Source organism: Chiloscyllium plagiosum, unplaced genomic scaffold (genome assembly GCF_037043375.1).
Source record: "Chiloscyllium plagiosum isolate Xiang-an unplaced genomic scaffold, Cpla_swu_hap1 HiC_scaffold_20, whole genome shotgun sequence".
NCBI lineage: Eukaryota > Metazoa > Chordata > Chondrichthyes > Orectolobiformes > Hemiscylliidae > Chiloscyllium > Chiloscyllium plagiosum.
Genome location: NW_028270158.1, coordinates 69,394,800 through 69,466,888, shown reverse-complemented (window position 1 = coordinate 69,466,888; position 72,089 = coordinate 69,394,800). Strand labels below are relative to the sequence as shown.

At 42.4% G+C, this 72,089-nt stretch overlaps 1 long non-coding RNA gene across 1 annotated transcript; it reads right to left on the bottom strand.

Moving 5' to 3' along the window:
* Positions 1–47,634: 47,634 nt before the first annotated feature.
* On the bottom strand, positions 47,635–55,967 carry LOC148146651 (uncharacterized). Its single transcript, XR_015760644.1, has 4 exons — positions 55,851–55,967; positions 55,457–55,608; positions 48,829–48,875; positions 47,635–47,749 (listed from the first exon to the last, which is right to left on the bottom strand). It is a non-coding gene; the product is annotated as an uncharacterized LOC148146651 (long non-coding RNA).
* Positions 55,968–72,089: the final 16,122 nt, after the last annotated feature.

Genomic DNA, 72,089 nt, shown 5'->3' with positions numbered 1-72,089 from the left:
AACAAAGGAACCACATTTGCTAGCCTCCAATCTTCTGGCACTACTCCTGTAGACAACGAGGACATAAAAATCAAGGCCAATGGCTCTGCAATCTCCTCCCTTGCTTCCCAGAGAATCCTAGGATAAATGCCATCAGGCCCAGGGGACTTATCTATTTTCACCCTTTCCAGAATTTCCAACAGCTCTTCTCTACATACCTCAAAGCCATCCATTCTACTTATTTGTGACTCAGTATTCACATCGACAACAATTCCTGTTCCCGAGTGAATACGACGAAAAGTATTCATTCAGTGTCTCCCCAATCTCTTCAGCCTCCACACGCAACTTCCCACTGCTATCCTTGACTGGACCTATTCCGACCCTAGTCATTCTTTTATTCCTGACATACCTATAGAAAGCCTTAGGGTTTTTCCTAATCCTACCAACTAAGGACCTTTCATGTTCCCTTCTTGCTGCTCTTCGCTCTCTCTTCAGGTCCTTCCTGGCTACCTTATAACTCTCAATCGCCCCAATTGAACCTCCACGCCTCATCTTTACATAGGCCGCCCTCTTCCATATAACAAGGGATTCCAATTCCGTATTAAACCACGGCTCCCTCACACGACCCTTTCCTCCCTGCCTGACGGGTACATACTTATCAAGGACACACAATAGTTGCTCCTTGAACAAGCTCCACATATCAATTACGCCCTTGCCTTCTAGCTTACTTTTCCAAGCCACACATCCTAAGTCATGCCTCACCGCATCATAATTTCCCTGCCCCCAGCTATAAATCTTGCCCTGTAGTGCACACTTATCCCTTTCCATCACTAGGGTAAAAGTCACCGAATTGTGGTCACTGTTCCCAAAGTGCTCACCTCCCTCTAATTCTAACACCTGGCCTGGTTCATTACCCAGAACCAAGTCCAGTATGGCCTCACCTCTTGTTGGCCTATCTACATATTGTGTCAGGAAACCCTCCTGCACACATTGGACAAACACTGACCCATCTAACGAACTTGAGCTACAGCTTTCCCAATCAATATCAGGAAAGTTAAAGTCCCCTATAACAACCACCCTATTACTTTCACTCTTCTCTTGAATCATCCTCGCAATCCTTTCTTCTACGTTTCTAGGTCTATTAGGAGACCTGTAAAAAACTCCTAACAGGGTGAGCTCAGCCCAAACTACCTCAGATGGCGAGTCTTCATCCATCGTCCTTTCCACAGCTGTAATACTATCTTTGACAAGCAATGCCACACCTCCCCCTCTTTTACCGCCACCTCTGACCCTACTAAAACATTTAAACCCAGGGACCTGCAACAGCCAATCCTGTCCCTGTTCTACCCATGTCTCCGTAATAGCCACAACATCGAAGTCCCAGGTACCAACCCACGCTGCAAGTTCACCTACCTTATTTCGTATACTTCTTGCATTGAAGTATACACACTTCAAGCCACTTTCCTGTTTACAGGCACCCTCCTTTGAAATTGATGCCATGTTCCTAACCTCCCTACACTCCAGGTCCTGCACCCTAAAGCTACAGTCTGGGTTCCCATGCCCCTGCAGAGTTAGTTTAAACCCCCCCCCCTCCCCCAAGAGCACTAACAAACCTCCCACCACGGATACTGGTGCCCCTCAGGTTCAGGTGCAGACCATCCTGTTTATAGATGTCCCACCTTCCCCAGAAAGAACCCCAGTTATCCAAATACCGGAATCCCTCCCTCCTGCACCATCCCTGTAGCCACGCATTTAACTGTTCTCTCTCCCTGTTCCTCGACTCTCTATCACGTGGCACGGGTAACAAACCAGAGACAACAACTCTGTTCCTTCTAACTTTGAGCTTCCAAAATAGCTCCCTGAAAGCCTGCCTAACATCCTCAGCCCTCCTCCTACCTATGTCATTGGTGCCAATGTGGACCACGACTTCGGGCTGCTCCCCCTTCCCATTTAAGGACCCGGAAAACACGATCAGAGACATCACGTACCCTCGCACCTGGGAGGCAACATACCAAACGTGAGTCTCTCTCGTTCCCACAAAACCGCCTATCTGTGCCCCGAACTATCGAGTCCCCAATTACTATTGCTCTGCTCTTCTCCACCTTTTGGGTGAGCTTTCTGCAGAGTAATTACTGAGGCAAAATATTTAATAACTCTCCCATCTGCTGAGTTTAAGCACAAAGACGACCTCCTTCATCTTCAATGTGCCCAACTCACTCTAAAATTGCAACCTTGCTCTATACGTACTTGCAGAATCTCTTTGGATTATCCTTACTCTGAGCAGGCAAGGTTTCCTCATATCCCCTCTTTGCCTTCCTGATCTCCATCTGAAAAAGAAAACTCCTGCACTCTTCATACTGTTCAATAAATTCATGTCAACCCAGGGCTGTCTATACCTAATATATGATTCTTTTTTCAATCATTACTAGCGCCTTAATATCTTTATTCATACGTTTTTCTCGAATCATAGCAACCTTACCGTTCACTCCAACAGGGACTTAATGTCTCTGAATTCTTGTTACGCCCTTTAGAAAACCATCAGTTCATCAGATGTCCGTTTACCTGTGAACAGTCTACTTCAATCAACTTTTACACATACTTGTCGCATAACATAAAAATCTGCCTTAATTCAACTAAAAACTTGAATATTTATAGAAGGCTTATCCTTTTCAATAACTGTTTTTAAAACTGATTGAATTATTATAACAAGACTCAAAGTGTGGACAAGCTACCACGTCAGTCATTTGCTCTGCCTTATTACCCAAGAGAAGGTTAAGTTTTACTCCTTCTCCACTCGGCATAATTGCATTGAGTCATACAACATACAAACAAATCATTCAGTCTGACCCGTCCATACCGAACTTAATACCAAATTAATCTAGTCCCACCTACCTGATCCTGATCTATATCACTCCAAGATCTTTCTGATCATGTACTCATCCAAATGTGATTTATTCGTTGTACTTGTGCCTACATTCACTACGTCCTCAGAAAGTTCACTCCACACGCCAATAAATATTTGTTCCCGTGTCTTTGTCGAATCTTTCTCCTCTCACCTTTACAATGTGTTTACTACTCTTGAAATACCCCATCGTTTGGGAAAAGACAACTAACTCTATCTCACTGTTTGATAAACTTGTTTGAGGTCACATCTCAATCTTCTATGTTCGAGTGAAAAAAAATGCCAGCCTGTCTAGTCTTTGGTGATAACCCAAACCTCTAATACTTCGCAACATCGTGGTCAATCTCTCTTGAACCCTCTCCAGCTTAATAATATCCTTGCTTTGAATAGGAGACGAGAACTCCAAAAGAGGACTCATCAATATCTTGTACAACTTGATCGTGACTTTGGAACATCTATACCTAATGGACTGAGCAATAAAGGAAAGCGTGTCAAACGTTTTTTCAACTACCCTGTCGATATATGACACAAGCATCAAATAAGTATGTACCGCAACTTTAGTTGTCACTACTCTGCTAAACGAACCAAATCCCTAACATTAATTGTGTAAATATACCTTACTTGTTTGTTTTACCAAAATGCAATACCTCGTATTAATCCAGTTGAAACGCAATCTGCCATTTTTCAGCCCGTTGACTGATTTCATCACGTTCCCTTGGTAAGCATATATAACTTTCTTCATTGGGGCGAACTTGCTGAAGAAGTGGTGGGTGGACGCCGCCAATTTTGGTGTTGTCCACAAATTATCTAACCATTCCTTCTGTTTGTAATCCAAATCATTCATACAAAGAACAAACAAAAGAAAAAGCAGAATCGATCCCAATGGAACACCCAGGCCTACAGTCTTAAAAACATATTCTTGAAAGTATTCAACATTCTAATTTTTAACAAGACGGTAGCCACAGTCAATGTTTAGAAGGTTAAAATGATCGACTATTACAGCTTATTATCGTCATCTGAGATGTCTCGACATATTTGATCCCTAGTTTCATTCTGACTGTTGTGTGACTGACAATGCTATCTCATCAAGATGACTTTTCATTTCTTATTTCTCATTCCAACCTACATATTTTCACGAGACGATTGTTATTTAGAAATATTTTACACCAGTAATGTTTTCATCATAAACATGATTCCTCCTCCTCCTTTACCTCCCTTTCTATCCTTCTCTCTTACATCTAGGGTCCTTCAAATACAGACCCAGAGTCCTCAACTGCATTTTTATTCTCGCCCTTCATCCTTGCGTTTTTCTTGTAAACGGTCATGTGACTCGCTCCAACGCCAACATGTCCTTCCTTAGGCATAGGGCTCACATTTGCTCTCAATATTCCAAATGTGTTCTGACCTGAGCTGATACAGCCTCAGCTGTACATCTCTGATCTTGTATGCTAGTCTCCTTGAAATAAATGTTAAAATAGTATTTACCTGCACATCTGCCAACTGAAACTGCATGTTAACCTTGAAATAATTCCTGAACTAGGATGCCCAAACATCCTTTGCCTTTCAGATTTCTGAAGCCTTTCTCATTTAGATAATGGTCTCCGTCTTTGTTCTTCCAAACGTCACACATTCCAACATTGTGGTCCATCTGCCACTTTTTTGTCCCTCTCCCAGCCTATCCAAATCCTTCTGCCGACTCGCTACTTCCTCAGCACTGCCTGTCCCTCCATCCACCTGGTACTATCTGTGAACGTGACAACAGTGTTTTTGTCTAAATCATTAATGCAGAACCTGAATAGTTGTGGTCCCAGCAATGACGCCCCGTGGAATTCATCAAGTTAATGCATGACATCTTGTAAAAGACCCCTTTATCCTGATTCGCTGCCTTCTGCCGGGCTGCCATCCTGTACAATGTCACGAACACCATGGTCTCATTTTATTTAGCAGCCTGCTGCGTCGTACCTTGACAAAGGCCTACTGGAAATCCAAATTGACCATGTCCACTTGCTCTCTTTTGTCTACCTCACTTGTTACATTTGACCTTACCCTGATAAAGTCATGCTAACTCTGCCTTATTTAAAAATGTGGTGCCAAGTAGTCTGTCATCTCATCCTTCACAAAAGACTCTACAATCTTCTCAACAACTGAGGTCAGGATACCCAGAATATAGTTTACTGCTTCTGCCTCGCTCCTCCTTCAACAGGTCGTTTTCATTAGCAGTTTTCCGGTCATCTTGAACCCTCCTTGACCCCAGTGATTTCTAAAAGATCGTCACCAATGCCTCTACACTCTCTCCAGCTATCTCTATCAGAAGTTTGTTGCATGCCCATCCCATCTGGGTGCTGTATCCACCTTCAGACATTTTACACTTCTCCAGCACCTTTTGTATGGTGATGTTCAGTGCTTTCACACCTGCTTGGTGTGTCTCTTGATATTCTGGTATGCTGTCGATGTCTTCCAACGTGAAAACTAATCACATAAACCTGTTCAGTTATACTCTGCCATTTCTGTTTTCCCATTACAACTTCTTCAGCTGCATTTTGCAGCGGTCCGATATTCACTCTTGTTTCTCAGTAACCTAATAGACATCGAAAACACAAAGTTCTTGTGTACTTCTTTTATATGCCTAACAATCTTACTGTAGCCTTTCATGTTATCCACTCTTATTGCTTTTCAGTTATCCTCTGCTCTTTTTTAAAGACTTCCCAATCTTCTGAGTTTTAGTAACCTTCACCACACTGTATGCAATTTTCTTTTGTATTTATGCCATTACTGACTTCCCTTGTAAGCCATTACAGATACATCCTCTCCCCGGTATGTTTCTTCTTCGTTGGGATGAGTTTCTGCCATTGCTCCTGAATTACACCAGAAACTTCTTTCATTGCTACTTCACGGTCATTCCTGCTTGGCTCCCTCTTCCAAGCAACGCTGGCCAGCGCCTTCTTCAAGTCTTTGTTCTTGCATTTAATCAACTGTAATGTTGTTCCATCTGATTCAGTTTTCTCCCTCTCAAACTACAGGCTTAACTCTATTATATTATGACCGCTGTTCCCTGGTGGCTCCTTTTCCTTGAGCTCATTAATCAAAACTTACTCTTCACATATCACGAGATCCAGAATTATCTGTTTCTGAGTGAGTTCTGTTCCAATCTGCTTCTAATAAATCTCGGAGACTTTCAACAAATTCCATTTCTTGAGATCCATTGCCAAGCTGGTTTACCCTGTCCATCTGTAATTTGAAGACCCACCCACCGCGTTTATTGAAAAGGTGCCTTTCTAACATGCGTTTTCTATGTCCTGATTTATGTTCTTGTCCACAACGTGATGACAGAAAGGAGGGTTGTACCCAAGTTTCATCTTTTTACATTTCCAGTCTATCTGCCTGTTTATCACATATTGTATTAGCTTGGATATAATGTTCCCCCCATATCTCTGTGATGCCCATACTAGCGCACCTGTCAATTCCAATTTGTGATACAAGCTCATTTTCCATGTTGTATATGCACCCCCAGTCATTTGTTGATTGACTCTCTTCTTATTCCTCCTGTGCCTGAAGTTAGATTCCAGATCCTGTCCATACTTTCTGTCCTATTAGGTTTTGTGGAAAGTTTTACTGTGCTGAGTCTTGAATCTTTCCATAATTGTCTACACCGCAGTAACCAACCCCCGATTTAGTTTGAATCCTTATCCACAGACCCAGCCCCATTGGGACAGCTTCATCCTTCTCCTGTACTGACACGAATATCCAACGAATTTGAACCCATTTTGCTGACACAAACCTTTGAGACAAATATTTACCTCATTCATATTGCTGACCATGTACCAAATTGTTCATGGATAAGGTAGTAATTCGGGGATTATTAGTTTTGCCCCAAGCTATTAATTTTCCTTCAGTATAATCGCTTCCCTCTTTCTAACTGGGAGGAGAGCTGGCATGATCTTCTCACACTCTAAGCCAGCCCACTCCACTCTCACGGAAGCCCAGATGGGAGATCTTGAACTCTGGCAACTGGTTATTAACACAGCTTTCAGGGCTCTCGATTATAGACAAAAGTGTTTAGTTTGTAATCACACTACGACACGATGACTGATTACACCGACAATTGTCTTTTCTCCCCCCTCCCTGTTTCTTTCATGGTTTCCTCTCCAACAGTGCTGGGGTCAGCTTGTTCATCGTCCCTACAGCCCACACTCCTATCCATACAGGAGTAAGATCTCAAATATGTTCGATAAGCTGAGGTTCTTTCAGCACTATCCTCTGGTTGCCTCTAACTGCATCACACACAGCCGCATCCTTCTGTTCCTAATCACTGACGAAATTACAGGCAGTTAATCAGCTGTGTGACCATTTCCTCAAACAGTGTTCAGGTAAGCCATCGCACCCTTTAATAATGTGTTGCAGTGTTCAGAGCTCATTCTCCAGCTCATCAATCTGAGCCAGAGCTCCTCAAGCAACCAACACTTACTGTGGATCTAGTCACTACGAACCACAATAGGGTCCACATACTGCAGTTACAAAACATCGCCTGCCCCAGGAATCCATTTTAATTTCAAAATCAATTCGCCCTTTTTAAAAAAAATGTGTAAACTGAAGAAGGTCCACCCATGGTGGGGATATTAATTGAGCATACTGAAGTGGGCAGAATTTTACAATAATCAGCAGTTTTCACAGTACCCTTTTCGAAGAGCCCAGCCCCTCAAACTGCCAGATTAATTCAGCTCATTTGCACAGTCAGCTCTGACATTTGGAATATGTTAGACTGTATTATTGAAGTTGTACTAACAAAGCATCTCGAAATAAATAATGCACTCAAGCATGTTTTTTGAAGGTGCAATCATAGCTCGCAAGTTCACGAAAATATTTTGAGGATGTTACGAACAAAGTAGGTAAGGTGGAAACCAGTAGAAGAAGTGCATTGAATTTCCCAAAAGCGTTCAATATGATATTGCATATGAAATTACTTCCAAAGATAAGAAGCCATGAAGGCACATTCTATGGATTGAAGAACGGCTCATGAACTCACGACAGTGAATTGAGATAAAAGTGGCGTTTTCGTGATGACAAATTCTTCCTTGAGGAGTCTCAAAGGGTCGCAAGTATTGACAATATCTCCAAATGAATTGTATGACAGATGTGAACGTACTAAAGCCAAATCTCTAGGTTACGAAAAATACATAAGGAGGCAGGTAGTGAGGATAACTTCATAATACGAGAGGCAGAATGTGAGGACTGCAGAAACAGTAGATGACGTCTGTGGAGATGCAGGAAAATCTCTTTCGGATGGGGAAGTATCCTTTAAGTCCGTGGATGGAGGTGGGTGTGGTGTGTTGATGCAGATTTTGCACTTCTTGCGGTGTCAAGGGATGTTGCTGGTAATGGAGCGTGAGTTGTTGGTGGCGTGGACCTAACAAGAGAGTCGTGGAGTGAGGAACACAGATAGGGGTGGTCTGAAAAATATGTCTCTGGTGGTGGGGTCTGTTTGTAGATGACAGTGTGGCGGAGCATGATGTGTTGTATTCTGAGGTTCACACATGATCAAACGTGTGCTCCAGTGCATCTCCACCACTTCCCACACCACTGCCTTTGAAGCCCACCCCTTGACCTACAGCAAGAATCCCCCAATCCTAACCTTCGAAATTACCAACCTCTGGATACAACGTATCATCCCCCGCTATGTCTGCCACCTACAGCCAGACCCCAGCATCAGAGATATATTTCACTCACCAACATTCCCCGGCCTCGTTGAACGTTTGGTGATTGCTTTGCTTCTAAGATGAGCGTGTAACTACGTATTTACGCTGTCAAAACGACCATGTCATCACACCTCAGGAACACTTGATATACGCCACCTCAGGAATATGTGAGCACTTCAGGTGCTGGACATTTGAGGCAAAAATTGTAGCGCTGGAGAAGCACAACCAATCAGGAGTAATATGGACTAGACCAGAACACTCAAAACCTTCTTAAGCAAAATACCATAGCATAACTTTGCAATTTGTTTGGAGAAGTGTACAGTGAAAATCACCCAGAATAAGTTAGTGAGGTTCACTACAAGGTTTGAAAACAGAACAATTTCTTCACGAGATTACACAATGAAACACAAAGAACAAAATATAGAACACCTAGGGAACTCAGTCTATCCAAACTAGACTTAAGTATGCTTTTCCAAATATACACAACAGGCCCAATAAGCAAACTCCCTTTAAAAAACAGTATAAGTTAAAAACATGCTTCCAGGTTGACGTTGAAAGGCAGAAAGAGAGAAAGAGAGTTTCCACACGGCGCACTGTTGAACTAACAAACAGTTCTAAAATGCTAACCTCAGCTCGTGAGCTAACCACTCCACTATTTTAATACAGGCCACTGCTAAGACATGACCACTTTGGCCTTATTTCTGTTTATATGTAAAAACAAAAGGCCTCTCAAAATTTTCTTCATCTCCGTATCAAACCAGACTGATCGGAGCTCGGCCTGGCTTATTACTGCTCTGAAAAAAAAATCAAGGTCAAAGTATCCCTGAGCCAAGCAACATCTGTTAGAAAAAATGGGATTAGGTTTGTGACAGACAGCAACGGAGGAGCAGGACATTCGACGTTTCGAGCATTTGTGATAAACAGCGTATGCTTGGAACTTTGGCCCTCATGCTCCTCGGAAGCTGCATGATCTGCTGTACTTTTCCACATCATTCTTTTTGACTCTACCCCCTCACCCAATCTGCTTGAGAAAATTACATGACACACTTGTCACCATTCAGTTTATTTCTTCTGTCATATGCTTAAAAGCCTGCAACATTCTATTTCGCATACATTTCAGATTATCCAGATTACAAAAAAAAACCTGCAGATGCTGGAAATATGAAACAGGATCAATAATTGCTGGATAAACTCAGCATTCTTGCAGTTCAACTGAATGGTTGAACTTTAAACTGAGGGTTGGAAAAGCGAAAGCTGCTATGTTTGTTTACTGCGAAAAAAATCTAATTTATGAAGTGGAATGTTTCGATCAGGTAATTGCCTCATCTTCTCACTTGCTGACAGGAATGGGGGGAAAACTGGTGGCCCAGCCATTGATGAACAAATGAATAAAAAGACCATTTTGCCTTCCTAATCACTTGCTGCTCCTGAAGACAAAGTCAATGTGATTCAAATTCTAGGACATGCAGATCCTTCTGTATTTCAGAGACCTGCAACATGTCATAAAAGATCTTTATTGTGTGGTCCGGACAAGGATAAGCCTCCACTTATACTGCATTGGACAGTGTTTTACGCTTGCAATTTGAATACCCTTAGGTTCCATTCACGATTTATCTTCCAAACTGTTTTCATCAAGAAAGGACTCAGTTTTTAATTCGAAGACTGATCTGAACTGATGCCTGTTGAAAATCCAAATATTCTTCTGTCCCTCTCTGTCCCTTGTTCAGTCTATATCAGTGTCTGTCATGTTAAGCTTACGTCCTCTAGTTCTAAGGGCATGCATCCAAGGGGGGAAAAACTTTGGCTAGTCACCTATTCGTGCCTCTAATGATTTTATAAATCTCTAATAGATCACGCGCCAGACAGCAAACTGCCAGTGAAAAAGCCCCTGCCTGATCAGTCTCTCCTTATGACTCAACTCCCAGCAACATCCTAGAAAGACTTTTCTGCACCCTTTTAATTTTCACAACATCCTTCCTGTAGACGTTGACCAGAATTGTAAGCAGTATTCTGAATGTGGCCTCACCAATGTTATGTACACCCAGAACATGACATCCCGATTCAAATAATCGATGTTCTGAATAGTGAGGCAAGTGTGCTAAATGCTTTCCATACCACTTTATGTGCTGTTTTAATCTTTGTCTTGACTAGTAAACTTGCGTATGCCTTCTTAATCACTATATTCTACAGTCTTCACCGAGCAGCATGCAAGGTCTCTCTGAGCTGTTGTGTTTCCCAGTGTTCTGCCATTCACTGAGCACTCCCTTTACGTGTTCCTTCCAAAGTGCATCACCTTATGTTTTTCATGGTTAATTTCAACTACCACGAACTGCCCGTTTGACAATCAATCTCTCGGCTCCTGGAACTGAAGACCTTCTTCCTCACTGTTAACCATTTTGCCAATCTTCGAATCATCCTCACGTTTACCTATCATTTCCTTTACATTTTTTTCTATATTATTTATATATAATCACCCACAATAAGGGACTGAGCATTGATGTTTGTGATGCACCACTGAATACCAGCTTCCAGTCGCACAATCAGCCTATATCACCACCCTTTGTCTCCTACCACCGAACTAAGTGTGGATCCAACTTGGTACGTGACAAAGGATCCTTTGCATTTTGATGCTGTTACCATTTTGCCTTGTGCGATCTTGTCATAGACTTCGCTGAAATCCACACAAACGACATCAACTTTATTACCCATGTTTTTACACCTGATCACTTCCTCAAAATATTCAATCAGATCTGTTATGCAGGACCTCCTCTGACACAACCATGCTGATTCTCCCTGATCAAACATTGCATGGACAATTGGCAATTATTTCTCTCGTTCAGTGATTTCTCGAAAAGTTTCACTTGCACTGATGAGAGATTCACTTTTCTTTCATTCCCACGTCTCGCTCTACTCGCCTTGTTGAAAAGTGCAATGACAATGCTCGTCCTACAGTCTTCTTCCAATTCCTCTGTGACCGGAAATGCAAGTACAAAATTGGTCAGTACATCTGTAATTTCCTCCCTTGTCTCATAGAGCAGCATGAGATACAACTCTACCATGAATTGGGGATTTATCCTCTGAAATGCCTGTTATAAACATATTATGTCAGCTCTTTCCCTTTGTGAAGCTGCTCAAGATCCTTTCAGTATGTCTTCCTGAATTCTGCACGTATACCTTATCACCAAAAGACTGTTGGACAGTTGAATGTGAAAAGTGATTCACTCAGTTATCTCAAACACGAACACAACTGTAATGTAACAGTTGAGGGTGTTTATTCAGGTATTTTGACTGCAAAGTGCTGTTTACAGTCTTTATGCTTACAAATCCTTTCACTTTGATACCCAAATTTCACTTGATACAGTGAGAAAGTTTAAGTCTTCTCGATATGTAATTCAGTCATTTGATTCCAAATCCTGCAAAAAATCCAGTCTGTTAACATCTGATATGAGGGATGCTTTTCTCTCTCTGTTGTCCATCAAATCCAAGATAGAACTGTGGCACAACTCTTATTTACCTAAGAAGTTGATGTCTATGGTTCACATTGTAATGGGATCTATCAACAATAGAACTTTTCCACATGAACAGACTTCTGTTTTTTGTGCAGGGATCATTGCAGAAGCACATTATCAGGCTTCCACTGGAGCAGGCACACGGCCTTTCATGCTCAATCATACATAGTGTCAGACTATACCCATAGCAAAACCAGAAAGTGCTGGAAAAGCTCAGCAGTAGTGGCAGCATCTGACAAGAGAAACCATATTGAACATTTCGGGTCCAGTGACCTTTCCTCAGAACTGATGGGACCCAGGAAAATGTTGGTCACTATGCAGAAGTAAGGTGTGGGAGCGGGAGTCCACAAGGAGTAAATGATCGATGGGATAGTGCGAGAAGAACAGTCATATAAAGGACTGGATAACGATAAGGTTGAAAGTGTCAATAGCTGTTACTGGAGAAATTTAGTGACTACCCATAGTTCGAATGTAATGGTTGGCTGTGTGATAAAAAGACCTGGTGGGAGTGGGAGGCGGATAGAACGCTAGGATGTGGGCGAGTTCAGAAACTAAAATTATTGAAATTGATATAGAGTCTGGAGTGCTGCAGAATCCACAAAGGGAAAATGAGGTGTTGTTCTTCCAACTTGCGCTGAGCTTCGCTGGAACACTGCAGCAAGCATAAAACAGGAAACAGAGTGGGGTGTGAAAGGGGAAGGCAAGTGGAATCTTAGGGTGTTTCTTGCAGACAGAACTAGGGTGATCTGAAAAGCTGTCGCCCAATGCGCACTTCGTTTCCCAAGATAGTGGAGACCATATTGCGAGCAGTGAATGTAATAGACGGGATTGTGCAAAGTGCAGCTAAAGTGCTGCTTCACTTCGACGCTGTGTTTGCACCCTTGGATATTGAGTTGAGAGTATGCAAATCATCAGATGAGGAGAAGCAAGATGCAAAAAAGAATGATACCTCAGGACATATTATTAGAGATGTTGTAAATCATGAGGGTAAGAAATCTACTGTAAAGGCTCTTGCCTGAATGCTCGCTGTAGTAGTAACAAGGTTGGAGAGTTAATGGCACAAATCATGACGAATGAATATGAATTAGTAGCCATGGCAGAGACATTGTTAAAGGATGGTCACAACTGTGAAATAAATATCCAGCGGTACGAGACTATTCGGAAGGGCAGACAGGAGAGAAAACAAGGTGGTGTCGGTCTGATGTTCAACAAAAACTTCAGGGTTGTGCTGAGAACTGAGAGAGGTTCCAAGGAGAGAATGAGTTTGCAGCATTTGGGTGGAAATGAGAAGTTCCAAGACGAAAATATCACTCATGGGTGCACATGATAGGCCACTAAACATTAACATCACATTGGGGTGGGAAATAAATGAAGACATAGGTAATGCTTGTCAAACGGGACGGCAATTACCATGGGGGACTTTAATGTGCATGTCGATTACTCAAACCAGCTTGGCCAGTGTAGCCTTGAGAGAAGAGGTTTGTTGAGTGTGTCCATGATATTTTTCTTGAACAATATGTAATGGAACCGACTAGGGAGCAAGCTCTACTCGATCTGATCAATGTGTAATGCGACAGGAATAATTAACCACTACACAGTTAGGGATCCTTTTGGATTGAGCGATCACAGGATGTTTGAATTTCGAATGCAAATGGCGAATATAAACGTAATATCCAGTACCAGGGTCCTGTGTTTAAACAAGGGAGACTACAATAGGAAGATGCAGGGCTTCACTCAAATTGACTGGAAACAAAAATTTTATAGTGGGACAGTTGACGAGCAGTTGAGGACCTACAATTTTCTTTCAAAGTGTTCAGGAAAAGTATATTCCAGTGAAAAGGAAGGACAGTAGGAGAAAGGGTGATCTGACATGTGTGTCTAAAGAAATGCTTTAAGAACTCTATCAATTTCTTTCTTGAAAATATCAAGAGACTTGGCCTCCACTGGCTTCTGGAGCAGAGCATTCCATACATCCACCACTTTCTGGGTGAAGACGTTTCTTCTCAAGTCTGTTCTAAATGGCCTACTCCTTATTTTTAAACTGTATCCTGTCGTTCTGGATTCACCCATCAGAGGAATCATGCTTCCTGCCACCAAAGTGTCCAATCTTTTATAATCTTATTCGTCTCCATCAGATCCCCTCTCAACCTTCTAAACTTAAGTGTATACAAGCCAAGTCGTCAAGTCTTTCAATTTATGATAGTCCTGCCATTCTGGGAAATGACCTCGTGAGCCTACGTTGCACTTCGTCAATTGCCAGAATGTCCTTCATCAAATTTGGAGACCAAAATAGCATACAAACGTTCAGGGACCTGTACAGGTGCAGAAGGACCTCTTCGCTCCTACATTCAATTCCACTTGTTTTAAAGGCCAGGATGCCAATAGCTTACGTCACTGCCTGCTGTACCTGCATGTTTGCTTTCCTTGATTGACGTACATGAACACGTAGATCTCGTTGTATTTCGACTTTACCAAACCTGACTCCATTTAGTTAGTAATCTGCCTTCCTGATCTTGCCACCAAAGTGGATAACCACACATTTATCGACATTAAACCGCATCTTCTTTGCATCCGTCCACTAATTTAGCCTGTCCAAGTCACCCTGCATTCTCACAATATCCTCCTCACATTTCACCCTGCCACCCAACTTTTCTTACTAGCGAATTTGCTAATACTACTTTCAATACTTTTATTATATCATTAATGTATATTTTAGACTGCTACGGTCTGAGCACCAAACTGGTGCTACCCCAGTTGTCACCGCCTGGCATTCCAAAAGGAACACCTTTATTACTACTCTTTGCTTAATTTCAGCCTGTCAATTTTGTATCCAAGTCAGTATTTTGAACCCAATGCCATTCACTCTAATTTTGCTCACTAATCTCCTTTGTGGGACTTCATCAAAGGCTTTCTGAAAATCCAGGTACACTTCATCTACTGGCGTTCCGTTGTCCGTCTTCATAGTTTCATCCTCAAATAATGCCAGAAGATTAACCAAGCTGAGTTTCCCCTTCCTAAATCCATCCTCACTCTGACGTATCCAGTTACTGCTATCCAAATGAGTCTTGTGCAATTGATCCAGCATCTTTCCCAACACTGATGTCAGGCTAATCGATCTATAATTCACTGTTTTCTCTGTCCCTCATTTCTGGAAAAGTGGGACAACTTTAGCTATCATCCAATCCGCAGGAATTCATCGTGAATGTATAGAACATTGGAAAATGGCTTCCAATGCATACACGAATTCTAGAACCACGTCCTTAAGAACCTTGGAATGCAGACCATTAGATTCCGGGGACCCATCATCCTTCAGAACTAACAGCCTATCCAACACCATTTCCTGCCTAATATAAATTCCCTTGAGTTCATCCATTACCTTAGGCCCTTCAGCCACTGTTACATCTGAGAGATTGTTTGTGCCTTCCACAGTGAAGTCAGATCCAAAGTACCTATTCAACTCTTCAGCCATTTATCTGTTTCCCATAATAAATTCACTCGTCTCTGCCTTCAAAGGCCCAATTTCGGTTTTAACTATTTTTTTCTTTTCACATGTGTAAAAATGTTTTGCTATCTTCGGACTTCCAGCTCATCTTTGATATGTCATATTTCTTCTCTTTATCTTTATACAGTCTTTAACTTCTGTCATCAGCCACAGCTGCCCCAACCTCCCGTGAGGATCTCTCTTCCTCTTTGGACTGAAATGACCCTGCACCTTCTGCATTATATCCAGGAACACCTGCCATTCTTGTTTCACTGCCATCCCTGTTAGAGTATTGAATGATTAAACTTTTGCCAGATTGCCCTCATAACTCAATAATTCCCTTTGTTCAACTGCAATACTGACACTTTCGATTCTCCCTTTGAGGAAATAAAATTTGAATTTAGCTTATTATTAGCAGCAACAAAATACGTAGATTTTTACTAACCACAAAATGTTTTTTTTTTCAATTTAAAAGAATACCGTAAAATGACTGAGCATAGTGATTGGACCCTGTGAACCTGCACTGCTGCTTTGCAGAATTAAGCTGAAATTCAAAGATAAGAGGACAATAGAGTTATCATAAAATTAATTTATTTCACTTTAATTGATCATTCGAAATAACCTTGAATTGCTCCCATGGCATGACAATTTACGTAAATAAGATTTCTTTCCCAAGGAATGCCATTGGATTGGTCTGTTGTCAATCATGTCACCATATTATAGTCGATTGGGTTTTTCCAGTAATTCAGAATCATTTCCCAGGAAATATCATTGAATTAACTTGGTGTAAATCATGTCACCTTATTAGATGTGATTGGTCTTTCTTGTAATTAAGGCTGCGCTATCTCTTTAAAAACATATAAATAATGTATAATTTTCAAATGTAATTGTGCAACTTCACTACGGAACACAGAAGATTTAAGCTCTGTGTTGCTGGATAGAATTGAGTCAAGGTACCTTAAATCAACAAACTCATTAACGCTTGCTTTTGAATAGATCGCATTCGTTGATTCTTTTGACAGATATCGAACCAAGCGACCCCTCCTGAGGGGTCGTAAATCTTCACCTTCTCCCTCTCAAATCGCAGAATAATACTTATATTATGCTCACTAACTCCTTAAAGGCTCCTTTACTTTGAGGTCCCTGATCAAATCGGATTCGTTGCACAACACCACACCCAGAGATGCCTTCTCCCTGGTCGACTCCAATACAAGCTGTTCTAAAAATCCATCTCGGAGGCACTGCACAAACTCCTTTTCTTCGAGTCCAGTAACACCCTGATTCTCCCAGTCTAGCCGCATGTTGAAATCCCCCATAACAACTGTGGTGATACCTTTGCAACAGGCAATTTTGAACTGTTTATTCAACTTACACGGACATCCAGACTACTGATTGGGGGACTGTAGATAACTCCCATTAGGGTCTTTCGACTCTTAGAATTTCGCAGCTCTATCTGTACTGACTCAACATCTCCTGATTTTATGTCCAACCTCGCAAGGGACTGAATATCATTCCTCACCAATAGGGCCACCCGACCCACTCTGCCCGTCAGTCTGCCCTTTCAATAGCACATATATCCTTGAATATTAATTTCTGAGGCATGTCCACTTGAAGCCACGTCTCAGTAATCCCCACAACTTCGTACCTGCCAATTTCCAAATAAGTTTCAAGCATATCCACCTTATTTCTTATGCTTCGTGCATTTGCATATAATATTTTAAATTTGTTACTCCCCTCAGCATTCCTATCAATCCTTATTTATTTCACTTGACCATACTGTATGATCCCTTCTTAGGTTTTATCTCGTTGATTGCCTTGTCTTTCTTAGCTTCTCTCATTCTCATTTTCCCCTTAACTTCCTTGTGGTATTTCCAGTTTGTCCCCTCTCCCCTCCATTAAGTTTAAGCATACCTGTATTGCTGGTTCCTTACCACTTAAGGCGCATCCCATCCTTCTTGTATAATTTATCCTTACCGCAAAACATATCCCAGTGATCCAAGAATTTGAAACTTTGCTTCCTACACCAGTTCCCCAAAGCATTAGACTGGATAGTGCCTTCGGTGGTCAATGAATTTCATAGATATACAATCCGCTGTGTTAAGAAGTTCCTTATAAATTGAATCCTAAATCTGGAAGCAAAGCGTGGGGATAAATAAGTGTTATTCTTTCTGGCAATCAGTGACTCGTGGTGTTGGGACAGCAATTATTTACGATTTGCGTCGAAGCTTTGTAAGAGTGGACCATGTTTAGTGTGGCAAAGTTTGTAGGTGACACGACGATGAGTGGCAGAGTGAAGCGTACATAAGACTGTGAAAGTTTGCAGAAAAACGTAGATACATTGAGTGAGTGGCCAAAGGTCTGGTAGATGGAATACAATGCTAAAAATTGTAACGTCATTCATATTGGAACGAGCAATAGTCAAAAAGATCATTACTTGAATGACAAAACGTTGAAGCATCCTATTGTGCAGAGGGACCTTGTGCATGAATCACAGAATTTGGTCAGCATGCACAATACGTAGCTAGAAAACAAATAGAATTTTGTCCTTCATTGCAAAAGGGATTGAATTTAAAAGCAGGTAGGTCATTTTGCAGTTGTACAAGGTGCTGGTGAGGCTTCACCTGGAGAACTGCGTGCAGTTTTGGTCTCTTTATTTGAGAAAATATATACTGTTACTGGAGGGAGTACGAAGGAGGTTCACGGGGTTGATTCCGGCGTTGACGGATTTGTTTTATGAGGAGAAACTGAGGAGTTTAGGATTGTATTCTTTGGAATTCAGAAGAATGAGGGGGATCATAAAGAAACATAAAATTATGAAGATAGAAGTTACGACTGGCACGGGAAATTAGCCAAGATGGCATAGCCTCAAGATTCGAGGGAGCAGCTTTAGGACTGAAATGAGAGGGTTGTTAATTTATGGAACTCCTTGCCCACCGAAGTTGTTTGCATTACCTCCCTAAATATTTTAAAGCTAATGTTGATTTTTATTTAACAATAAAATAATTAAGGTATACAGGGAAGGGGGTCGGTGGTTTGGGAAGTGGTGCTGAGCCCACAGAAAGATCAGCCATGATCCACCAGTCTTGAGGGGCCGGACGGCCTACACCTTCTCCTACTTCTTTTATTCTCTGTATGCAGGTGCCACGTCTTCTGCGATTGCAGGAAAAGATTTCATGGGACTGAATGGGGAGGTATTGGGAGTGACGGCAGAATGCACGAGGGTGTCCCGGACAAAGGAGGGTGAGGAATATGTGCATGATGGACACGGTGTACACGGTGTTGGGACAGCAATTATTTATGATTTGCGTCGATGATTTGTAAGAGTGGACCATGTTTAGTGTGGCAAAGTTTGTAGGTGACATGATGATGAATGGCAGAGTGAAGTGTACATAGGACTGTGATACTTTGCAGAAGAACGTAGATACAACAGCACTGAAGACTACAGATCAATTCCTGGAAAATGAGATGAGAGTGAATAGGGTGTTTGATGACTGAAATTGGCAAGATGAGTCCAAAAGCGTATTTCACTGCTGTTAAAATCCTAGTCTTCATGATAAACTAATTGCACCTGCCATATAAACAGTATGACCACAAACACATGTCAGAGACCTGGGTTTCTACAGCAAGTAACACACTTATTGACTACATGAAACCTGTATATTACATAGCCTGCTATTACACACACGTTTAGTCACTAACGGACTCCATTAACAGATATTCACCCTATTCGGATCGTTGTCCACTCTTTTGTGCAACTGTTCTTCTCTTTCTGTGGGTTCTTTCCCCAATGATCGCTGAGTCCTTTACAAGACAGAAGAAAGAAACATGATGATATATTCCATGCTTTCCTGGATGAGTGCAGTGTTGAAAAAAGGCTGGTGCAGGAAAAGCAGGGCAGATAAGGCAACATCCATGTAGCAAGAGATATTTCAGTCATACCCTTATGGTGGACTCCTAACTGCAGTTACAATAATACAGAAAAGCTCAACACTATCCAGAACAGAGCAACCAAATTGATCAGCACCACTTGAGTGATACAACATTGACAATCATCCACATCGACCATCACCAAACACTCAGGTATGCAGGCTCTACCATCCACAAAATGCACTGCAGAAATTTGCAAACACTCCTTAAACAGTCCCTCTCAAACTCACAACTACTTCCATCTAAAAGGCAAAGGGCAGCAAACAGATAGGAAAACCCGACAAAACATTAATCACCAAGGTTTTTAGATTAGATTAGATTAGATTACATTACAGTGTGGAAACAGGCCCTTCGGCCCAACAAGTCCACACCGACCCGCCGAAGCGAAACCCACCCATACCCCTACATTTACCCCTTACCTAACACTACGGGTAATTTAGCATGGCCAATTTACCTGACCCTGCACATCTTTGGACTGTGGGAGGAAACCGGAGCACCCGGAGGAAACCCACGCAGACACGGGGAGAACGTGCAAACTCCACACAGTCAGTCGCCTGAGGCGGGAATTGAACCCGGGTCTCAGGCGCTGTGAGGCAGCAGTGCTAACCACTGTGCCACCGTGCCGCCCACGGTGTGGAAATACTTTACCATGCATCCAGTATTACTGGGTTAAAATTCTGCATTTCCCTCCCTTATAATTTGGGTCTCGCGACAGCACATGAACAACATTGGTTCAAGAAGGCAGCACATCATCACCGTGTCCAGTCAAATTAGGAATGAGCTATAAATGCCAACCTTCTCTGATGAATAATGAAAATAATAAGCTTTGGTGTTTTAAACGATTTATATTCCTAAGTTATTTCTGTTTTAATGTCAGAAGTATTAAAGATGAGGATTTACATTTTGGAAACCGAAACGAAGCATCCCATCAGAATTTGATGCAGTTGCTCTATATAACGTAGCCTGATCCTGGTCGACATTTGAATGTGAAAGGAGAAAGCAACATTCACAGTAGAGTGATATCATTCACGTGTTCGGTCTGTGGGCGGAGCTTCAGCCAATTATCTGATCTGTCGAGACATAAATTGAGCGATGCTGGAGTGAACCTGTGGGCATGTGGTGTCTGTGGAAAGGATTCAATTACTTGTCTGCTTCGAAAATTCATTAGTGTAACCACTCTGGAGAAAAGCCATTCACCTGTTTCAAGTGTGGGAAGGGACTTGCTCAGTTAACTAACCAGTTGATACACCAGTGCGTCCACACTGAGGAGGGACTATTTAATTGTCCAGAGTGTGGAAAATGCTTTAAACGTTCTCGGGAACTGATGTACCGTCAATTTATTCACGCTGGTTAGAAACCATTCAAGTATTCTCACAGTGGGATTGTGGTCAGGCCGTCATCTGATCTCAATTTACATCTGGAAAAACAATAGAGAGCGGCCGTTCTTCCACTCTAAATGTGCGACAGAATTCACTGAGTAATTCATTCTGCTGAGACCCCAACGATTTCACACAGAGGAGAGACCGTTCATCTACTGTGTTGCAGAAGAAATTAATTGATTCCAGCATCTTACTGAAATACAAATGACTTAACACTGAAGGTAGGCCATTCACCTTCTCTGAATGTGGGGAAGGATTCACTCACTTGTCAAACTTGCTGAAACACCAGCGAATTCAATTTGGCCAAAGGCCATTTATATGTTCCAATTTGGAAAAGATGCGCTGATGTCATCCAACCTATTGATACTACAACGGTTTCAGTGACAAGAAATTGCTTACATGTCCAGAGTGTGGGACGTGCTTTATAAGGTGCCACGGACTGAAGTGCCATCAACGTCTTCACACAGATGAGAAACCATTCACGTGCTCTCACTGTGGAACTGAGTTCCCAAGGTGCATCAACACAATTTAGCTTTGCATCTCATACACCAGTGATTGCTCTTCACAAGGACTTCAAATGTTCTGAAGCACATTCACAAATCCTGAATGTGAGCAACTAAATTCTTAAGTACAAATCAAGTATTAACCATTAATAAAAGGCCCAAGAACAGTGCAGTAAATGGACATAGACCAGTCTCCTCTCATTATAGAAAAAATATCAGGGGAAAATAACCTGTGTATTTGACGTGATTGGTACTTCGTTGAAACTTTATTGCTGGAACAGCACAGCAGGTCAGGCAGCATCCAGGGAACAGGAGATTCGACGTTTCGGGCACAGGCCCTTCTTCAGGAATGAGCAGAGAGTGTTCAGCAGGAGAAGATAAAAGGTAGGGAGGAGGGACTTGGAGGAGGGGCGTTGGAAATGTGATAGGTGGAAAGAGGTCAAGGTGAGGGTGATAGGTCGGAGTAGGATGGAGGCGGAGAGGTCAAGAAGAAGACTGCAGGTCAGGAAGGCGGTGCCGGGCTGGAGGGATCCGGCTGAGACAAGGTGGGGGGAGGGGGGATGAAGAAACTGGTGAAGTCCAAGTTCATCCCCTGTGGTTGGAGGGTTCCCAGTCGGAAGATAAGACGCTCCTCCTCCGACCGTCGCGTTGTTGTGGTTTGGCGGTGGATGAGTCCAATGACCTGCATATCCTCGGTGGAGTGGGAGGGGGAGTTGAAATGCTGTGCTACAGGGTGGTTGGGTTGGTTCGTCCGGGTGGCCCAGAGGTGCTCTCTGAATCGCTCCGCAAGTAGGCGGCCTGTCTCCCCAATATAGAGGAGGCCACACCGGCTGCAGCGGATGCAGTAGATGATGTGGGTGGAGGTGCAGGTGAATCTGTGGCGGATATGGAAGTTTCCTTTGGGGCCTTGGAGAGAAGTGAGGGGGGAGGTGTGGGCGCAAGTGTTGCACCTCCTGCGGTTGCAAGGGAAGGTGCCGGGAGTGGAGGTTGGGTCGGTGGGGGGTGTGGATCTGACAAGGGAGTCGCGGAGGGAGTGGTCTCTACGGAAAGCTGATAGGGGAGGGGAGGGAAATATATCCTTGGTGCTGGGGTCTGTTTGGAGGTGGCGGAAGTGACGGCGGATGATGCGCTGTACATGGAGATTGGTGGGGTGGTAGGTGAGGACCAGTGGGGTTCTGTCCTGGTGGCGGTTGGAGGGGCGGGGCTCAAGGGCGGAGGAGCGGGAAGTGGAGGAGATGCGGTGGAGGGCACCGTCGACCACGTCGGGGGGGAAATTGCGGTCCTTGAAGAAGGAGGCCATCTGTGTTGTACGTATTTTGAACTGGTCCTCCTGGGAGCAGATGCGGCGGAGACGAAGGAATTGGGAGAATGGGATGGCGTTTTTACAGGGGGCAGGATAGGAGGAGGTGTAGTCCAGGTAGCTGTGGGAGTCGGTTGGTTTGTAGTAGATGTCCGTGTTGATTCGGTCGCCTGAGATAGAAACAGAAAGGTCTAGGAAGGGGAGGGAGGAGTCCGAGACTGTCCAGGTGAATTTGAGGTCGGGGTGGAAGGTGTTAGTGTAGTGGATGAACTGTTCAACCTCCTCGTGGGAGCACGAGGTAGCGCCGATACAGTCATCAATGTAGCGAAGGAAAAGATGGGGGGTGGGGCCAGTGTAGTTGCGGAAGATGGATTGTTCCACATACTCTACGAAGAGGCAGGCATAGCTGGGGCCCATGCGGGTGCCCATGGCTACTCCTTTTGTTTGGAGAAAGTGGGAGGATTGGAAAGAAAAGTTATTCAGGGTGAGGACCAGTTCGGTCAGTCGAAGGAGGGTGTCGGTGGAAGGGTACTGGGTGGTACGGCGGGAAAGGAAGAAGCGGAGTGCTTTGAGTCCTTCGTGATGGGGGATGGAGGTGTACAGGGACTGGATGTCCATGGTGAAGATGAGGCGTTGGGGACCGGGGAAGCGGAAATCCTGGAGGAGGTGGAGGGAGTGGGTGGTGTCACGAACGTAGGTGGGGAGTTCTTGGACTAATGGGGACAGGACCGTGTCGAGGTATGCCGAGATGAGTTCGGTTGGGCAGGAGCAGGCTGAGACGATGGGTCTTCCGGGGCAGTCAGGTTTGTGGATTTTGGGCAGGAGGTAGAAACGGGCGGTGCGGGGTTGTGGGACTAAGAGGTTGGAGGCGGTGGATGGGAGGTCCCCTGAGGTGATGAGGTTATGGATGGTCTGGGAGATGATGGTTTGGTGGTGGGGGGTGGGGTCATGGTCAAGGGGACGGTAGGAGGAGGTATCTGCGAGTTGGCGTTTGGCCTCAGCGGTGTAAAGGTCAGTGCGCCAAACTACTACTGCGCCTCCCTTGTCAGCTGGTTTGATGGTGAGGTTGGGGTTGGAACGGAGGGAGTGGAGGGCTGCGCGTTCCGAGGGTGAGAGGTTGGAGTGGGTGGGAGGGGTGTGGATGTTCAGGTAGCGGTTAATATCGCGGCGGCAGTTTTTCAGGTAGCGGTTAATATCGCGGCGGCAGTTTCAGGTAGCGGTTAATATCGCGGCGGCAGTTAGGTAGCGGTTAATATCGCGGCGGCAGTTCAGGTAGCGGTTAATATCGCGGCGGCAGTTAGGTAGCGGTTAATATCGCGGCGGCAGTTAATATCGCGGCGGCAGTCGATTGGTACTTCAACAATTAAAAGCAGTTAACTTATTCACATCCAATGAAGTAAACGCCTGCTGACGGAATGAATACAGTTCAGCTCCGGATGTAAGAACAGAAGAATACAATCACGTGACCTCACTGGAATGTGTAGTCATCACAGTCTTATCAGACCACATGGGCTGCTCTCTTCATTCGAGACAGGATTGACTGTTGATGACTAACTAGAGGGTCATCTTACTTTAGGCAAGGGAAGAAGTTGAACAGAAAATTCCTTAATGGCAACCTCAGAACCAACAATTCAGCCAGTTGAACTCAAATAACGCAACCTCCCTGCTTTGTCCCATGTGCGGATGATTCATTGAATCCCTTGCTGCACACAGTGCAGGTGAACAGCCACTCCCCACAATGTGTTGTCTGATGTTCCATCAAATCACTGCTACTCCTAAAGTTCTTCTCACATTCAAAGCATTTAAACTTTCTCTCATTGGTGTGAACACGGCCATGTCTACTGAGACTAGAGAACCTCATATTGCCACATGATCTTGGCCAGATGGACCAATGGGCTGAGAAGTGGCAGATGGAGTTTAATTCAGATAAATTCAAGGTGTGCATTTTGGGAAAGCAAATCGTACTAGGACTTATACACTTAATGGTCGGGTTGTATGCAGTGTTGCTGAATAAACAGACATTGGAGTGGGTAGGATAGTGAAGAAGGCGTTTGGCATGCTTTCCTTTATTGGTCAGAACATTGAGTACAGGAGATAGGAGATCATGTTGCGGCTGTACAGGACATTGTTAGGCCACTGTTGGAATATTGCGTGCAATTCTGGTCTCCTGCCTATCGGAAAGATGTTGCAAAACTTGAAAGGGTTGAAAAGATTTACAATGTTGTAGTCAGGAATGGAGGATTTGAGCTATTGGGAGAGGCTGAACAGGCTAGGGCTGTTTTCCCTGGAGCATCGGAGGCTGAGGTGTACAAAATTAAGAAGCGCATGGACAGGGCAAGTGGGAAAGCATTTTTCCCTAGGTTGGGGAGTCCAGAACTAGAAGGCATAGGTTTAGGGTGAGTGGGGATAGACATAAAGATACCTACGGGGTAACGTTTTCACACTGAGGGTGGTATGTGTATGGAATGAGCTGCTAAAGGAAGTGGTGGAGGCTGGTACAATTGTAACATTTAAGAGGCATTTGGATGGGTATATGAATAGGAAGTGTTTGGACGGATAAGGGCCGGAGCTGGCAGGCGTGATTAATTGGGTTGTGGTATCTGGTCGGTATGGACGTGTTGGACTGAAGGCACTGTTTCCATGCGGCACATTGCCATGATTCTGTGAGTCTATAACTGAGTGAACCCCTTCTGAAACAAAGAGCTCGGGAAAGGTTTCTCCCTCGTGTGAATTTGCTGGTGTTCACTGAGTACAGATGACCAAGTGTATCCCTTCCCTGACTCAATGCAGGCGTACATTCTCTTTCTAGGATACCCAACCTTGTGTATCTGAAGCTTTGCTGACTTAATAAATGCCTTCTCACACACAGAGCAGATGAATGGTCTCTCGCCAGTGTCAACTCGACCGGACGACATTCCGCTGGATTGTGAAGTCTATCCCTTTCGAAACAGAGCAGGCAAATCTTCTCTCCCTCTAATGAAAGCGTTTGTGTTACATTTGTCTTGATCCCCAAATGAGTATCTTCGCACCCATGGAACAGCTGAATGGAATCTCCCCCATGTGAACAGGTTGATGTTGATTTCAGACCTTTGCATTTTAGGCCTTTTTGATCTCAAAGGTTTTTTTATTGCCCACAGTCAGGAGAAACGTCTCTTGTCAGTCTAAACCAGTGATGCTGCACGAAGCTGGATGACAGATCAAAACACATCCTACACATGGAGCAAGTGAACAGACCCACCCAGAATGCTTGAGAACATGGGCTTCCAGTTGGCCTGAGTATTTCTAATCATTCCCACAATCCAACATTTCCATGGTGCTGATCTCCTCACACATCTTCAAGTTGAATGCTCCGTTGAATCCGTGTCCATAGACATAACATGGGTCTAATGTGAGGTTTTTTTTAGAAGGTTACTGGATAATGTTGAATAATTTCTGCAGTCAGCTAACTGGAACACTCAGACACTAGTGTGTGTGCGTATGTGTGTTTGTTGGCGCTTCACCAATCACACTGGAGTTTGAAATCTTTTTCCAAAGACATTCTAGATGAACATGTTCCCTTCATGTCTTGCTGAATTTAGTGACACTGTTGGATATTCATAGCGTGTTTGATTTGACTCACTCATCCTCAATTCTTTCAGTCTGTTACTTTGTAAAATGATTGACAAATATTATCGCTGTCCATATGGAATAAAATTTCAGAACGAACAAATTCAATTTCCGAAAGATGTCTTTTCTCAATTTTACACACCCTCATAAACAAATGATCCAATCATATTAAAAGGTGCAAAGACTACTATCAAATCAAAAAGGAGCCTTCCTGAATAAATCAGGTTGTTGTTCCCAACATCTCTGAGCCATTGTGCGTCTTGAGGTGCAAGCGTTTTGTGGGATGTACTTCGCCAAGTAGTGGACAGCACAAGCTCCCTGTCCAGAAGACTGTTGCACAAGAAATGATATCCTTTGCTGTGACTGTGCATCAATGGTGAAGAAAGTGAGTAGTGAACGTGTTTGGTAATCAAAATTGCTGTTTTGTCCCAGGTGTTGTCAAGCTTCCTGTATTGTTGAAGCAGTATTCAATATGGTATTCATATGCATTCATGCATATGGTATTCCATACTGCACTTGACTAATGTCTTGTAAACCCTGGGCAGGCAGGAGGTGAGTTGAGCGCTGCAAGATTTTTAACCTCTGTTCTGATTTTGTACCAACTGTATTTGTATGGTTTCTTCTATTCAGTTTCTAGTCATTCGTACACCCCCCGGAATGCAGTTCGTGGAGGATTCAACAAAGATATTGCTGTTGAATGTCAACAAGGGATACTCAGATTTTCTCTTGCTGAACATGGTCATTGCTAAGTGCGTTTATGATACGACTATTTCTTGCCACTTGTGCAGCGTTTAAATGTGCTTTGGTCTTGCTGTGGTTTTTTGAAGGGTTTTAGCTCAGGTTGAGGTTCAGGTGACAAGGTTGTTCTCAATGAGAACAAACCTATCAGCTCAGCAAGCAAACTTACAAATTGAACATATGGATATTACAGTATCTGAGCAGTTGAAAACGATGCTGAATTTTGTACAATCGTCAAGCAACATCTCCACTTCTTAAGGTAAAGTCATTGACAACGCAGCTAAAGATGGTTGTGCCAAGGACTCGATCATGAGGAACTCCATACCATCGAAATAGGCCAACATGCTCAAGCCCCCCTGCATCACAAATGTGACATAACAAGTCTGATTGATTGAACATTTCACCGGAAGAAAAAATTAGGAATTCAAGTAGACTGCTGATGGTTACAAATGCCGTCTGTTGAACTGATTAAAAGAAAAGCTATTGTCCAGGATACTGCACAACACGAGGAATGGGTTCTGAAAATGATGTACACTGGATTGGAATTATTAATTCTTTTTCTGTCGACATATACTGCCAGAGGTGCTGACTTCCTCCGGCTCTTTATGTTTTCGTCTCAGATATTCAGAATCTGCATGAGTCGGCCTTATTCCCCGCCCTGTACTATGACGTCACCGGTATGTCCAAATCGTGTCCGGATCGCCGGCCTGGACAGTGACTATTTACCTCAGAACTGCAAAGCATTTCCCACAAGTTATTTTTCTAGGTGCTCGCTTGTCGCTGAAAAGTTTTGTAAACGATCCCGGTCTCAATCCCTCCACCTAGCTCCTGCAGCTTTCCCATCTGGAAAAGCGCGCCTTTCCCCATTTAACATGGCGATAAAGCCAACACTGTGAATGCGCTGCGCTCTCCTTTAGTAAGTGTGGGGGACATTAATCTACCCGGGACATGCTGGGTAATTAGCCCGCCATTTAATTCAGTTGTTCCAAAAGATTGATTTTGTTCGTGCAATAATTTTCTCCTTCCTGCATTTCAAGCTTCGGCTATCCAAAAAATCTTTGGACCAACACAATTTGTGGATACAGAAAACATCTTGAAATTGGATGCATCTTTCAAATTTCTAAAACCCTCTTTACAACATAACCTTGACATAAAATTACTTGATCACTCAATAAATTTGCAAATTTTCATTCTCAACTAATGGTGATAAATTTTGGAAAATCTTTTAAAAGGTGCGTTTTAGAACTCAAACCAACAGGTATACTTACTACTTCTGATTGGCTGTCAACATATTTCTTTCATCTTATCATTTTACAGAGAAATGTAAGATATGAAAACTAAAGTATTTCTCTGATTCCAGTTCCAAGCTACTTTTTTTTACTAAAAGGCCAGCAGGCGAGCTTACATTGAAGTACGATGAAATTGTTTCAGAGGTGAATGTGATTGAGCATTCATCTATAATTCAACACTTGAGTTGCTTTGCTATGGTTCTTTGGTCAGGACCTGGTGTGATCTCTGTGCTACGGTTTTGAAACCACGTCCATCCATTGCTCAATTTCATCCATGTCCTCCAAGATAATCTCTTTGCCTTTGCCCAACATGCACTACCTTCAATAATGAGTATTTCAAGCCGATGTGATAGTCTATCGTTCATATCCAATCATGTTCAAATGAGGGTTTCATCACTGCCGGTCGTTAAGCAATGTGCTGCTAATTTATTCCAGTCGCATAAGTGGCTTCCCTCACAAACATCATTCGGACTCTCCTATGCTTCTGCTTACTTTTGTTTTTCCTGTTCCCTCTTACATTTTCCATCCATTCCCTGATCTTACAGGCCCCTGTCAGAGACTATTTTCGTTCCAGACCCTTCCTTGATGTATAATTGGAAAAGAGTTACGTAGAACATGGAACAATACTGCACAGGTACTGGCTCACGACGGTATGCTGTACATGACGCCAAATTAAACTAATCCCTTCTGCGTTCTCTTGTTATATTTACCGCTGCTCCACGTAAAGTCATCTGCTTATCTGAATGCCACTATAAAATCCCATATCATGTCTGACTCCACAACCACTACTGCTCCAGACTCCTACCACTCTTTGTGTGAAAAACTTGTCCTGACAGCTTTATAATCTTCTGTCTGAACAACACTCATTATGTCTTTAACCTTAACTGAAAACCACAGCCCTCCTTATCAGTGTAATCTCCTGCAGTCACTCCAGGCTCACTAACACTGCAACGTCTCCAATAATACCAAGCAGCCCTGTCGTTGTAACCTCCTCCAGTCACCTCGACCGTCCCTATCACTGTCACCTCCTCCAGTCACTCCGGACCTCCCTACCGCTGTCACGTCCTCCAGTCACTCGAGCCCTCCCTATCGCTGATACCTCCTCCTGTCACTCCAACCCCTATTGCTGTCATCTCCCCCAGCTACTACAACTCTCCCTGTCGCTATCATCTTCTCCACTCAATCCATACCTCCCTATCTTTGTAACCTTCTCCAGTCACTCCAACCCTGATATCACGTTAACACCTCCGACCACTCTAACCCTCCCCATCAGATGAACCTTTCAAGAACCGAGCGATCACCTCCACATACCATGAGTTTCTGTTAATTAATTCACCGCTCAGTGAGCGCAGGAGACAACCTTCAGTATGGGCAGCATTATTTATGTCTCTCCATAAGTGCACGTGCTCACAGTGATGCTAATGACCTGTGCATGGTCCCAGCTTGTGCAGATTCTTTCTGAGCAATGATCGCTCTTCCCTGGTAATTCAAACCTGCCTCTCAGCAGATGGAGTTTCTCACAGGAAATCCTTGGTGCCTTCCCATGTTTTCCATTCCGTGATCCACAGGATATTTAGAATCCTAATTTATCAGGAAGGCAGCATCATATGGAACCCTGAAATAAAAAGCAGTCAGTCAGTGGATTGAATAGGGCATTATGAAGAAGGACATGTTGAATACAGAAAATAGTACAGAGACCGTTAAAGCGCAGTATAGGCCTTTTTGCCTTCGATGCTGCCCCGACCTGTGAAATTAATCTGATGTTAACTTAACCTACATCACTGGTAACTGACCTACAGGATGAACATTAATACATCAACCACCACCCTCTGTCTTCTTTCAGCCAGCTTCTTTGTGATTCAATTTTCCTGAAGAAGGGCTTATGCCCGAAACGTCGATTCTCCTGTTCCCTGGATGCTGCCTGACCTGCTGCGCTTTTCCAGCAACACAGTTTCAGCATTCAATTTTCTAAACCACCTTCGATCCCCAAACTCCGTATTTTGTGGAATCGCCTACCATGTGGAGCCTTATAAAACGGTTTACTGAAACACCTCATCAACTGTTTTACATTCATCTACCTGAGTTGTCACCTTCTCGAAGAACTCAGTAAGGTTAGTTAGGCACAATCTATCCTTCACTAAACCATGTTGACTGTCCCTCATCAAGTTATTCTGTTCCAGATGATTATTAAACTTATCTCTTACAAGCTTTTCCAACACTTCACCCTTAGCTAAAGTAAGACTCTGTGGCCTATTATTACAAGGGTTGTCCCGAATCGCCTTCTTAAACAAAGGGACAACATTTGCTATTCTCCTGTCTTCTGTCACTGCTGATGTCGAGAATGATGATATCATGATTTGAGCCAAAGTCTCTGCAATCACCTCCGAGATAAATACCATACGGGCCAGTGGTCTTATCTATTTTCAAACCTTCCAAAATTGCTAAAATCTCAATTTTGTGAACCTCAATCCCATCTAATCTAGTATCCTCTACGTATTTTTAGGAACATTCACCTTCCCAATGTGAAGACTGACGAAAAGTATTTAGTAAGTGCTTCTGCTATATCCTCAGATTCCACACACAATTTTCCACTATTATCATTGATTGGCCCTAATCTTCCTCAGGTCATTCTTTTATTCCTGATAAACCGATGTTTTCCTTGATCCTGTACGCGAAACACAACTCATGTTCCCTCCTGGGTCTTCTTATCCCTCTCTATAGATCTTTTCTCGCTAACCTATAACTCTCAGTCCACTTAAATCAGCCTTCACGCATCATCTTCACACAAGCTTTCTTCTTCCTCTTGATAAGCGCTTTAAATTCTTTTGAAAAGTATGGCTCCCTGTCTCGACATCTACCTCCCTGCCTGATAAATATGCATTTATGAAGAACCCACAGTCGCTACTTTTCAAATAAGCTGCATTTCTAGTGTGTCCATTCCTTGCAGTTTCCTTCCCCATACTGGATCCGAAATCTGGCCTAATCGCATCATATTTGCCTTTCGCCCAGTTATACACTTTTCACTGCTGTATGTACCTATCACGACCCATTAGTATTGTAAAAATAACTGATATATGGTCACTATCGCCAAAGTGCTCACCGACCTTCAAGTCTAACAACTGACCTGCTTCATTCTCCAGTACCAAATCCAATATCTTCAGACTGTGTCAGAAAACACTCCTGCACATATTGAACAAAAACAGACCAATCCAAACTAGTTGAACTATATTATTTCCAGTCAATATAAGGAAAGTTAAAGTGCCCCATAAAAACTATTCTGTTACTCTCGATTCGATTGAAAATCATCTTTGCTCTCCTTTCCTCCACATCTGTGGAACATTTCGGAGGCCTAGAGAAAACACCCAACAGGGTGACCTTTCCTTTCCTGTTTCGATTTTCAGCTCAAACTACCTTAGTGGATGAGTCCTGAAACGTTATCTCAGCTATTGTAATACCGCCCTTGATTAGCAATGCCACTTCCCCACATTTTTATTATAACTGCAGTTCTTGCTGAAATACTTAAATCACAAAATCTGTATCAAACATTTATTTCCCTCCTCTAGCTATGTCTCCGAAATGGCCAAAACATCGAAATCGAAAATACCAACCCATGAGGCAAGTTCACCAATCTTATTCCGGATGCTCCTGATTTTGAAGTACAGACATTTCAAACCAGCATCCTGGTTATGGTGTCCTCCTGCGACCTTGCAAACCTATCGCTGGCGTCATTACCCTCAGTATACTATGCACTGGAACGACCAATCAGGTTCCCATCCCCTTCTTGCATTAGTTGAACACCTCCCCACCCCCTAATGGCATTATCAAATCACTCCCCCACCTGGATATTGTACCCCTCTGGTTCAGTTGAAGACGACCCTGAATGTACAGGTCCAATCTTCTGCAGAAAGAGATCCAGTTATCCAAGAGTCCAAAACTCTCCCTCCGTTACCATTCTGGCAGCCTCGTGTTCAGCTGCGTTCTCTCTCTGTTCCCCGCTTCGCGAGCAAGTGGAACGGGCAATAAACCAGAGAGAGCAACTCAGCTTGATCCAGCTCTAAGGTTCCACCCTAGATCCCAGTATTCCTGCTTTAGATCTCCATTATTCTTCCTACCTATATCAAATCATTTTTGTGGACCACGAATTGGGGCTACTCCCCCTCCCCATCTAGGATCCTGATTGTATAATCAGAGACATCATGAACCCTGGCACCTGGGATGCAACACACCAATTGTGAGTTTTTCTCGTTCCCCAAAAACTCCTATCTGTCCCTCTAATTATGAATCTCCAGTGAGAAATATTCTGCTGCTCTTGCCCCTTCCACTTTGAGCAACAGCGACAGGCTCTGCGCCAGAGACCTGTATCCCATTGCTTGCCAGTGGAACGTCTCCGCCTCTGCCCCCCCCCCCCCCCCAACCATCACCAAATGTATCAAAACGGTATAGTTGTTGTGGCGAATCACCACAGGAGATCCCTGCACTGCCTGCCTGTTCCCTTTTCTTCACCTGACAGTAACTCATCTACATTCTTCACGTGCCTGTAGAGTAACCTCCCCGTAATACCTCTTAATAACTCCCTCCACCTCCTGCATGTTTCAAAGTGCATCCAGCTCCAGCACCATTTCCTTAACACGGTTCTCGACGAGGTGGTGTTTGGTGTCATTCTCACAAATGAAGTCAGCAGGGACACGAGAGATGATCCTTATCTCCAACATACTGCAGGAGGATCATTCAGCTGCCTTAGCCACAATTTCCACGATTATGAATTCCCAAATACACTGCTGAAAAAAGAATGAAACAGGAAAGGAAACACCTATCATCTTTCCAACCGACGCACGGATTTTCTTTTGGGTAGATGAGCAGGATTTATAGGAAAAACTTGGTCTTCCAGGTAAAATAACCAGCCAAATACGTCACTGACCACTTCCAGGAACTGAAGAATTCCGGACCTAAATAGGATTTCAAACTGTATAGTCATGAATCCCGACAGGCTCCGTTGCTCTCTGTTGAACTTGTGACCTCTCTGTTTTGACACTGATGAATGTTTACGAGACTTATACTGGATATGGTTTTCGAAGGTAGACTGTGAGACACAGCCTGCTACAAGAGACTGTCAAATTGTTAGTTTCTGGGTCTGGTCCAGACTGAAGATATTTGGAATCTGGGAGGAATGTCAGGTATTATCGCCATAGGTGTCTTGTGTCCCTTCTGACAATCCATGCGCATCAGACTCTGCCTGAAGATGAAGTTGTAAGACATTTTTGACTGTTCAGTTGAAGGTAGTCTGTTGGCTAGATTTTTACCTGACCAAAATAGAGTCCAAATAGTTTGTTGTGAAGAAATGTTTGATTGATTGCCCTGACCCAGTTTGGAAGCTCTCTGCACAGACATCTTTGCAGGGTCAGTCATACAGGCTGCTGTGAGGTCCAGTGGCACCATGCCTGAATTCAGGTCTTTTGGAATCCATTTTAAATACAGGTCTGGTTGCAAGGGATATTTACTTTGTTTTGTGAATTGGGCAACAACAAGATGTGAATTCCTCCTATTTTGCTGAACGATACTTGCATTATCGTGGAGAACAACAAAGTTGGGACTAAAATTAAACACATGCCAACACTTTGTGATACAAAAATACAAAAATACAGCATGTGAAGAGGGCATAGTACAGAATGAAACAGATGTCACATAACAGCTCTGAGACTCGGACATGTTCCCAAGACGATAAGGTGTTAGTACTGTTAGCAGAGATAGGAGATCCGTTCAAAGCCATGTTTTCTTCTCCCTTCCAAATTGAGAAAAACAAAGTTGAGTGAGGTGAAGAATTTAGTGAAGATGCTAGGAAGGAAAAATAAAGTATCGGGTATGTCATGTGAACATTTTGAAACCGTATTGCACTAGAGAGAAAGAACTTGAGAAACAGGTATTAATTAATGCACTGCAGAGTGAGGAATCAAATCCAGATGATATTGATTTTGAGATGCCTCAAAGCAGATTTTAAAAATGATGAAGTCCTTGAGGTGTGAGGCACATTGGTAAGTTGCATGATTCAGGAGCATAGAACGGACATGAAAGATTTGTTACTATATAACAAGGACATATGTAAGAATCAGATGGGGAGGACCAATGCTATAGTACATGACATAGACGTGGGAAATACAGCTATGATAAAACAATACCCCTCTTGGCTTAACACTTTCAAAGCTAGACAGATCGAAATGGAGATGGAGGCCATGGTCGTCGAGAACAAATTCAAACCAAGCCAAAGCGAGTGGAGTTCGCCGATCGCCTTTGCTCTCAAAGTGGATGGGAGTCAACGAGTCAGCGTGAATCATCGGAAGGTCAATGCCGTTACAAAATCGGACTCCTAATTTATACCTAATTCCTAGTTTGGAGGGCGCTATCGAGAAAGTCGGACAGGCCAGTTACTTCACCAAGATGGACTCAATGCATGATTAATGGCAGGGTACCTTTATCAGAGTGGGCTAAATTCATTTCTGCATTTGTCACCCCACATGGGCTATACCAATTTAAAGTAATGCCCTTTGAAATGAAGAACGCACCTGCCACATTCTAAAGACTTATGAATAGAATTATGGCTGTATTAAAAAAACCGTGTAGTTTATTTGGACGATGTAGTGATTAGATTAGATTAGATTACATTATAGTGTGGAAACAGGCCCTTCGGCCCAACAAGTCCACACCGACCCGCCGAAGCGAAACCCACCCATACCCCTACAATTACCCCTTATCTAACACTACGGGCAATTTAGTTTGGCCAATTCACCTGACCCTGCACATCTTTGTGACTGTGGGAGGAAACTGGAGCACCCGGAGGAAACCCACGCAGACACGGGGAGAACGTGCAAACTCCACACAGTCAGTCGCCTGAGGCGGGAATTGAACCCGGGTCTCTGGCGCTGTGAGGCAGCAGTGCTAACCACTGTGCCACCGTGCCACCGTGCCGCTTTCTAGTGATCTTTAGAAAGTTCTGGAAACATCATATCGTACAGTTGGAAGAGCTCTTAACGACTACGAGAAGAAAAACTGGTGATAAAATTAAAGAAAATGGAATTCACGAAAGCAGAGATGGCATTCTTGGGACATAACATTGGTCATAGATGTTTGACCCCACGGAACGCAAAGACGATGGCTATCGAGGATTTTCCACGACCAACCTCGAAGGAAGACCTGCTTCAATTCTTGGGACTCAGCAGATTCTGTCAGCTGTTTGTTCTAAATTAGAGCAGAGTAGTGGCACTGTTAACTGATTTGCTGAAGATGGGCAGTACTATGCCAGGATGCATTTGGCCATTCTAAATGATATCACTAACAAACCAGTTTTAGCAAAACCAATCTTTTCAAACCCTTTTAAAGTCGCCATCGATGCCAGTTACATTGGAGTTTGAGCTGTACTTCTCCAGGAATATGCGATGGGATTGAACTGCCAGCCACTCGTTACTTTTCATAAAAGATCAACATCCACCAGAGGAAATACTCCACAGTCGAAAAGGAACTATTGAGTTTGGTGCTGGACTTACCAAATTTTCATGTGTATCTCACAAACAATGCGGCGGAGACGGTTGTGTGCACTGACCACAATCCACTTACATTCTTAGAACGATTTAAAATAAGAATATGAGACTACTGCGTTGGTGTATTATGTTCCAAACTTTTCATTTAAAAATCATACATGTTGCGGGTCAGAGGAGTGTAACTGCAGATGCATTATCACGGATTTAATTTAATGTTATACATATACAGATACATGGGAAAAATTTAAGTTGAACTTATAATAAAGATGTTTGCATGTTAGGGGAATGTGTTTTAAAAGTAGTGAAAAATGAAGTCGTCTTTTCGTTATGATGGTTCATATTTTCTTATGGGGGTGGTGTCATGAAGACGTAAGTGCCACTTTAAGAGCGCAAAGGTTTGGCAAATAAGCTGGTGCAGGAGAATTTAAAAAGTAATATTTAATTAAGAAGAATCAGCATTCGCTGAGTTGCTTTGAGGCAAAACAAAACACGAATTTGAACTCGGTTAATCAGTTGAACTTATACCTCGAATGATATCAAAATTCAATCGATTTTGATTTGACTATATTGACTATCTTTAAATCCAGTGACCCAATCCGATGCTTTGGGCGTATAACACGGAAAGAACTGTACAGTTGGGAGCGGAACTGTCAAGTCCAGAAGGTAAAACGACTACTGGAAAATTAGCACTCTTAAAAATACCTATTCGATCAGTAATATATGAGGCAGAAATTGGTCATGAAAAGAAGACACAGAAAGATCCGAATAGAAGAACGAAAGCTGGCAAGTCTTTAAGATAAGAAGTGTAGTTTTGTGAAACTTAATTTGGAGTTTTATCGGACATGTATCAGAGAAGGGAAGTTAAAAGATACGTTAGAGGAAGAAATAGTAAATAGTGGTTAGTTAACTATTCCCTGCTTTATTTTAAGAAATAACATTGTTAATTTTTACGTTAAATAGTTTTTGGTCACTCGGATCTTTACGGATTAATGCACGGGATAAATCTTTTCCGTGTTGCTGGTTTCAAACTAAGCAGGAGGGCTTAGCAGGAAGTAAGAATATTGTGATTTATACAAACATGCTTAATCTTTGGCACATTCTGATGAGAAAGGTGACGAAGCCTTCTTTATTGCATTTCAAAAATTGGCTCGGCAGATGGAGTGGTAAGAGAACTTATGAGAAATGCTAAATGAAAATCAGCTGTTTGGCAGGGCTGGTCAGGGAAATGCAGCGCTGTCAGATGATGGGTTCAAGAGATTACAAAGATGCCAAACAGGTTTTTTTAAGTGCTGTTGAATTGGGAGAGGAAGCTTGCAGACAGCGATTCAGAAAAAAAGAAGTAAATGCATCAGACTTACGTTGACTTCATATGAATTAAATGTAATAATTTTAAGATTGGGCCTTACAAGTAGATGAGAACTATGAACGTAGCGCATTTTGAGAAGATTTGTAGCTGAGGTTGAGCTTCTGGATGTAAGTTTGCTCGCTGAGCTGGAAGATTCCTTTTCTGACATTTCATCACCGTACTAGATAACATCAACATTGAGTCTCCGGCAAGCACTGGTGTTATGTCCCGCTTTCTATTTATGAAACAATACTAGTGCATCATTGGACTGATTATGTCACCTACTATGGTGACTAAACATCTGAAAACGAACCTTCCAGCTCAACAAGAAAACTTACGTCAAGATCCATGAGGTATGAAGAGAGTTTATTCTGCTGGAGAAGTTTGAAAACCCACTTCCAGAGATGATAAGAACTTATGTGGTTGAACAGAAATTTCAAGAAGTGAGAAGAGCATCAGAGATGGTCGGTGAACATGTATTGGTGCGCAAGGTGAAACATCGTTTCTGGCACAAATTTAGTCTTGTGTGGGAAAGAAATTGGGAACAGGTGAGGTAGTTCACTGAAAAACAAATAGTAGCCTCGGTACATGTGACAATAAATTCAATTCACATCAATTCAATTCAGTAGAGCACACTGCCAATAGTTTACAGTAGGTGAAAAAAGAAGGCCAATGAAGTGGAACGTTTCAGGTGTTTCCATTGTGGTAAGATGGGACATAAAAAGTCACAGTGTTGGTCAGTGAAGAAGAGATGTGGGAAAAGATGTGGCAAAAGTGGGCAATCCAATGGCGTTAGGAAAAGTAGAGAAGGATACATCAAGGAAAGTCGAGGAGAAGCAGGAGAGTGCACAGCCTAGACAGGGGCCGGGTATCGAGTTGAGGTCTGATCTCTATAAAGACTTCATTTCCCTGTGTAAAGTGTACTCAGGAAGAACAGGGACAGAAAGGAAATAAGTTAGAATTTTAAGAGATACAAGACATGGTTAGTCACTGATCGGAGGAGATGAAAGTATATTCACACTTCCTGAGTAATTTGTGGAATGGGTAGACAGATATTTAGCATTCCCCTCTGTAAGACCAGGTTGGAGGCGTAAATCTGATTGGGAAAGTAGCAGTGGCAATGATTGACAAAGTGTCAGCTGCAACAATGTAGTCTATTCTTGGGAACAGTTTAACAGGATACAAGGTGGAAGTGACATCCGTTGTTGTGGAGAAGCCAAAGGAAGACCAGTGAGGTGAGAAGATAAAAGAAATTTCCGCTGGAATTTTCCAGACTATGTAGTAACGCCTATTACAAGTTACAGCAAGAAGACAAAAGGAAGAAGAAAGATGAGGGACGTGTGGTTTAGTGTGCTGAAACGTGTTTTCATGTTCTGGTAGAGGAAAAAAATATCCTGAATACACAAAGGGCCAAGCAGAGCTATTTCCTTCTGAAAAGTGAAATGACTTTCCACAGCGAGATGAAAAATTTAAATACATATGAATACTGATTTGCTCATTAAACTGGAAGATGTTTCGTCACCATATTAGAACATAGAACATAGAACAGTACAGCACAGAACAGGCCCTTCAGCCCAAGATGTTGTGCCGACCACTGATCCTCATGTATGCACCCTCAAATTTCTGTGACCATATGCATGTCCAGGAGTCTCTTAAATGTCCCCAATGACCCTGCCTCCACAACTGCTGCTGGCAACGCATTCCATGCTCTGTGTAAAGAACCCACCTCTGACATCCCCTCTATACTTTCCTCCAACCAGCTTAAAACTATGACCCTTCGTGTTAGTCATTTCTGCCCTGGGAAATAGTCTCTGGCTATCGACTCTATCTATGCCTCACATTATCTTGTATACCTCATTTAGGTCCACTCTTCTCCTCCTTTTCTCGAATGAAAAAAGTCCGAGCTCAGTCAACCTCTCTTCATAAGATAACTCCTCCAGTCCAGGCAGCATCCTGGTAAACCTCCTCTGAGCCCTCTCGAAAGCATCCACATTATAATAGGGCGACCAGAACTGGACGCAGTATTCTAAGTGCGGTCGAACCAAAGTTTTATAGAGCTGCAAAAAAGATCTCACGACTCTTAAACTCAATACCCCTGTTAATGAAAGACAAAACACCATATGCTTTCTTAACAACCCTGTCCACTTGGGTGGCCATTATAAGGGATCTATGTACCTGCACTCCCTCTGCTCCTCCACACTGCCAAGAATCCTATCCTTAATCCTGTACTCAGCTTTCAAATGCACCAACTCACATTTATCCAGGTTGAACTCCATCTGCCCATCTCTGCATCCTGTCAATGTCCCGCTGCAGCCTACAACAGCCCTCTATACTGTCAACTACACCTCCAACCTTTGTGTCATCTGCAAACTTGCTGACCCATCCTTCAATCCCCTCATCCAAATCATTAATAAAAATTACAAACAATAGAGGGCCAAGGACAGAGCCCTGTGGAACACCACTCACCACAGACTTCCAGGTATTAGGTAAAATCATCAGTGAGCATACGGATAAAAGTATGTATATAATGCTGCATACTCAGAAAAGGAATCAGAAATGTATTCCTGAGGGTTATTATCTTCAGGATAGAAGAGAAAAACGAACAAGGAGACTACGGCAGGTTAGTGCAGGGGACTAATGGGCAGAAGTGCTCCAGATTGTGTTATCTGGAGCATACAGATAGGACGTTTTATGGGCTATGCATGAGCTATCTGTAAGCAGTTTCTTCAGCTTGAGGAAGACTCAGCATAACGTACAAAAGCACTTCTACTCTCCTAGACTGCACAAAGATGTTGTTAACTTTTGCTGCATTTGTCACACATGCCAAATAATAGGAAGGCCACAGGCAGTAATAAAATCAGTACCTTTGGTTGCCAAATCTCTTTATTCGAAGAACCGTTCACGTGGGTTATGACTGATTGTGGAGGTTTCCTCATTAAAACCAGCAGTGGGAACCACAATGGATGCATCTATTAGATTTATGGAGGCATTTCAATTAACGATTATTTAAGGGAAAAAGATTGTAGAGGAGTTGGTAACTTTCTTTAGCCGGTATGGGTTACCCAGAGAAATCCAATCAGAACAACTATCTGACTTAACTGGCGCGATTTTTAACAAAGTCATGGATAGTTTAGGGTTATGACATGTCAAATCAAGTCCAAACTAGTCAAAATCCTAGGGAGCCTTGGAAAAGTGACATGAGACGCAGAAGAGAATTTTAGGAGCATACAGTCAGGATTACCCAAATGATTGTGATAAAGATAAGCCAATCGTATTGTTTGCCATCAGAGATGCCTAGGTTGATCTACTCAGTTTTCTCCCATTGAGTTAATGGGACATGAAGCGAGAGGGCCTTTGAAACCAATTCAACAAAAATTGATGGAGCAAATTCGGAGATATCACTCCTGGCTTATATATCGGAGGTGAGAGAAAGAATAAATCGAGTAGGGGACGGAGCTAAACGGCACCTAAAGGGGGCATAGCGTAGAATGAAGCAGTTAGCAGATAGAAACTGTTACATTCGGACGTTTTCCTGTCGGGATGGCGTGTTAGTGTTGTTACCAATTGTAGGTGAACCATTCAAAGGCAGGTTTAGTAGTACCTATCAAACTGAGTTAAAAAGTTAATTCAGGTAAACTACCTGGTAAAGATACTGAATAGAAAAATAAAACAACTGTGTCGGGTATGCCTTGTGAATATGTTGAAACCTAATAGAGGCAGGGAACTAGGGAAACATGCCTTAGTTACAACCCTATAGAGTGACGAATCAAATGCAGGTATCGTGGAGTTTGATGTGCCTCATCATAAGTAAAATAATGAGGATATCCTCGAAGAATGGGATAGGAGAGAAAAGGTACAGAACGAAGTGAATGCGATGTTCATTGAAGACATTGTGAGTCAGAGTGAGTAGAACTTTCCGATCATGTTCGTTCCCAAACCTTATTCTATCCAACAATTCTTTGTGGCAGATCGAAATGGCAACGCTGTAACAAAATCAGAACCCTATCCAATAACAAAATTGGAGGACTGTCTCAAGAAAATTGAATTCGCCAGTTGCGTCACAAAGTTGACTGACTGCATGATTAAAAACAAATATCTTTATCAGGAAAAGTGAAAGATGTTTCATCATTTGTAAACCTAAATGAGCTGTATTAATTCAAAGTGGTACCCTTTGGAATGAATAACACACCAGCCACATTCCAAAGACCAGAGTTGTGCGGGGTTAAGAAATAGTGTAATTTATGCTGATGAATTGGTAATCTTTACCCATTCACGGAAAGGTCACACGGGACAGTTAGCAAAACTCTTTGAATGATTACTAAAAGCAAAACTGGAATAAACTTAAACACAATTTGCAAAGGCAACGCTGCCCTTCTATGGATATAACATCCATGGAAGGAATGTGATGAAAGCCATGGTATAATTTCCCCGGCTATCCTCGATGAATTAATGGCTGCGACATTTGGGACACAGCAGCTTAACTTCAGCATCATGGCGGCACTGCAGACAGATACACTGAAGAAGGAAATTAAATTTGGATGGACAGAAAAGTGACAGGAGGCACTGGACATTTTAAAAGCTGTGTTAACGAGAGCATCAGTTTTAATATAATTATATTTGTAAAATTACATTTGCAGATACATTCTATTTTGCTCAACAATGCAGTCTGCAGGCAACCAATGCAGGCTGTCAATCCATATAATATTTCGTAAATACCACATTGGAAACAGAACGAACCTTACTCAAGACTGGCACACACACAGACTCTGATCTTACACCTTTAATGCATTGTCTGAGCTGAGATGTCACCTTTTGTTATAGAAAATGAAGTTGTTCCGAGAAGGTGACATAAAGAAAGTTCTGGCATTTACATAATAATGAACCGAAAGCTGCATCTAAAAGATGAAAGGCTTAGCAATCCAGGTTTGTTCAACATATCATATTGATGATCTAAAATTTGAAAATAAGTTATTTTTAAAGGCAATAAGTATAAGTTGATTTTTATTAACCACAGAATGACTTTTCAATTTAAAAGAATACAACAAAATGGCTGAGAATAGTGATTGCACCCTGTGAACGTTTACTGCTGTGTTGCAGAATTAAGGTGAAATCAAAAGACAAGAGGACAATGGAGCTTTCATAAAATGAGTACTGACACATAGATTAACCATTCGAACTAACTTTGAACTTCTACCATGGCATGACGATTTAAGTAAATAAGACTTCCTTCCTGGGGAAATCATTGGATTAGCCTGTTGTCAATCATGTCACCGTATTACAGTTGATTGGACTTTTCTTATAATTAAGAACCCTTTCAAAGGAAATGTCATTGGATTAACGTGCTGTAAATCATGTCACCTTATTAGATGCGATTGTTTTTTCTTGCAATTAAGGATGTACTATCTCTTATAAAATCATATAAATGATGTGTAATTTTCACATTCAATTGTGCGACTTCACCATGGAACACAGAAGCATTGTTACTGGACAGAATTGCGTCAAGGTGCCTTAATTCAATAAACTAATGACCGTTTGTACTTTTACAGACTGCATTCTGTTGATTCTTTTGACCAATCTTTAACCAAGAGGCCCCTCTTGAGGGGGCATAAATCTTCAATTTCAGTTGCACGACACTGTAATCCTTTGCTATAAAATTTGGGTCTTATGATCTTAAACTCAGCAAACACCTGATGAAGGAGCAGCACTCCGAAAGCTAGTGTCTCCAAATAAACCTATTGGTCTATAATCTGATGTAGTGTGATTTGTAACTCAATAAGTTCGCATGATAGTCTTTATGGCGTGCGTGGAAAGTGTAGTGCAAAAGAAATAAAGGAGGCAGACAAGGTCAGTGACATTTATTTAAATAGCTTATCAATAATGTATGCAGTATTTGGCACACAAAAAATGAATCCGCTGACAGCATAAACAGTGACAAAGGGGGATGGCCTTGTGGGGATAACTGAAACCTAGCTACAGGAATGTCAAGACTGGGGAGTTTAATGAACAAATGTACTCAATATTCAGTCAAGAAGGAACAGTGAGGAAGTTGATGTTTTGGAGAAGGAAGTTCGCAAGGCTGTATTAAGACATTATATTTTCACGACAGACTAAAATGATAAGTCAGTCTGGGTCGAAATAAAACACTTGGAAAGGAAACCATTGGTCGAAGTTATGTCAAGCCCAGAACTCTCCACCTCTTCCCCTTCACCAAATGTACATGCAAAGTATCGAATAGCATAAACGAGGGACTAAGAATGACCTGTGAGAAGAGCACACTAATAATTATGGACAATTTGCTTATGGATATTGGCTTAATTGATCAATTAAGCAGTCAGAGAACGGATTTTTTAGTGTTAGTATTATGTAATGAGGAAGAAATGACAAATCGTCTTGCAGTACACGATCCTATAGGAAAGAGTGACACCAGAATGCAGAGTTTCAGATTCAGATTGGAAGACTGAAGACAGAGATACATACGAGAGCGTTAGTATTGGGCAATGATAATTCTATAAGCCTGAGGAACGATTGGCCGGAGTGGATTTGGCAAAACGTTAAAGAATAGAAAAGTTGGACAATAGAATGGAGATAGTTAAGAAATCATCAATTAAAGTATCTTCCTGAGTGGAAGAACAATTGTACAAAGGCGAAACGTCCTGTCATATCTTAACAAGGAAGCCTCTGATAAGATGACCCCGAAGGTCTTGTGGTATTATCGCCAATTGATAATCAGTTAATGTACGATGGACTCGAGATCAAATGCTGCCACGGCCGATGGTGGAATCTAAATTCAACCTAAATGTCGAATTATGTTTTACAGATAAATGGAGAGACCACTTTCACTTTAATATTGTGTCTCCTTGTTATTGAGCCTTCGAGAAAGACTATAAACCGTTCTCTGTTTCAAACTGTCTATTCCTGTCATGCTCTTAAACACTTTGATCAGGAACCCATTTCAACCTTCTCTGCTTCAAAAAAAAGCTACTGCCTCTTTATAGTTTGAATACGCTCTTGTCCTGTTACTTATGAAATGCATCACCTTGTGCTTATCAATCACATTTCATCGGCCATTGATCATTGCTGGTCTGGATCATCCTGTAACCTAACACTTGACTGCTCACTATGAACTACGCAGCTAATCAATGTGTCATCCACAATATTATGCATCATTGACCCCAAACTCCATCCCTAACATTATCATAATCATCATCATCACAAAGAAGCAATCATTTTCTTCTTGTTGTTCAGATATTATTCACAGAAGAAGAACTGAGGATTCCAGTCTTTTGCTCTTCACATTTTGGTACAGTTAAGTTCTTGCTGTGAGGGCGCCACGAACACTATTTTGGACATGGAGCTGAATTATCCTTTTATACTGTGCCACTCTGTATGTTTTATTTATAAAACTTGTACTTAATTAAATTTGGAATAGATTTCGGTGTTTTTGAATGCAAGGCCTGTATTTTCTGTCGACGTGGATAATGAGTTTTGAAACATTCGCTACAATAGTCAGAGCTGAACGATTTATTTTTGTCTGCAGAATGGACACAGTCCCATGAACTTGCTTGAAAGTGCTGAAGTGATGTACATGTAGATTCAATTAAAATATACAAAGAGACACAGTGTGGGAGATCAATTCATATCGAATGTATGCCAACTGTTTTACATATTTAAAGACGTTTGAGAAAATGTTCTTAGAGCAACATATATCTTACAGCTGTTCCTGGGTTTGCAGCATGGTTATGGATGTATTGTCTTTTTGTTTTGAGTTAGTGCAGTCATTATAGTTTATTAATAAAGGATTGTTTTTCCATTTTGTTTTATTAACATGCAAAAACAAACCAAAAAATTACGGTTTTTTAAATAAACCATTATTTATCGAGCTTTTTAAGGATGGGCTACAATGTAATTAGAACAAAGTTTGCACATGTTTTAAAATGTTTCTTGTTTTTAAACTGCAAATGTTTCTTTTTGTTTGTATAAATACAACTTTCTTAAATAAAATAAGAAACTGTGCATTTATTCTGGGGAATCCTACATATGTTCACCTCTGGAGAAGCCATTTGTCCTTTAGGAATTTATTGGTGAGAAATATTTTTATTGAGTTAATGAGCTAAATGGTTGATTTATTTTAGTTTTTATATGTTTGATATGCATGTACATATATTATTTTTCCGTTTTTACATTATTGTGCATAGGTAATGAAAAGTGAAGAAATCTAACGTTATTACCTGGGCTGGATTGAGATTGACCAATGTAAATTGCTTGGTTCTTTACGACCTTCTGGAATGGCCTCACAGTAAAGGACATTTAATGAGTTAAACAAATGTACCATTCGCAGCGATGCAGCCATACCATTTTATAACAAAATTAAATGTTAAATGAAACAAAGAATGATGCTAGATAACAGAATCAAAAACAGTGCGAGAACGCAAGGTAAACTGAGCAAATTTGTCAGCTTCAGATCGAGTGAAAAACAGTTGGAACTTTGCGTCTGTCCGTCAGAACTGAATGAAGTTAGTAAATCGTGTGACAGGAATGTCGGTTATGAGGGGAGAATAGATTGAGATAGAGAAATATAGAAAATAAAGAAGCAAGCAAGGGATTATTGATGATCAGCTGGACTGGAAGTCTAAAATAAGAGATTATCTTAGTCATTTTTTTGTCCTTTTCCCATATTCCAGAACGTCAAAACTATGTAATGTATACGTCAATGTCCCAGTTTAAAGAGAGTTATGTCCCTTTATATCTCTTCTCTGAGAGTGATCATCTTCTTTTATTCTATAATGGGATGCTAGTACAGCATGATTTCCCTTTTCTCATTGTCCTTGAGAAGATGTTGGTGAGTCACCTTGCTGAGTCACTGCAGTGCATGGTTTGTAGGTCCATCCAATTTTATTTCTTTGTAGTACTGGATACAACTGAGTGGCTGGCTTGGACATTTCAAAGGTCAATTGAGAGTCAAACACATTGATGTGGATCTAGAGTCACATGTAAGGCCGACCAGGTGAAGATGGTAGGTTTCCTTCTATGAAGGACATTAGAGTGTCAGGAAGGATTTTCTGACAATTGACAATGGTTTCATAGTTTCATTTTACTCTTCTACCCTGTTATTTTATTGAAGTTAATTTCCAACATTCGCTCTGGTGCGATCGGATTCCCAGGTGTGAGTCATTTCCTGGGTACTGGATTAATAGTTTGGAGATAGTATCGCTAATTAGTTTTGAAAACATTTGTAGCTCAGGTTGAGATTCTAGATGTAGGTTTGCTTGTTGAGCTGGAAAGTTCATTTTGAGACGTTTCCTCACCATAGTGGGTAACACCTTCAGTAAGATTCCGGAAGAAGCAGTGGAGATGTAGTCTGCATTCTATATAGACAAGTTTGTCTGTCCATGGGTTGGTGATTCATTTCCTAAGGTGATGTCATTTACTATGGTGACGACATTTCCTGTTGTTTTTCTCAGGGGTGGTAAAGGGCATCGAAATCAATGCGCTTGTTGATAGAGTTCTGGTTGAAATGCTATGCTTCTAGGAATTCTTGTGCGTCTCTCTGGGATGGATAGTGGTGTCGCTTATCACTCATATGTAAGGATACTAGTGAGAGTGGGTCATGCCTTTCGTGGCACGTTGATGTTCGTATATCCTGGTGGCGACATTTCTGCCCAGTTGTCCAAAGTAATGCTTATTACTGTTCTTGCAAGGTATTTTCTAAATGTCATTAGTTTTGCTTGTTTTCTGCGTCAGGTCGTACAATTTCATTAACTGATGTTTTAGTGTGTTAGTGGATATGTGAGCAGCCATAATGACAAGGAGTTTGGGTTGTCTGGTCGTCATTTCCGCGTTGTCCTTCATGTAAGGGAGAGTGGTTTCGTTTCTGTATATGTTTTGATTGCTTGTTTGCATTTGTCATTGAGAGATCGATGGACTGTGTTAATTGGGTGCCCATTCTTTTTGACTACACGGTATAGATGATTTTCCGCTGCTCTGCATATTTCTTCTGCGCTGCAATGTGTGGTGGCTCATTGAAATAATGTTCTAATGCAGCTTCGTTTGTGCATGTTAGGATGTTTGCTTCAATATTTGGTCTGTATATGTTGTTTTTCCTGTAAACGCCGTTTTGAAGTTCCCCATTGGTTGTTAGTTCCATGGTAACATCTAGAAATAGTTGTTTTTAAAATTGTTTTCCATCTCTTAAGTGAATCTTATGCCAGTAAGAGTATTATTAATTGTTCTCAATGTTTCCTCCAATTTATTTCGTTTCGTGATGACGAAGGTATCGTCCACGTATTGGACCCAAAGTTTGGGTTGCATGGTTTTGTAGAGCAGAACAAACCTATCAAATAATCAGACAGGCAGTCGCACCATATTTAAGCAGGAAAAAAGAAGGAACACATTCAATCCAGAAGAAAGGAACGCACAGCAAATACTAAAATATATAGAAAAAACATTGTTATCCTACCTGCAGACAAAGGACGATTGACAATCATTTTAAATCAAAGCGACTACATTGAGAAAGCGAGCGCACTACGTTCAGATACCAACACTTTCCAACAAGTAGCGATACATCCGTCCCTACAACGACAAAACCGAATCACAGCACTAGTCAAAAATTTCCGAAATCTGGAAAAAATAAATCAGACTGACTTGCAAAAAATGAAATGAGAGTGATCGAAGACACCACGCTTCTACGGATTATCTAATAGTAAAAACCAAGGAGGTCCCGTTCAGACCATAGTCTCACGACCTGCAACACCAAGATTGGCTAAGGAGCTACACTATAGACTAAGACTTAGTAGAAGATTCACGCCACTTCATCCATTCCACCCTAGAATTCCTAAAGACCACCAAGGACACCAATGTAGAAGAAGATAAAATAATGGTCTGCTATGATGTAACAGCAATGTTCAAATCCATGAACATCAACCTGGCCAAGGAAACACTGACTGCACTGTTACAAGAACCAATTATATGTTCACCAAGCAAGACCAACTTCTTAGCAAGCACAATATCGTCAAACAAGTAGACCTATGCTTTAACTTCACATTCAACGATAAAACCTACAGACAAACCAAATAAACATCCGATATCAGGGTTCTTAGCAGAGGTAGTAATGCAAAGAATGAAACAAATGGCTCTGCCAACCACCCAATCCAACCTTTGGTCTGCTACGTGGATGACATCTTCGTCATCACTAATCAAAACAAATTAGAGAAACCCTTGAACACTGTCAATAATACCCTTGTCAGCATAAGAATCATGAAGGAGGAAGAAAACAACAGCAAACGGGCATTCCTAGATTTTGCACTTGAGCGAACAGCCAACAGTGAACTTCAAACCAGCGTCTCCCAGAAAACAAAACATTTGGAACAAATATTGAACTGCAGAAGCAATTATCCCAACATCTACAAACGAAGCTGCAGCAGAACATCATTTCAACGAACCACCACATATCGCAGCACAGAAGAACTACAGCAGAGCAGAAGAGAATCACCGATACAATGCATTCAAAAAGATTGAGTAATCAAACGACACAGTCTGCAAAAATGGTAACAAACATTACTTTGGACAAACAGGCAGAAAACTAGCCACCAGGATACACAAACATCAACATAACACAAAAAGACATGACTCGCTCTTACTAGTATACTTACATACGGATGAGAAGGGATACCATTTCTACAGGGACAACTGATCCATCCTAGGACAAGTCAAACAGAGACACGCATGATAATTCATACAAGCATGGCATTCCAACCAGAAATCTTTCAACAAACTCATTGAATTGGACATCATTAACATATCCTGAGAGAAAGAACAAGAAATGCCATCACGAAAGGAAATGAAGTCACCACAGGAAATGCATCACCAACCCAAAGAACCCCAAACATATAAATAGAAAGAGGGCTACACCATCAGTGCTTCACCCGGAGGCTCCTGAAGATGTTACCTGGTATGGTCATGAAACGTCTGAAAATGAACCTTTCAGCTCAATGAGCAAACGTACATCCAGAATAATACCACGAAGCCATCGCCTCCCCAGCATCTTCAACTATGTCCATTGGCAATATTGGTGATGCTGTTAGCGTGGCTATACTTGAGACAGAGTTATTAGAAAGGCAAAAAAACATTTCCCAAAATGTACCATCCTTCTCATTTTGTATTCATTAGAAGGTGAGGGGCTAGGTGCAGGGAAATATGGTTAGCGTGAATGGACATTTTGGGAGCATGGGGCATTTATTGCTGTCGGGCCTATCTCCGTGCTGTCGAACTCTATGATTCTTTGATAGTTTACGTAGCTCTGTGAAGCCCCATGTCGGTAGAGAGAGAGCTCCAACCTCCCAATAAATCCCTCCAATTCCGCCAGCCCAAACTTCAAACAGAAAAGATGTATAACCTGACAGAATATGCACGAAATGTCGATTTTCCTGCTCCTCGGAAGTAGCTTGACTAGCTGATCTTTTCCAGCAACACACGTTTGGACACCGAGGCCCTGCCCTCGTCCACTTTCCCAGTCACGTCATGATTGAACTGCAACAAATTCGTTAGGCATGATTTTGCCCTCACAACGCCATACTGACTACTCCTAATTAGCCCTTTCCGAAAACATGCATATCATATCCCTCAGAATATTTTCAAGTAACCACAGATGTTAGCCTTACTCGTCTATAGGTTTCAGGCATTTGTTGCAGTCCTTCTTGAATAAGATCACAACGTTTGCTGCTTCCCAGGTATCAGGGAGCTCACCCGTGGTAAATGATTATGCACAATAATCAGCCAGGCTCTCACAAAGTTTTCTCTAACTGCTTCCAATGTTCTTGGATATGCGTGCTCAGGACCAGAGATTAATTCACTTTCATACATCTAATTCGTCCAACAGCTTCTCTACTGTGCCATGGACAGCCGACAAGCTATCACAATGAACTTCCCAAATTTCCCAAGTCTTCATGTCTTTCTCCAGGGTAACACAGAGGAGAAGTATTCATTGAGGACCTTGCCCATCTCTTGTGGTTCTGCGCATACATGTCCACTTTATTTCTTGGCGGTCCTACTCTCTCTGTAGTTATTCTTTTTCTTTCAGATTTCTTACAGTACCACTTTGGATGCCCCTAATCTTCTCAGCCAAGGCTACGTCGCGCCTCCTTTTTGCCCTCCTGATTTGTTTCGTCAATAAACTTCTGTATCTCCTGTCTATCTCGAGCTGTCAGTGCCTAAGCAATGCCTTCTCCATTTTCAGGTGAAAGCCTCAATACCTTTCGTCATTCAGGGTTCCATATATCTGCCAACTTTTCGCATCACCCTCACAGTAACACATAAACATTGAACTCCAGCTATGTAGCCTTTAAAGACCTCGCACCTGCTAGAGGACGTTTGCTTGCAAACAAACTACTCGAATAAATCCCTGCATGATCCTGTATATTTCCATCAAAATTCTGTCGACCAGCTTTGCCCCTTGCAATACTACTTTAACATTAATAAAACTATGGCCACTGGTCCCGACGTGCTCGTCCACTACAGCCTCCTTCTTTAGGAGCTATAATCGAGTTATAGAGATGTTCAGCACCGAGACAGACCCTCCGGTCTAATGCGTCCATGCCGACCAGGTATCCAAACCTAATCTAGTACCATTTGCCAGCAATATCCCTCTAAACTCTTCCTATTCATATACTCCAGCTGCCTTTTAAATGGTATAATAAGACTCCCTCAGGCAGCTCACCTATACATCCACCAACCACCGTGTGAAAAGGTTGCCCCCAGGCCTTCTCTATATCCTTCCTCTCTCACCCCAAACACACGTCCACCAGCTCCAGACACACTACCCCAGAGAAAAAAGCCCCTGACGACCCATCCCATTCATGCCACCCTTGACTTCACAGCCCTCTATAAGGTCACTCCCTCGCCTCCGACACTCCAGGGAAAACAGCCCACCCAGCCTCTTCCCGTAGCCCAAATCCTCCAACCCAGGCAACATCCCCGCAAATCCCCTCTGGACCCTGCCAGACTCCACAACATCCCTCTAATAAGAAGGATACCAGAACAGCATGTTATACTCCAAAAGTGACCAGCCAACGTCCTGTACAGCCGCAACACGACCTCTCATCTCCTGCAGTCAATGCTCTGACCAATATAGGAAAGTATATCAAACGCCTTCTTCACTATCCTCAAAACCGGAATAACTGTTGTGAGAGTATTCTTATGGGATATAGCAGTCAGGGAAGGACATTCATCTTGATCAAAGCTATTCCGACCAACCATGATGACAGTAATCCATTCCTTTGCTGCAAATCCAGTTTGATATTCTCTAGTAATTGGACTAAGTTCGCCTTATATAAGGGGTGGAAGGAAGGGGTAATAAAAGTTTTTGTGACAACCTAAACGAGAATTGCACTTTTTCCTTCAAGTTAGTCATCTCCACTAAGCCCCCTACCAGCAGGACATCTGATTTTTGAAATTGATCCTATAACCCAAAAAACTACCATGTAAATTAAATGATTGGATCAGCTGGGAATAGACTTCTCCGGTTCGGCCAAGAATTAAAGGGCATCACCAGCATATTCAGTAAACTTATGTTCCCCCTTTTCCCACATTTGACACTACTGTTTCAAAGTCTCTTCTAATAGTTTAGGCTAATGGTTCAATCGCCAAAGTTAATAGCAGAAGTGGTAAAAGGCATCACTGCCGACTACCTCTTCTCATATTTTTTTTACTTAATATCGTTTGTAATAACTGACCCCTTAGGATCATTATACAGTACTTCTACCCATCTGGCAAAGGATTCACCTCAAACCAAAATGTTCCATAACGTGAAATAAAGATGGACATTCTGTCCATTCAAAGACTTTTTCTGCATCTAAGGAGACTACCAACCCTGGAATCAATGTTTGCTGACAAACCTGTGCTGTATTTAGTACTCTCCTAATATTGCTGGTGGAATTGTGATCCTTAATGCAACCTGTTTTTACTTCTTTTATAACATGGGGCAAAACTTTCTCTAACCTCAGATCCAATACCTTCGATAAAATTTTGAAATCTACATTCAGTAGCGCAATTGGTCTATATATAGACAATAGACAATCGACAATAGTTGCAGGAGTAGGCCATTCAGCCCTTCGAGCCTGCACCGCCATTCAATATGATCATGGCTGATCATTCCTAATCAATATCCTCTTCCTGCCTTATCTCCATAACCCTTGATTCCACTATCTTTGAGAGCTCTATACAACTCTTTCTTAAATGAATCCAGAGACTGGGCGTCCACTGTCCTCTGGGGCAGAGCATTCCACACAGCCACCACTCTCTGGGTGAAGAAGTTTCTCCTCATCTCTGTCCTAAATGGTCTACCCCGTACTTTTAAGCTGTGTCCTTTGGTTTGGCACTCACCAGTCAGCGGAAACATGTTTTCTGCTGCCAGAGTGTCCAATCCTTTCATAATCTTATATGACTCAATCAGATCCCCTCCCAGTCTTCTAAACTCAAGGGTATACAAGCCCAGTTGCTTCAGTCTTTCAGTGTAAGGTAATCCCGCCATTCCAGGAATTGACCTCGTGAACCTACACTGCACTCCCTCAATAGCCAAAATGTCTTTCCTCAAATTTGGAGACCAGAACTGCACACAGTACTCCAGTGTGGTCTCACCAGGGCCCTGTACAGCTGCAGAAGCACCTCTTTGCTTCTATACTCAATTCCTCTTGTTATGAAGGCCAGCATGCTATTAGCCTTCTTCACTACCTGCTGTACCTGCATGCTTGCCTTCATGATATATGAAGTACATTCTTCGGGGTACTTCCCTTTTTTTAAAATAAGGGACATATTAGCTTCCATAAGATTAGACGGTAGACAATCCTGAGCATAAGAGTATTTGGACATCCACAGAACTGGTTCCACTAATATGTTGATGCATTACTTTTAAAAGTCAGTTGGGAATTCATCTGGCCCCAGTGCTTTCCTACTTTGGAGATATCTTATTGCTTCCTGCACTTCCTGTACTGTTAGAGGCGCATTCAAAAGGGAAGCCTGCTCTTTACTCACATTGGGGATATCGAGATTTTCAAGAAAAAGCTGCATTCCTATTGTAACATGTTCGCTTCCCTCCAATAAATGTATCTCTTCAAAAAATTCCCTAAACCTTGCATTGATCTTTTTCGAATCACTGGTAATCAGTACCAGTCCTCTCCCTGACAGAGCTAATAGATTGGAAGGCTTTTTGTATCCTAGCTAAATAAGCCAGATATTTACCAGACTGATCTCAGAATTCGAACAGTCATTGTCTGGCAAAGGAGATCACTTTTTCACGCACTTGTGTGTGTTTTGAGTAGAGAACAGCCCAGAGAGCAGTGACCCGCTGACGTGTAATTAATAACTGTTTATTATGATTAGATTAGCTTTCTTGCAGTGTGGACACAAGGCCTTCGGCCCAACAAGTCGACAGCGACCCTCTGAAGAGCCACCCACCAGTCCCGTTCCCCTACATTTACCCCTTCACTGAACACTACGGGCAATTTAGCATGGTCAATTCAACTAACTTGCACATCTTTGGACTGTGGGAGGAAACCGGAGCACTCAAGGAGAATGTGCAAATTCCACACAGACCATTGCCCGAGGCAGGAACTGAAGCCAGGTCTCTGGCATTGTTAGGCAACAGTGCTAACCACTGTGCCTCTGTGCCACCCCCATTATAATATGTTTTCTCAGCTAGCTTCAGTCTGGCCTCAGCAAATCCTGCTGCTCCTCCCTCTGCCTTTTTCTAGTAGCCAAATATAAAATAATCAGACCTCCTAAATATGCCTTAGTGATCTCCCAAAGTATTGCTGCATTGCTCGCCGTATCTGAATTAATATCCCAAACGATCCTGAATTCCCTTGCAATATATTCGAGAAATTTAGTATCCGCTAACAAAAATGAATCCATGCACCAGTGACATGCATTTGCTCCACTGCCCTTTGCTTTAACATCTAAGTATACTGGTACATGATCTGAAAGAGCGATATTTCCTATTTTACGCAGAAATATTCTATCCAGACCATCCAGTGGTATTAAATACATATCAATTCGCATATGATATTTGTGTGGGTTGGAATAGAATGTGAAATCTCTTCCGTTAGGGTAGAGATACCTCCACTCGACGACTAATGCAAACTCATCACGCATGTCCACCAACTGTTTAGATTGTGCAGGCATACCTGCCAGGCCCGTTTGCACCCTTTCAATCTCTGGTTCTATAAGGTGATTGAAATAATTTCCAATAATCATAGGATGAACACCAAAATTAATTAATTTAGCCACTGCATCGAATAGAAATATAAGAGGGTGCGACGGGAGACAATACGCATTCAGAACACTGTATTCTTCACCGTGTATTAGGGCTTTCAAAATAATAAACCTTCCATGATGAACCTTAATCTGTTCCATTACTTGGAAGGGGAGGTTTCTTCTTACCAGTACCGCTATTCCTCTACTCTTCGAATGGAAGATTGAGAAAAACATCTTGTCATAATCCCCTGCTGTGGTTTCATATATTCCTTGTCAGTTCGGTGCATCTCAAGCAGCAGGGCAATATCACCATTTCCTTCCTGATGTTCGACAAGACCTTCTTTCTTTTAATAGGATAATGACTCCCTTTTATATTCCAGGTGCACCACCTGAACAAATCACTAGCCATTGTCATCTAGGACAGCCCGTGGATTCCCTGGAGGAAGGAGCTTATCTGAGGTTTGGCGAACTATAAATATACTAACTCTATGAAACCGAAGAACTATTCCTCTAGAAACAACGATGTTTAACTGAAACAAATACCCAAATAATCCCTCATTCGCTCGGGATCGTCCCCCTGTGGATAGGGGGCACCCTACACAATCCCTCATTCCATCTTAACCCCCGCTAGCTGAGGCCGTGCCGTAGCCCCAAGCAATTCATAAATAGCAAAGTCTTGCTATTTAAATTCTGAAATAGTGGATACCCATTTCTCCCACCGCCTCACATTTCTTAGTCACAAAAATAGTTATCCAAAATGCAAAATCAAAGAGTCAGCATTAAGAAAAAGGGATCACAGATATTACCTCATCGACCAATATATAACATACTTCTAAATTAACAAATTTCCAACAAGACTATATATGTACAACCAATAATCACCAAAAGAATGGGGAAGAGGTAGAGGAGGAAAGCAAAACAGAAATGGGGGTAATTCGAAAAAAAAATCCAAAGCATTGTTTGCAATAAAGACCGCTTCACTTCCATCCCAACTCAGATACTTCATTTCAGAGATTTCACAAACTCCTTCACCTTTCCAGTGTAGTCAAATTTATATACTGTTCCCACATGGGCGAGACGCAAGATGGTTGGGTAGTTCATGGAGTATTGGATGTTTAGTTTCCATAATTCTTTTTTAACATCATCAAAAGTTCTTCTCCTCTTGACCAGGGCTCCTGAAAAATCTTGAAAAAGCATTTTATTTCAAATTTAATACAGTAAAACTTGTGAATTATTTCCAGTCTTGTTGGTGCTTCCACTCTAAACCGTTTTTCTTTATAATACTGGAGCTGCACTAGGACCACACAGGCCCGCTGTTCCAGCCTGGACCTGCGTGTTGTGATGCGGTTGGCATGCTCCACACATGCTAGGTCCGACTCCAACTCTAACTGCAGAAACTTCTGCAGGAAGCCCGCGAGATACTTACCTTCTTCACGTTCTGGGAGGCTCAAGATCCGTAAGTTTGCTCTTCTATTTTTAAATTCGAGATTATTGACTTCATCCTGAAGGACCCAAACCTGGTCTTACAGCGTTTGGGTTTTTCCTCCCGAGACATCAGCCAGGTTCTCCGATGCCGCAGTCTTTTCTTTCACTGCCTCTAGTCGTCGTTCCAGGAGCTGCACTTTCTGCTGTTGCTTTTTTTAGCATGGCAGGAAGTAGTTCTACTATTGCGTGAATCCACTGTCGGAGTTTAACAAACTCTGAGAGTAAGTACTGCTGTCCTGCTGGATACAAAAGGGCCATCTGGGGAGACTGAGTACTCGCCTGAAGATGTCTCAGGTGATTTCAGCAGCTCGAAATAATCAGTAAGTTTAAATTAACACGTCTATTTCCCTAGGGGTGGTTAAAAAAGCAGGGAAGGGTTAAAGGTTCACTTTGCCCACAGGTATGACGGAGATTTTTTTCTAGCGCTGTGTGTGAAACTACGATAAATGTTGTCCTGTCCGATCAAACCACCTCTGTGGCCAGAGGCAAAACAAAACAGAAAAGGTGCTGACTTTGCAATTTCCTCCATTATCTCCCTCATCACCCTAAAATACAGCACATCCTGATCTGGGGATTTGCCACTCTTTATACTGCATTAAATTCCAATTTGTCCTTAGCTTCCGTGTCAATTTGATCACACTGTCACTATCCCTGAATTCAGTAACTGCTTCTCCAAAGTGAAGAATGGTATGAAGTCCGTATTAAGCACATTCTCTTGCTCCATGCACATGCTGCCTCCTTTGTCCCTAATAATCACCATTCTTTCTCTTGTTATTCTCCTTCCCTGAATAAACTGATAAAAGACCTTTGTTCTTGCTAATCTTACGCTCTAATCTTTTATCACACCCCCTTTTGCTCTTCTACTTATTTTCTTCATTTTAACCCAACACTTCTGTACTCTACTAGCACCCCAATGCTCTGCTCACTTTATACCTGCTTTAAGCTTCTCTTTCCATTTTTTATTCGATTCTGAATGTGTGTTTACACCCACGGTTCTATGTACTTGTTAACTAAATTTCATATTCAGCGTAACATGTTTGGCTGACACTCTCATCAATTCCATTTTGATCATGTGATCCCAAACCCCCGCCCCACCCTGTTCTGCTACAGTTTTACCCACATTTTACTGCATTTTGGTGAAATTCTGTCTCATTTTTAATAAAGTCTGCCACCACAATCCAATTTCCCTGTACTTTTCAGAACTTTGTTTTGTCTTCCTTACCAAACTTAAAATGCACGACGTCGCAGTCACTGATCTTATAATGCTCTCCAAATCCAATCTGGAACAACTGACTGGCTTCATTTCTCACCATGAGGGCACGGCATTCCAGCGTCACTAGTTGTATCTTCCACATGTTGACGTACAAATATCTCTGCAATAAATTTCAAACCATCTGTTACCTCGTAGAAAAGTTATCACTGCCATAATGAATCTTCAGAACTGAAATGACTGAAAATAATAATCCTATCACTGTTTTACATTTTTCTGTGAATTGGTTATATATCTACTCAATTGTTTTCTTTCCACTGGCTGTTTATAATATATCCCAAAAAGTGTGTATTCATCATTTTGATCCTTATCGCTACCCACTTTGAAGTACCTGCAAGTTACCTTCCCTTCTTACTGCAGTACCTCACTATAAATTATTTAATAAATAACACCACCTCCTCTTTTACATTCTCTCCTGTCCTCGCCTATAGTTCCTCTACCACAAAGAATTGAGTACTCCCTGAACTGCCTCAAAAACGGCTTTGTGATAGCAAAACTTTTACACGTCCAAAAGACAACTCATTCCCTTATTTCATCTAACTGTTCAAGAAGAATCCCCGAAGTAACGCAAAGGACATGCAGCTTGGAAGCCTGGAATACTCTGTGTCTAAGAGCTATTGAGTCATTCTCACTTTATCATCAGGCTGCCGAATCCACGAAACAAAGCAATAACTCAGGGAACGAATGAATATTTCCAGAATTTTAATGTTTTTTTTCTTAAAAGAAAGATATTCATCAAATTCAAATTTCCAGAACCGAGCGATGACCTCCATTAACCTTGAGTTTCTGGTGATAATTGCCTGTTCAGTGTGCAGAGGGGACAGTCCACAATAATGGAGAAAATGAGAACTGCAAATGTTGGACAATCAAAATTGAAAGTGATGGTAGTAGAAAATCACAACAAGTCAGGCAGCATCCGAGGAGCAGGAGAGTTAAGCGTTTGGGCATAAACCTTCATCAGGAATGTATTGGTGCCTTGCCATTTTTGTTTCTATTCTGTGATTCACAGTGTATTATGAACTGAACTCACCCAGGAAGCCATCACTGTATACCACACTAAAATCGAAAGCAGTCAGTCATTTGGTTGAACAGGGCATTATAGATGTGTTCGCCGAGCTGGGAATTTGTGTTGCAAACGTTTCGTCCCCTGCCTAGGTGACATCCTCAGTGCTTGGGAGCCTCCTGTGAAGCGCTTCTGTGGTGTTTCCTCCGGCATTTATAGTGGCCTGTCCCTGCCACTTCCGGTTGTCAGTTTCAGCTGTCCGCTGTAGTGGCCGGTATATTGGGTCCAGGTCTATGTGTTTGTTGATGGAGTATAAATGCCGGAGGAAACACCACAAAAGCGCTTCACAGGAGGCTCCCAAGCACTGAGGATGTCACCTAGACAGGGGACGAAACGTTTGCAACACAAATTCCCAGCTCGGCGAACAGAATCACAGCAACGAGCACCCGAGCTACAAATCTTCTCACAAACTTTGAAGGGCATTATAGAGTAGACAAGTGGAGGTGAATTCCAGAGTTTTTGAAGTACAAGCATAAGGTTAGGAAAATCCCCTGGACCAGATAAGATATGCCCAAGGTTCTTACAGGAAGCGAGGGAATAGATTGCTGCGTCCATGGCGATAATCTTTGCGTCCGCACTGTCAATTGCATTAGTGCTAGATGATTGGAGTTTGGCAAATGTTATTCCTTTTTTCATGAAAGTGTATGGGGATAACACTGGGAATTACAGAACGAACAGTTTTACCTTACTGGTGTACAAAGTATTGGAGAGGGTTCTGAGAGACTTGATTTCTATTTACTTAGAAAACCATAGGTTGATTATGGACAGTTATCATGCCTTTATGAGGGGCAGGTCATGTCTCACAAATCTTATTGAATTCTTTGAGGATGTGTTAGAACACGTTGATGAAGTTTGAGCAGTAGAAGTGGTGTACATGGATTTTAGCAAGGTATTTGATCAGGTTCCCCATGGTAGGCCCATTCAAAAGGTAACGAGATGTGGGATGCAGGGAAATCTGACTCTCTGGATAAAGAATTGGCTGGCCCATAGAAGACAGATAGTCGTGGTCGATGAAAAGTATTCAGCCTGCAGTTCGGCAACCCACGGTGTTCCTCAGGGACCTGTTCTGGTACATCTGCTCTTTGTGAATTTTAGAAATGACTTGGATAAGGAAGTGGAAGGTTGGGTTAGTAAGTTTGCCAAAGGCACGAACGTTAGTGGAGTTGTGGATAGTGTTAAGGGTTCTTTTAGGTTTTTTTTCTGTTAGTGACACCTTCCTGTGTCGCTGCTCGAGTGGTTTAAATGGTCTCCTCTTGGCCTGTGTAATGTACTCAACGATCTGAGTGACTTCATTCGCTATTCTTGTGTAACTCATCAGAGGGGCCAAATGGCCTCCTCCCATCTCCTGGTAACGACCTTGTCTGGCTGAATGGGGCTGTCCCTTACTTCTGTAACAGTCTCGAAATCGATAGAGGGAACAGCACATGGTGCACGGGCAGCAGTATATCTCGGTAACAACCTCGAGGCATGGATTAAGGGAACAACGCAAGGGGTAGGGCAGCAGTTAGCCATTCTATTGGAATATTCAGAATGTTAATTGTTGATCCAATTGTGTCTGACCATCCGGTTGTGTCTGACCATCCGGATGTGCCTGACGTTTGAGTGTGTCTGACCATTTAAATGTGCCTGACACTCCTCGTGTGTGTGATCATCCGACTATGTGTGACCATCCCGGCTGTGTCTGACGATTCAATTGTGTCTGACCCAATAAACGTTGACTCTCCTGTCCAGCAATAATCAGTCGAGCTCAGTCTTGAATATCTTCAGTAAACGAATCGTCACTGCTCACTGAGGATGAGGGCGCAACAGATAACACAACCCTAAAGGCGCAGAATTTGCCATCATAAAACTGTGGTAACCTAACATTAAATCGCCAGATCTTTTGAAACGTAAGGACCCAATAATCAGGAATAGATATATAACATTCAGCCCTGCAAAATCTTGTCCCGCCTTACCACTGACTCTTTCCAATCAAATATGTATCAAACTCTGTTTCCTTTCCAGTCTCGGGAAGCGAATACCAGATAGCATCACGTGAGCGTAAAAGATTGTGAAGAATGAGGTCATTCAGCCCATCGAATCTGATATGCCATTTAATAATGGCTTAGAAGATTCTCAACATCATTCTCCCGATTTCTCCCTTAACCATTGATCACCTTATTAATTAAAAAATTACGTATCCCTATTTAAAGACACTGGCGTCCTCGTCTCTGTGTGCATTTGCACTTTGTTCATGTGTTTGCGTTTCGGCGTCTATCCATCTATGTATTACCCTTTGCGTTTTATCTGTGTTTATGTCGATTTGCTTGTGACTATATTACGTCTCTCTATGCTCCACATGTGCCCACAGGTGTTACTCCTTGAATGCATTGTGAGGGTTAGCGTATTTTGGTGCTTACATATGTCTCTGAGTCTTTCTGTGTCTGCATCTCTCGGCAATTAGGTATTTGTTGCTTTGGGAGTGAAAGAAGTATTGGAACAGACAGTGCAGTTAAAGTGAGAATTGCCCTCTTTGAACGTTGTTCCTTACTCAGCTGACAGGACGTAGATGTTTTGAAATATCCCCACGATTCGCTCCAGTCATCTCTGAATAGTGCAAGGGTCCACCCCATGTAGCGGGGAGGAGGAAGGTGGAATGGATGTCGGACACTCCATCTCCTGGCCTCTACTGCTCTGTCTGTTTTAAGGCGGTGTATCCTGGAATGGGATAATTGGAGGGAGGGACTGTGGGTCGGAGTGTGTGACCCTGTTGTTAGTGCTGCTTTAGGTTTGGGGGGGCGCGTTGGCAGAGAATGTTTGAGGTGTCCGGAGTGAGTCAATCTACAGTGCTGTATCCATGCGGTGTTAATAACATAAGGGTTTAATGAGGCAGGGAGTGTCAAGTTGCTACACGTAGTAGTGAGTGTTGGAGCATAAGCCTTTTTCAGGGGCAGGTGGCTATAACAGATATAAAGTGAGTTTGATGTAGCAGACAGACATAACACTGTGACACTTATCCTGGCAGAGTGGAGAAGAGTATTGTTGCTTGTTCTGTATTGCTCATCATTTCCTCAGGTCATCTGAGCATCGAGGTGACAATCCCTGAACGTCTTGTCTAAATTTCTCGCTAGTAACGTTAGAGACGACGGCCCTCAGATTCCACAACATCAGTTTGAGTGGAGCTTACAAACAGCATGGAGAAGCAAATATTGATATGATTTGCACCTAAATCAAAACTGTCGTGTTAATTTTTGCCTACATTACGCCCCTAGCCGTGAATGCAATGACATTTCATGTGCTCATCCAACTAATTTTTAACGACTGTGAGTTTACTAATGACAACACTGCTCTCAGGAAGTTGATTCTAGGCCCCAACATTCTCTGGGTGCTAAACAACGACCCAATACCCTCTAAACCTCAATCTCTTTATTTTAAAATTGTGCCCCCTTGTTCGTGATCCTTTGACTAAAAAGAACAGCTGCTCTCTGTTCAAGCTGTCCATGCCCCTCCAGTGCAAGACTATCTTTCCTGTCATGTAGCACATAGAACTGCACACCGTATACCATCTTATAATTGTAATTGTCTTGTAATTCTTACAATCTATACCTCATTTAATAAAGGCTACGCATGTGATACTTCTGCATTGACTTATTAACCTGTCCGGTCACATTCAGGGATCTGTACAGAAGCACCCTCTCAGCTTCCTAATGTGCTACCATTCATTGATTACTACCTTACCTGGTTCCTTCTTCCAAAGTGCATCACGTCATATTGTTACATTCCATCTGCCATTGATCTGCCCACCTGACCATTCAAGCTATATGTTCCAGTAACATAAGATTTGCCTCCATACCACAAGCAACACAGCTAATTTTTGTGTTAATCACAAGTTTACTTATCACTCTCGCCCTACCCTCGGCATTCAAATCGACACCATTTCTAAATAGCACAAGTAATAAGGGAAACATAATAGATCCCTGTGGTACACCAACGAAGACTGATCTCCAGTCACACATCCTTCTACCACCAGCCTCTGTCTCCTGCCACTAATTTAAGTTTGCATGCTGCTTGGAAAGACACTGATGGGTCCTATCTGGATCCTGGTTATTCTTTTCTACTTGAAATTCCTGTAGAATGTCTGGATTTTCGTCGTGGTGTTGCCTGACAACAGATTTCAATGCTGCTGTGTTCGTTAATTCCGAAGGAGTGAAGAATTTCCAAATTACTGCAGTCCTAAATGGCCTTTCCATTATCGCGTCATGACTTGACTTGAACATGGAATTATTTCACTTTTTTTTCTATATTTCATTACATCTGATCCTTCCGACTTACTAATATGCAATCTACCTGCATTTTCAAGTCTTCCCTTGTTACTGATATGAATTGACTTTATGTCTTTACTGCCAAAAGTCCAATATGATCACTTGGTATTTCTGGGAGATTTTCTGGATCTTCCACCGTGAAGACAGATGCAAATTAACTGGTTAATTTCTTTGCCATTTTCTCGTTCTCAACAATAAATTACACTGTTCCTTGAGCCCATCGTACACATTTGACCTTGCTTTTCTCTTTTTTTCGCTGAAAAATAGATAATACATCTGACAGTCTTTATGTTTTCTGGAATGTTGTGTTCTCTTCTTGATTTCATTAACATTTTCTTGGCCCTATTTAATTCTTTTTTGTAGATTTCCCAGAATTCTCATGCTTCTGCAACATCTGGAATTCTTCTGAAGCCATTTCCATTGATTTATTCCAACCTTTAATTTCTTATGTTAATGATCATTGAGTCACCTTCTCTTTCTCTGCTGTTTGTACTCGAGACATATATGCATAGATTTCAGACATCGCAGTATATCCAGAAGTAACAAACATTTCTTGTCTAACACTAAATTTCATGTTGCATTTTCCCAGATAATGCAGACAACTTGACCATTTAGCCGCAGGGCTTCCATGAAGAGGAAATGGACGTACTGTAATAGCATTAGAAGGACATGCCTGCAAGGTGACCAATACCGGGAATTGAATAACCAAAACATTTTGCATTTTGCATTATAGAGTGTGATGCAAAAATGGGAAGGAGACGGGATGACATGATTGTAAGTGGTACATCAAATCATCGAGTTGTTGTCTTAACCTTATTGATTTTGTTGCAAAGTACCAGTTGACTCGAGTTTCAGGAGAGATTCCCCTAATGAGGCGGAATGGTCGCACCAAGCCTAATGTTCATATGGGCCATTCCCCTGAACATTGTATAACCGACATTCCCTGGAACATTCTATATCCAACATTCCCGTGATCATTCTATCCTTGACATTATTTGTGTAAGGCGGGACGGCAGTGACTTGAACAATAAATAACATCCGAAGGAAAGAGATCTCTTTCCATGTAGAAATAGGCACAGTTGCGAATTCCGCACAAACACTTAAAAAGGTGATTTTTTCCCTTCATTTACATTTCTCTACAACAGAGGGTAGATCACAATGGAAACGGAAATACAGAAATTTCCACTCTTCATTTGTCTTCAGGGAACTTGGAGTAAATCCTAACAGACAGCAGGACTGTGCCTGCTTCCAAGTGATCTTGATCGAGTGTGTGGAAATGTTCCAGATCCTAGCTGTTCTTATGAATTTATATCTGTGTGATTGGGGAGGAAGTGGTTCTTGTGTTTAACATTACATTGATAAGAATTATTCAAATCTACCAATTGTTATTTCAGCTCCAACGACTTCAACAAATCCATGAATACAGTGACACATTTGGAAATCTCACTGCGTCCTCAATCAAATCTATACTTTTGCCTCTGGGGATGTATAATTTGTTTTCTACCCCACAGTTAATTTAGTGACAGTTAATGTCTTGCTTTCTAAAGATTATGGATTGACTCCATGTCTCAGATGTTACCTGTGGGCCATGTCAGTGGAAAAACCACTGGGCACTATCGTCGACGTGATACTGAAACCCCAAATGTTGTCTCTCCTCAAATATTTTACTCCCACCATACTCTGTGACCCACCAAAACGTGCTTCTCCCATTGATTTATCACAGCGCCAATTTTACACTCCTCCCCAGTTGTGCAGCTAATCTTGTGTCTAGGCCTTCAGTTTTACGCCCTGGCATTTTTCCCTCCTGTAGCCCCCCACAACGTTGCTCCCACTATTGTGTAGTGCCTCATTTTCCCCCACCATGCCTTCACTTGTCCCTCAAACATGTTGCATGGTCGAAAGGTGGTCCTGCTGCTAAATTCTGCATACCAAAATTGAACCTCACGAAGATATTGCACTCATTCATTTGCAGACCCCCCACTAGGTTAAACAGCCCACTGCAGCATCCCAAGCTCCCCCCGATTTGATGACCCAAAATTTGAATCCTCCATTTTATACACACGCTCCAAAAATTAGGTGGCTTTAAATTTTGCATCTGTCCGAATTATGCATTTTTGTGCATCATGACATTTGCAGCTCCGCCAAATATTTTTCAAGCCACAGTTTCAACAGATTTTTGTACCCCCCAATTTTGCACCTTCCTAATGCTGTCTCCCCGCCTCAATTGTTGCACCAACCCCAGCAATTTGTGCCGACCCACCACAAATTTAGAGCGCACCCACCCTCAAGGTTTGACTTACCCCAAATACTGTCCCTCCTCCAGTTTTATGCTGGATCCTAATTTACACCCGGTTTATATCTTGTGCCACCACTCCTTCCATTGCACACCATTCTATTTTTTCTCCCGTTCAATCACAAACTGCTCCCAACTCCCCATTAAAACTCAATACAAACAAATTCCAGTCTTCAACTCACTCCCAGATATCTGTTATTCTGTATATCAACTATAGAGTCATAGAGATGTACAACATGGCAACAAACCCTTCAGTCCAACTTTTTCATGATTTCCTAACCAAATCTAGCCCTAATTGCTGGCACATGGGCTAAAGCCCCCCAATTCCTTCCTATTCATATACTGATCAAGATGCCTTTTAAATGCTGTAATTGTACCAGCCTCCACCACTTTATCTGGCAGCTCATTCCATACATGCACCACCCATGTTGTCTCTAATGTATCTATTAAATCTTTGCCCTCTCATCCTAAACTGATGACCTCTAATTTTGAACTTGCACGCCCTAGGTAAAAGACCTTGGTGGTTTATCATATCCATTCTCCTCGCGATTTTGTAAACCTCTATAAGGTCAGTATTCACCCTCCAACCATCCAGGGATATTGAAGAACTTCCTGGAAACCTTGGCTTGAATCCCATCACGGCAGATAGTCGAACCTGAATTCAGTACGAAATTTCTGGAATTAAGAGTGAATTGATGACTATGATACCATTGTAAATTGCCGGAAAACCACATCTGCTTCACGACTATCTTTAAGGGAAGGACATTGGCCATCCTTGTCTAGTCTAGCCTACATGTGACTCCACAGCCACAGCAATGCGGTTGAATCTCAACTGCCTATGAAATGGCTTGGCAAACCAATCAGTCGTATCAATCGCTAGAAAGTCACAATACAGAAATGAAACTCGACGGACTCCCAGGCATTGACCTTGGAACCGGAAAAGACAGCAGCAAAAACGCAATCAGTCCTGTCGACCAGGCAAAATCCTCCTGACCAAAATCCGGGAACTCGTGCCAAAATTGGGAGACCTTTCTCAGAGACGAGTCAGCAAGAGCCTGACATGCTCATTCTTACGCAATCACAACTTACACATAACACACCAGACACCACTATAACTCCCTGGATATTTCCTGTCCCACTGCCAGGACAGACACAGCAGAGCTGGAGGCACAATGGCATACAGTCAGGAAGGAGTTGCCCTGGCTGTCCTTTAGATCGAGTCTGAACCTTTATGGCTTCAGAATAAACATGGGCAAGGAAACCTCTTACCCAATCGTCTACTCTCCATCATCAGTAAAGTGATAGAAGATGTCATCAACAGTGCTATCAAGCAGCACTTGCTCAGCAACAACCTGCTCAGTGACGCCCAGTTTGGGTTTCACCAGGGCCACTCAGCTCCTAATCTCTTTGCAGCCTTGGTTCAAACATGGAAAAAGAGATAGCTAAATTCCACGGGTGAAGTAAGAGTGATAGGCATTGGCATCAAGTCCGTATTTGACCGAGTATGGCATCAAAGAGCCCTAGCAAAACTGTAATGAATGGATATCAGGCAGCAAGGTCTACACTGGTTAGAGTCATACCTGGCACAAAAGAAGGTGGTTGTGGGTGTGGGTGTGGAGGGCCAGTCATCTCAGCTCCAGAACATCTCTGCAGGAATCGTTCAGGGTAGTGTACTCGCCCAACAATCTTCAGTTGCTTCTTCAATGACCTTCCCTCTATCATAATGTCAAAAGTGGGTTTGTTCGCCAATGATTACACACTGTTCAGCATCATTCGCGACTTATCAGATACTGAAGCAATCCATGCACAAATGCAACAAAGTCTGAACAATTGCCAGGCTTGGGCAGACAAGTGGCAAGCACCATTCGCGCCACAAGAATGTGAGACAATGACCATCTTTAATAAGAGACAGTCTAATCTCCGCCCAATGACATTCAATGATATTATCATCACTGAATCTCCCACTTTCAAAATGCTTGTGGTTACCATTGAACGGGAACTCAACTGGATTACCACATGAATAGAGGCTACAAGAGCAGGTCAGAAACTAGGGACACTGCGTCGCATAAGGCAGTGGTGTGATGGAGTACTCCCCACGTGCCCGGATGGGTGCAGCTCCAAAAACACTCAGTAAGGTTGACGCCATCCAGGACAAAGAAAACCGCTTGATTGGCACCACATCTATAAACATTCAACCCGGGCACCACCAGCGCTCAGTAGCAGCAGTGTGTACCATCTGAAAGATGTACTGCAGAGATTTACAAAATATCCTTATTCAGCATCTTCCAAACCAACGACCACTTCCATCTAGAAGGAGAAGGTGAGTACACCACCTCCTGCAATTTCCCCTCTAAACCAACCACAACCCTGACCTGGAAACATACTGCCGTTCCCTCACGGTCAAAATCCTGGAATTCCTTCCCAACCGACATTATGGGGCAAACCACAGTAATTGGACTGCAGCGATTCAAGAAGGCAGCTCACGACCACCTTGTCAAGGGAAAATAGGGAAGTGCTACCAATACTGGCCAGCCAGCGAGGTCTAAGTCCCACAAATGAATAAAAGTGGAACACTTGAAGCAAGTACTGAGGATGGCAAGGGCACAAATTGTACTCTGGATGGGGGGTTTCAATGTTCACCACCAAGAGTGCCTGGTGGCAGTACTTGTGATTGAATTGGTCGGGTCTGAAAGGGCATAGCTGTGAGACTAGGTCTGCAGTACTTTGTAAGGAAACCAAAAGGGGGAAAAAAACATACTTGAGCTCAACCTTACCAATCTTCCAACTTTATCTGCATCTATTCAGGACGGTATAGTTAAGTGTGACCTCCGCACGGTCATTGTGGAGACAAGACCTGACTTCACAGCGAGAAAAACCTCCATCGTTTTGTGCGGCACTGTGCTAAATCGGACAGATTTTGAACTAATCTAGAAGCTTAAGACAGAGAAATCATGAAGCGATGGGGCCATCAATAGCAGGAGAACTGTATTCGAGCACAATCTGAGAACCCAGACCCTGGCATATCTCTGACTCAACAATTACCATTGTTATGAAGATGTTGGTGTACTATACCTTTAAGAGAGTTAAAAGCAAGCAAAGACTACCTGGCCGAACAAAGTGCTATGAAAATAAACTGTAATGTAACATTTAGTCGAATAACCTGTATAGCTGATTTCCTGGAAACGAAAAAAAAAACAAGTTTGAAATAAGTCAATCAGTTTCAATTATACCCCGAAAAATGCCAAATTCCAAACCTGTTTGAATTTAGTGCATTGAAAATCTCACAAGCGAATGACACAATCCGATGATTTGGGAGTATAAAACTGCGGAAAACTGAACAATTGAGAAGAGAACTGCAAAGCTATCAACATGTAAAGACTGCCTGAAGCTCTCTCAGGAAATACAGAGAAGAACGAAAGATTTTGAGATGAGAAATTTTGTTTAGTAAAACGTAATCGGATTTTTTTTTATCAGACCAACATCACAGAAGGAATGGTAAAAGATATGTTAGAGAGGAGTTGTAAATAGAAGTTCGTTAAGTATTCTCTGATATACTTGCAGAAATAAAGTTGTTAAGTTTTAGTTTAAGTATTTCTTGTCCTGTCGAGTTTTCACAGATTACTGCATGGGACAGATCTTATCTCTGTTGCTCGTTTTAAACTAATCAGGAGAGTTTACGTCGTGTTGTAACACCATCAATCCAGAGGGTCAGTCCTAGTTGAATGGACAGTGCACGAGGTCACACCTGGAGAATAACCAGGCATTCATAATGATGAGATGACAACCGGGTGAAGCCAGCAAATAGCACACTTGCATGTCAAACTGCAGAACCAGCAAGTAAAAGAGCTAAACGATGTAGCGAACAACAGATCAAATCTGAGCTCTGCATTCCTGTCGCATTCAGTCGTGAATAGTGGGGGACAATTTAACAACTCAGTGGAAGAGGAAAATTTATAAATATCCCAATCATTAACGATAGAAGATCGCCGCATATCAATGCAACAGGTAAGCCTGAGGTTTTCTGAGAGCTAAATATCAAGGAAATAGATCCAAATGAAAGACAGGCAGATGGGCAGAGTGTGTGCAGTTGCCTGATTAGTAAGAAATGAAACTAAATGATTAACAATAAATGATGTAGGGTCAAATAATGTAGAATCGGTGTGGGTAGAGTTGAGGAACCACAAGGTTAAACAGAAAACCATAATGAGAATTATCAACAGAGCTCCAAACAATAGTCAGGATTTGGGGCATAAGATATATGAGGAGATAGGAAGCTTGTGCATAAAATGCAAGGTAACAGTGATCAGGCGATTTCAATATGCAGGGGGCCTGGGAAAATCAGGTTGGTAGTGGATTGCAAGAAAACGAAATTGTGGAATTCTACAAGATGGCTTTTAAGAGCAGTTTGTGATGGAGCCCACTCTGGAACAGGCGATACTGGATTTAGTGTTGTACAATGAGGCAGATCTGATAAGAGAGCTTCAGGTGAAGGAACCCTCGGGAAAAAGTGATCATAATATTATAGAATTTACTCCGCAGTTTGACAGTCAACATTTCGAATGTAATTGTATTACAGCTGAATAGAGGCAACTAAAAAGGAAGGGCTTGACCAGAATTGACTGGGAGAGGAGCTTAACAGGAAAAAAAATGGCAATGGCAGGAGTTTCTGGGATTAATTCCGATGACACTGCAGAAATTCAACCTGAGCAAAAATAAACGTACGAAAGGGAGGATGAGGCAACAGTGGCTGACCAGTGAAGTCAGGGACAGCATGATAGCAAAAATAAAACATACCATGTGACAAAGGGCAGTTGGAAACTAGAGGATTGGGAAGCTGACAAAGACTATTAGAGGGCAATGAAAAAATAAATAAACAGCATTATTTGAAGTTTGAGAGTCCAGTTATCAGTTTAATACTGTTCAAGACTAAGCTGGGCTTGAAACTGCAGTTGCGTGCTTTCAAGCTTCGAGACCTTGATATTTCCAAATCACACATTCCAAGTCAAGAAATTGAGCTGGGTGCAAAATTTCGGAATTTATCCTGGATTAGAAGCAGGAAAATCTCGCACCCACGTCATCTGCCTGAGGCGAAAATAACACCCTTCAACCAACAGCAGATGGGCGAACAATTAATCAGACTTTTTGTTTTGTATACGAAGGCTCTTTTCGTTGTTTTGGAGAGAAAGCCGCACGAAGTTTTAATTACAGCTCCTTCCCCTTCTGACTACCTGCTCCCAGGTGGCTGTGTTAGCCCCTCCCCCGTTAGTGCTTGGGGAGAGCAGCACGAATGCAGTCTTAAGCCCCCTATCAAACACGGGCCCGCATGGCGGGGAAAACTAGGTGGTGAGAGTGCGAGGTACGGGAAGTCTGGAAACTTGTACAAAGGGAGGTCGTGCATGCACAGAAACTCATATTCTGTTGGCAAACATGTCCAAATACCTCCCTGTGAGACAGACATGGAAGTGCAGAGCTACTGGGAAAGAGAAAATCTCTCCCAGTGATGGGGAACAGTGTATGTGTACCTCTCAAACCCAGAGGGATTGCTCTGATGTCTGAATCAGCATGTGGTGTTACGGAAGGGAGCCCTGTCACTCAAGCATCTACATACAACATAGAACATAGAACAATACAGCACAGAACAGGCCCTTCGGCCCACGATGTTGTGCCGAACATTTGTCCTAGCTTAAGCACCCATCCATGTACCTATCCAATTGCCGCTTAAAGGTCACCAAAGATTCTGACTCTACCACTCCCACAGGCAGCGCATTCCATGCCCCCACCACTCTCTGGGTAAAGAACCCACCCCTGACAACTCCCCTATACCTTCCACCCTTCACCTTAAATTTATGCCCCCTTGTAACACTCTGTTGTACCCGGGGAAAAAGTTTCTGACTGTCTACTCTATCTATTCCTCTGATCATCTTATAAACCTCTATCAAGTCACCCCTCATCCTTCGCCGTTCCAACGAGAAAAGGCCTAGCACTCTCAACCTATCCTCGTACGACCTATTCTCCATTCCAGGCAATGTCCTGGTAAATCTTCTCTGCACCCTCTCCAAAGCTTCCACATCTTTCCTAAAGTGAGGCGACCAGAACTGCACACAGTACTCCAAATGTGGCCTAACCAAAGTCCTGTACAGTTGCAACATCACTTCACGAACCTTGAATTGAATCCCTCTGCTAATGAACGCTAATACACCATAGGCCTTCTTACAAGCTCTATCCACCTGAGTGGCAACTTTCAAAGATCTATGAACATAGACCCCAAGATCCCTCTGTTCCTCCACCTGACTAAGAACCCTACCGTTAACCCTGTATTCCACATTCTTATTTGTCTTTCCAAAATGGACAACCTCACACTTGGCAGGGTTGAACTCCATCTGCTACTCCTCAGCCCAGCTCTGCATCATATCTAAGTCCCTTTGCAGCCGGCAACAGCCCTCCTCACTATCCACAACTCCACCAATCTTCGTATCATCTGCAAATTTACTGATCCACCCTTCGACTCCCTCATCCAAGTCATCAATAAAAATTACGAACAGCAGAGGACCCAGAACTGATCCCTGCGGAACTCCACTTGTAACTGGGCTCCAGGCTGAATATTTACCATCTACCACTACTCTCTGACTTCGACTGGTTAGCCAGTTTTCTATCCAATTGGCCAAATTTCCCTCTATCCCATGCCTCCTGACTTTCCGCATAAGCCTACCATGGGGAACCTTATCAAATGCCTTACTAAAATCCATGTATACTACATGCACTGCTCTACCCTCATCCACATGCTTGGTCACCTCCTCAAAGAATTCAATCAGACTTGTAAGGCAAGACCTACCCTTCACAAATCCGTGCTGGCTGTCCCTAATCAAGCAGTGTCTTTCCAGATACTCATAAATCCTATCCCTCAGTATCCTTTCCATTACTTTACCTACCACCGAAGTAAGACTAACTGGCCTGTAATTCCCGGGGTTATCCCTATTCCCTTTTTTGAACAGGGGCACAACATTCGCCACTCTCCAGTCCCCTGGTACCACCCCCGTTGACAGTGAAGATGAAAAGATCATTGGCAACGGTACTGCAATTTCCTCTCTTGCTTCCCACATAATCCTAGGATATATCCCATCAGGCCCGGGGGACTTTTCTATCCTCAAGTTGTTCAAAATGTCCAACACATCTTCCTTCCTAACAAGTATCTCCTCTAGCTTACCAGTCCGTTTCACACTCTCCTCTTCAACAATACGGTCCCTCTCATTCGT